The following is a 65,489-nucleotide window of genomic DNA, read 5'->3' as shown; positions in this document are numbered from 1 at the left end:
GAAGGCTTTCTTCTAAGAGCAGGTGTAAAACACCTATACACTAGCTTTACGATAACAGAAGATTGTGTTGTTATAAATCTACCTTTTTACCGAAAAATGTTCCGTAACATCGCCAGCACTGATCTTCCGCTGTTACGTACTTAATCTGGTTGCCGAGCCTGTCTTCCTCTGTGTCACGAGGAATTTGACATTTTCAGGCTTTTTTGCGCTGACACTAAGAAGCTTGTTCCAGGACTTGCTGAACTAAAAATATTTTGTTTTCAATTCTGGGTTAAAATCTAGACGAGGCAAGTGCCTCGTCTTGCCTCTTGCTAGTTACGGCCCTGTCAACGGAACATCTGATTTTCTAGCTTTTCTGGTGTCATTTTGGGTCCAACAGGACAAACGTCCTTATGCAAACGACGAATTTGACTGGAAATCTCTTAATGTTTGCCAAAAAAAAATTGCTTTCATGTGGGCATTAAGATTCACTGTACGTTCATGAAATAAAATTTCACAACAAAACGGAAACGGCATGAAACAACTGTTGTAAGTTTAACAATGGTTTATGTGCCTGTGAAATGACTTTTCGATATATAAAAGGTGTCACTATGTGCGATACCAAAAAAATGTTTCGTGTTGAAAAGAAGTTTTAAGTCGAGTTGTTTTGTTCGTCGCGCTAAAACGTGACTCTTTTTGGCACGCTATCTTTATTTCACTATTAGTTAAGGTAGATACTGGACGACCAATTAAAAACCACTTGGTAGATCGGTACACAACAAGAATCGATACTTCCTTATTTTCATTTCATTTAATATTTGTCTCTGACGAAAAACGCCTGCACTGCAGGCAGAGACCTTCCAGGAACATAATTATCAGCTAGGCAATCTTGCCATCAATCTTTTTCGGTTGTCGCAATTCTTCAGAATATAGAGAAGAGGGTCCAGGAATATATTGGAAGAAAACTAACAATGGCGTAAATACTTTTGGACGGTTTTGAATATACATTGGAGGGGAAGGGGTGGGGGAGGTGAAGGGGTGGGACAGCTCACCAACAAAAATAAAACCTGCGTTAAAATTCAATTCGGCTTCACTCCCAAACGGCATTGATGCTTTGTTTTGTTGCTTTATTTCCGTTAATTTTTGTTTAGTAAAAAAGAAAAGTTAAAGGCAAAGTAAAAGTAACTGCTATTGGAGGGGAAGGGGTGGGGGAGGTGAAGGGGTGGGATAGCTCACCAACAAAAATAAAACCTGCGTTAAAATTCAATTCGGCTTCATTCCCAAACGGCATTAATGCTTTGTTTTGTTGCTTTATTTCCGTTAATTTTTGTTTAGTAAAAAAGAAAAGTTAAAGGCAAAGTAAAAGTAACTGCTATTGGAGGGGAAGGGGTGGGGGAGGTGAAGGGGTGGGACAGCTCACCAACAAAAATAAAACCTGCGTTAAAATTCAATTCCGCTTCATTCCCAAACGGCATTGATGCTTTGTTTTGTTGCTCTATTTCCGTTAATTTTTGTTTAGTAAAAAAGAAAAGTTAAAGGCAAAGTAAAAGTAACTGTTATTAAAATCGTAACACAAAACATAAATACATAGATACAGCCTTTATTTATATACGATAAAGTCAAAGCTTTCAGCTTGTGGGTCTTGTACAAATTTACATAAAACAAAACGATTAAAGCTATTCAAATTTTGAAAACTGCTGCAATAAAAAGCAGACGATCTTGACATTAAACTAGAAGTATATACAAAGTTAACAAACATTAAAAGTTGTCTTCCTTACCTTAAAGTTAATAATCGTACTCGAATTGCGAAGCGCAGCATAAGTGCATGCGATATAGTGCGTGTAATTCACAAGCAGGTTATGAATTTTCCTGTAATTGTCCTCTTTAATGCATAATTGTCCTCTTTAACCTTTTGATGGGTCTTTATATACTATCGTCTACACTAAAGAAACAGCGAATCCCCTTTTCAAATTTTGTTGACCTTAATGCAACAGTAGACGTTTCTTTTTTACCGCATTATGGGAACGCTCTTAGTTTTATAGCTACCATAATAGTATGATGAAATTGGCTTCATGAACATATCAAGTTTCATATTGAATGTTAAAAAGAAATGCGAACGTCAGAGAAGCGTGAATAACTGTTTACATTGTGGTGAAACAGTTTGGCCAGCATTCTTGTTTCGGGTATCTGCAATGCATTTGTTCTGGAGACAGTTGAATCTTGTTCCATAGAAGTAGAAATAGCCATAGAAACATTGCTAGGGCTATTTTCAATCCAAATTGCCCATGCAACTCAAGTCTTAATTGAATGATCGGGGGGCGTTTATTTGTTGGTTTGTTTGTTTAAAACTACACCAAAAACTAAACGAAGCCTTAAAAGAAAAAAAAAACTATCAGTGATTAGAAGATTAAAACATCTCAGTTTTACAAGAACAAAAACTGTTCCAAGAACAATAAAATGCTGCTCTTTCATTAAACAAGTTAAATGTCCATAAAAGACGAAGAGACATATACGCATTACGTACCTGCTATTTATAAGACCTAATGCTTTTGAACTGGCAGCTGCTTTAAAATCAACTATGAAAACACAATATCATTGTAATGTTCCGCCTTTGCTTTGACGTTTCTACGTTTATGTCATAATATACATAAAATTTTAGAAGCTGCCGAACCTATTTCCTTATTTTCGTACATGAAATAATGCACACCCCTTTAGAATATTTGACTAATACATGTTAAGGGAAATGATATCTTTGACATCGTGAAGCTATAAGTCCATGCGATATTGCCTTTGAACGACAAGGCTGTGTGTTCAAAAGTCGTCACCATTTGGAAGCGTTTTGGAAATACATCGGTTCTCAAGAAAAGATTAGCGTAGGCAAAAACACATTGAGGGACACGAAAATGTATTCGTATCAGCGGGGCCTAAGCTATGTAATGACTCCCGTTAAACTAATTAATCCGACAGACACAACACCTGCCTTATTGTCATCTTTACTGCTTGCCTCACTTCTCGGATCTTCCAGCAATAAAGAAGCGGGTTTAAAGACGAATTTAAGAAAACAAGAGCTCCTGATATTCCCCAAAGGGCTGGAAGAAGTGGAAAGGGCCCATTCTAGTGAATATGGCAGTAACTATAATATGTGGTAGATAACAAACCACTAATTTCATCAGGATCCACATTCCAGTGCATACGGTTTTCCTGTATCGCCTTATGTTCAATGGTACACGTTCATTTGGTTGCCTTTGGTGAACATGGACTTTTTATTCAGTTTTATGGCGGTGGAGTGTCAGGAAGATTTTCGAGTAACAAGAAGCGGAGACCAAAAGGCAAAGTGATTGTAAAGTGTACCCATAAATGTTCGCGATAACGTTGTCCCACAAAACCATTAAAGCAATTCTTACACCTAATCGTACCTTTTTGGTACGCTTCGGCAGCATATCAGGCGAGTTTGGTCGAGCCATGGTTCGTATTTTGGCGAGACGCAGTCGAGCCAAAATACCCATGTCGAGACCAAACGATATGTAGCCGAAGCGTACCAAAAAGGGTACGATTAGGTATTTACCGTACCCAAATTCAGCCAAAAATTCGGTTATATTTAACGCTCTGTTGAAGCCATGCTTGCCAGGTACGTAGTGCAAATTGTGTTGAAACCTTGTTTTCTTCAAGACTTTTATCAAGTTCCTCTTCTGCCTTTTGTTCCACTCGTTTGGAGTTTCATTCTCTAAATGTTCAAAATCAAAATTAAGCAAAAAATGTGAAAATTCCAACTCCATTGTTTCAGTCTGAATGTTTTAGTACTCGTCGGCAAACATCGCGCAATTGGCGAGTGGGCTCAAGTTTAGTTTTGGCGGAAAAGTTTTTCTCCTTTTACTATCGATTAACACCGGCTAAATTTAAATTACGAGGTTTCGTTTCATTTGGTAAAACCTCTTTTCAATTCATCGCTCGGTAATACTACTTTACTTCAAAGTGACCGTGATATGGTGGCATATCAGGTCAGTGACTTGATATCGTAGGATATCAGGACAGTAGATCGCGCTTCTGATTGGCTACTTGAGAATTTGGGTACGGTAATGCTTGATAGCATGGTTTTGGGTTTGCGACCGAACAGTAATACCTACGATGATGGCATCTTATTGTCCATTTTGGTGGTGTGGTACACCCACAAAGCTGTAAAGGGACATTCTTCACTTTCGATCCCTTTTGTTAGCATCGATTAGCAGTCTTGCAAGTTTCAATCGTTCTTTCGGACGCTTGGTTGTGATATGGAAGTTCTTGAAATGTACGCTCGTGTGGTGCGTGCCAAAGACGGAAAAAATCATTGTTGGTGGTCCGCATTCAGCTAGGACGCCTGTAAAGTGATTGCATATGGCTTGGCTGTAATGTTGCTTAGGAATCTGATCACTAGTCAACAAGGGAGAAATTATTTTTTAGTGGTGCAGTGGTATGACTTCATCGATGGTTCTTGTGTAGTAGCATTTCCGACTTATGTTCTTTAGGGTTGAGGCAAGGTCTAACCTTCTTCCTTTTTAAACTATGTAAAAAATTTTCAGAAGAAGCAACGTCTTTTGAAGTAAGCGTCCGATCTCCAGAAAGGCGTTGTTTGGCTTTGAGTCGCTCGAACATCTTCTTCGTAGAGAAGCGTGGAGAAATATTTGCATAGTGGTGAAAATTTTGGCCAGCATCCTTGTTTCGGGCATCTGCGTCGTACTAGTTCTGAAGTCAGTCGAATCTTGTTCCATAAAAACAGAAATAGCAATAGAAACATTGCTAGGGATATGTTCAATCCAAATGGCCCATGTGGTTATAGCCCAAGGCTTGATTTTATTTGCTTTTTTGTTTAAATTACACCATAAGTTAAACACGGCACTTCTATTTTGTTTTTTGGCCTTGCAAAAAGAAGAACTGATTAACTTTACTAATAGTGTTAAAAAAAGTAAAAAAACCCTTTTCCTTGCAAGAACAAAACTGATTTAAGAACAATAAAACTTCGCTCTGTCAGTAAATAAGTTTTATGTCGCTAAAAGAAGAGACATACACATTACGTACCTGTTATTTACTAGACATAATACTTTTAAACAGGCAGCTGCTTTGAAATCAACTAAAAGAACAAAATATATTATGTAAAGTTCCGCCTTTGCTTTGACGTTTCTACGTTTATGTCACAGTATATATATAATGTTACACCCCCGCCTTTAGAATATCTCTGACTAATGCATGTTTCAGGAAATAAAATTGTTAACGTCGCGAGGCAATAAATCAGTGCGATATTGCCTTTAAAGGACAAAGCTGCGTATTTAAAAAATTTTATCTTTTGAAAGCGTTTTCGAGATACTTCGTTTCCCGTGAAAAAATAGCGTAGGCAAAGACGCATCAATGAGCATGAAATTGTATTCGTATGGACGGGGCCTAAGCTATAAAATGATTCTTGTTAAATTAATTAATCCGACAGATACAACGCCTGTCTTATTGTCATCTTTACTGCTTGCCTCACTTCGTGGATCCTCCAGCAATAAAGAAGCGGGTTTAAAGACGAATTTAGGAAAACAAGAGTTCCTGTTATTCCCCAAAGTGCTGGAAGAAGTGGAAAGGCCCCAGTGCTAGTGAATATAGCAGTAACTATAATATGTGGTAGATAGCAAACGACTAATGTCATCAAGATCCATATTCCAGTACATACCGTTTTTCTGTATCGCCTAATGTTCATTGGTACACGCCCACTTGGCTGTCCTTGGTGAATATGAACTTGTACTTCGGTTTTGTGTCGGTGAAGTGTCAGGAAGATTTTCGAGTAGCAAAAAGCTGAGATCAAAAGGCAAAGTGATTGTAAAGTGTACCCATAAATGTTCGCGATAACGTTGTCCCACAAAACCATTAAAGCATAAGCAATGCCGGGTATCCAAACACAGACAACCAGTACCCGGACTCGCCTCAAAGTAACAACGTGTTTGTATCTCAACTTCAACGACAGAGCGAGAAGTCTGTCCACACTTATTGTAGTCAATGTTAGCAACGACAAAGAAGTCAACAATGTAAAACTGGTTGCACTGACGGCTGCAGAGTAAACACAAAGTTATATCGATTGGAATGGCTTTATTCTCCACTTTATAAAATGAAAAACAGCGGCTGGCCCCACGATAAGACCAACAAGAAGATCAGTGATTGCAAAGCAGCTGTACAGAAGTTTTGATGGCGGATGAAGCGAAGAATCCTTGCGCAACGCAACTAGGATCAATGCATTCCCCAGAACTGTGGGAATGAAGAGGAGAAAGAATATGGCAGAAAAGAGCGGCGTGTACTTTCCAAATGTTTTAAAATAGCCTGTGCAAACCAGATCTCTTATTGCGTCAGTGTCCATAGTAGTGGGGAGGGTTTTATTCGTCGATTAAGAACAACGTACCGCTGAGAATGGTAGGTCATCGGCTGTGTTTTGTAGAAAGTTTGTTAGCTTTATAAGTACCTCAGTAGATAAAGTGGGCGTTTAAATTAAATTTCGCATTTAAGAAAACAAGCAATGACGTTGTTTATGGCTTCACAGAGGCTTTAAGGGAAATTAAGTCCGCAAAGTGTCAATTTAGCCACTCAGCAAGGAAACTTTTCTGTGCTTCTTAGCCTAAAAATAGGTCTCTTAAAGTGAACGATAGAAACCATAAATTTAAAATTGAAGGCAAGCCAAGACTGTCAATTGTCAAGCCAGATGTCTTCCTGTTAACTTCATATAATAAAAAGTGAAAATGGACATGGGAATTGTTGTCATCTAAAAGAGGCGGAGATAAATACTTTACACTGTTCATCGTCCTGCGAAGTAAACGTTTGCCAAACATATCGTCGTTTAAAACGATATTTTGAACAAGAGAGAAAATTGACCATAGACTAATTCCATCTTTACAAAAGACGAAAGCAACATTTAAGGATGTAAATTCATACACGGAACGTCAATTAGCTAGTTGTAACAATGAGTTTCTTTCTAGATTGTTCTGTTTCCATTTAAAGTAAACACACGTGTGCTTTTAGTAGATTAAGGGACAGCAATCCTTAAGCATGCACACGAGGACTTTGACAGGAAATCTTTCAGAATGTTTGTCAAAAAGGAAGAAGTTTTTCCTTTTGGAGTGTGCATCAATATTCATTGCACGTGCATCAAATTGAATTAAATTGAAGCCATGCAATGAATCCCGTTATTATTTCTGTATTTTAATTCAAATTTTAAATTGTATATATTATGTAGTTGTAATTTGTAATCCGAGGGCCGCTTGTTTGTCAGTAGTTTTTACTGTTTGCCGTTACCCTCTTTTAATAAAGTTGATTGATTGATTGATTAAAACTTATTAATCCAACAGACACAACGCCTGCTATTTTGTCATCTTTACTGCTTGCCTCACTTCACGGATCGTCCAGCTATAAAATTAAATAAGGGAGTTTAGGACCAATTTAAGATAACAAGAATACCTATTCAATCCCCCAATAACGCGAATAGGCCATAAGGATCCATTTATAGTGAACATGACTGTAACTATAACATATGGGAGATAACAAACAACAGGTCCAATATTACTGTAGATACCGTCTTCCTGCATTCTTTATTTCATTCGTCTGTCCTTGGTGTAAATTGTCTCCTGCTTCCATTTTATGGCGGTGAAGCGAGCAGCTGTTTCGAGTAGTGAAAAGCTCAGACAAAGAGAAAAAGGAACAAAATGATTGGAAAGTGCACCGGGAATCTATAAGAAGAAAACCACTGCTCGAACTCGCCTAAGAGCGTTACACTTTGTCTGTATCCCAACAACAGAGCGAGAAGTCTGTCCAGACTTAACACGCTTAATGCGGTCAACGCTAGCAATGACACGGAAGTCAAAGCAGTTAAGCTGACTGTCGCAATGACTGCAGAGTGCACGCAAAGGTCTACTAACATGTCCGAATCTTTTCTCTACTTATTGCATCTGGTCACCAACAAGTAGATCAGTGACTGCGAGGCAGCCGTACGACAGTTTCAATTGGGAGAGGGGGGGGGGGGAAGGGGGGGACACGAAGAGAACACGACTTGCGCAACGCAATTAATATCAGTGCATTCCTCATAGTATGCTATTCCGCACTGCAACAATCATCGCATCGCATTTAAGATTGGGGATAAAATTCGGCGACCCGACAAGAGTCGCAGTGCAAACTAAGTTCATCATTGGTGGGTGGGTGGGTAGGTAAAATTGTACCATACAAAAGACTCCCAAAAATATTCACCAAACCTACCAGCTGGCTACTAATCGCACTTGGCATGTTCCTTCCGCCGCTGCACTTGAACAATGTCAATTTATTCATGATTTGCAGTACTTATATGCGATGCTGATAATTTATGCAGTGCGAATAGTATCCTATTCTGCACTGCAACAATCATCGCATCGCATTTAAGATTGGGGGTAAAATTCGGCTCCACCTAGAATCACCTATGCTTCATTGATCAGGAGACCATCAATAGGCTCTTTATACCCCAATACTCATAATGATATCCAAACAAAGAGACCATTGATGGTCTCCTATGGAGGCCAAGTCACACCAACACAAATACAAAATACCAAGACAACACTTGCATCCTTCCCCAGTGGTAATAAAACATGTCAACGCCAATCATATCAGCATTACACTCCGTTAATCCCTAAACACCACTCTCAAACCTAACTCCCAAACCTTACTCCTAAACCTTACTTCCAAATCTTACTCCAAAACCTCATTCCTAGTCTCATTTTCACACCTAACGTTATAATACACTTATTTTACCAAACCTTGTGACCTTATAACCATTCTGTATCTGGTCAACCTCTTCGAGGAAAACCGCGACTGTCACCCCATTACCGACCCCAATGGAGTTCCCCAGCTGGTCAATCCAATCGATTGACTCTGGAGGATATAATGCAAAGACTAACAGTTTTCCCTCAAACTTGGAGTCGCACTCCAATCCTAGGTCAAATAACATCGAGATTTCTCAGGAAAAGAAGGGATGAAAACCAGAAGTCTCGTAGATACACGAAAGGAGGAAACCAAACGTTGATGGGGGAACCCATGGAGCCAGCAAGGGGTGACAGTCATGACCCAGCATAGCCGGGGGAGTTTGTTTAGATACTCTTTTTCACAACTGTCACTCCAAGCAACCCCTGAACCAAGGATCAAAAACGAAATCCACACCTCACTGGCCATAACATTCTCGCTGTCATAATTATCAATCAAACAACTGGAATAATTTATGGCAACAACGAACAGATTACATGCCTCACTGGCTACAACATTGTCACAGACTGTCGTAATCATCATTTAAGCAACTATATTATTCCATGGCAAAATAAGTGACTTATATGCCTCACTAGCCAAAACATTCTCACAGACATAATCATCAATCAGACATCACTTCATAGCAGCAACAGGCAAATGACATGCTTCCCTGAGCATAACAATACTTCATGGCAATAACAGGCAAATCACATGCCTCATTGGCCATAACTTTCTCACAATCATAATCATTGATCAGACAACTCGCTGAACGAATCATTTTATGACAAAACAGGCAAATTGTCTGCCTCACTGGCCATAACATTCTCACAATCATAATCAGCGATCAGACATCTCGCTGAACGAATCATTTTATGACAAAACAGGCAAATTATATGCCTCACTGGCCATAAAATCACAATCATCGATCAACATCTTGCTGAACTAGTCACTTTATGACAAAACATGCAAATTGTCTGCCTCACTAGCCACAAAATTCTCACAATCATAATCATCGATCAGACATCTCGCTGAACGAATCACTTTATGACAAAACAGGCAAATTGTCTGCCTCACTGGCCACAAAATTCTCACAATCATAATCATCGATCAGACATCTCGCTGAACGAATCATTTTATGACAAAACAGGCAAATTATATGCCTCACTGGCCATAACATTCTTACAGTCATAATCATCGATCAAACATCTCGCTGAACGAATCACTTTATGACAAAACAGGCAAATTGTCTGCCTCACTGGCCATAACATTCTCACAATCATAATCATCAATCAAGCATCTCGCTGAACGAATCATTTTATGACAAAACAGGCAAATTATATGCCTCACTGGCCATAAAATCACAATCATCGATCAACATCTTGCTGAACTAGTCACTTTATGACAAAACATGCAAATTGTCTGCCTCACTAGCCACAAAATTCTCACAATCATAATCATCGATCAGACATCTCGCTGAACGAATCACTTTATGACAAAACAGGCAAATTGTATGCCTCACTGGCCATAAAATTCTCACAATCATAATCATCGATCAGACATCTCGCTGAACGAATCATTTTATGACAAAACAGGCAAATTATATGCCTCACTGGCCATAACATTCTTACAGTCATAATCATCGATCAAACATCTCGCTGAACGAATCACTTTATGACAAAACAGGCAAATTGTCTGCCTCACTGGCCATAACATTCTCACAATCATAATCATCAATCAAGCATCTCGCTGAACGAATCACTTTATGACAAAAACAGGCAAATTGTATGCCTCACTGGCCATAACATTCTCACAATCATAATCATCGATCAGACATCTCGCTGAACGAATCACTTTACGACAAAACAGGCAAAATATAAGCCTCACTGGCCATAACATTCACAGGCGTAATCATCTATCAAATAACACTTTAAGACAATAACAGGCAAATTACATGCCTTGCTAGCCATAACATTATCACAGTCGACACAATCGCGATGCCAAAACCACGTGAAAAAACAACAAAAGAGCCACTCCCTTGGGGCGTAACATCTATCCGCCATGAAAAACAAGAACACTAAACGCCCCATAAATTAGTAGTGCTTCGTAAATTACATAGCCCAACCATGTGGAAAAATTGCTATAAGAATCGCCTCCATTTAGCCAAGCAACGAAGACAGAAAAAGTAACATATAAAGAAAAAAAGCCACCCAGCCGACCCAACACTGTCATTCCGTCGTACGCACAATAACATTTGCCAGAGTTATACCAACGTGAAACAACAATACCCTGGACAAAATATTACCTCACGAATACACCGCCATGCGGTTTATCACGTCCAAGTGCTTTTGCTCCTTGTGTCGCCTGCGATTAAAGAAGGCCCGGCGGGTCTTGAGGCATCTGAACTGCTTCTTGTTGCGGTATTGCTGAAAATTCGCGTTGATAGAGCTGATAAAACCCGCATTCGAGGTCCCCGCGCGAACTATTACTGCGAGCGATTCAGTACATAAGTTCAACATTGACTGGCGAATATAAACTCGCACAAGTATGTATACAATCAGTAAATACGCACTGAAATACACATTTGCGGTAACACTCAACCTGATAGGCCTTATTCCGCAGTCAGGTCAAAAGGCTTGAATTGCAGTTCCCGATGAAGGCTCGAAGAAAAGGCACAGGCATGTTCCGGGAGCCGCTGCACTTGAACAATCTCAATTTATTCATGATTTGTAGTATTTATCTGCGATGTTGATAATTTATGAAGTGCGAATAGTTGTGGGTATAGAGAGGGAAAAGTATAGAGAAGGGTAGTGTATGCTTTTAAGATCTTATGCAAAGCAGAACTGGGATGGTTCTGTCCACAACCTTGGTAGGATTTTCCATCGCAAGTTGAGTATGATGCATTGGTAAAAACGGGGAGTCTTCATGCATGCAATGACTTGGGCGATTACTAAATTGATTAAATTTTTACACCTAAGTAAATGTAGTAAGCGTACGGCATTGAAAGACAGGTAAAAGCGAAAAAAGATGTCGGATGTAATGTAAGTTTATTGTTGCGCATTCACTTTGAAATAAAGGAATAAAACACAAAGCCAACTCTTGTCTATTCTATGTTGGCTGCCACATTCAGTTTAGAATGAAAATCTGACATCACCATATATACATGTGTTTTTTTAGAAAGCTTTCTGGAAACGAAGAAGTACCGAATTTTTCTTAAGTTAAAATTCAAAATGCTTCTTTTCTTTGTGAACCGTGGACGCTTATCTCCTTATAGACTGCTCCAAGTCGCTTCTTTGGCTCACAGGAGACAGCTGGACACAGAGGGGCGCGCGCGGGTTTGAAAACCAAAATGGCGGCTGATCACGGAACCCATTTTTCGCGGCAAAAAACGCCAGCTGGAATCGGTGTTGCCTTCAAGCGACAAAGCTTCCTAATCAAAAGTGTTCACCTTTAAGAGCGCTTTCAAACTACTCCACTTCCCAAACAACAAGCGTTTTTGATCCTCAAGAGTGGACGTTATGCAAAAATGCATCGAAAAGTACTTAAACTAAGGACGACGCCCAAGCTATGAAATTACATGAATCCCGTTAAACTAATCATTCCGACAGACACAACGCCTGCCTTATTGTCATCTTTACTGCTTGCCTCACTTCTTGGATCCTCCAGCAATAAAGAAGCGGGTTTAAAAACGAATTTAATGAGAAAACAAGAGTTCCCGTTAATCCCCAGAGGGTTGGAAGAAGTTGAAAGGGCCCATTACTAGTAAATATGGCTGTAACTATAATGTATGGAAGATAACAAACCACTTATGTCATCAGGATCATTATTCCAGTCCATACTGTTTTCCTGTATCGCCTTATGTTCAGTGGAACACCTTCATTTGGTTGTTCTTGGTGAACATGTACTTCAGTTGTATGGCGGTGGAGTGTCAGGAAGATTTTTGAGTAACAAAAAGCTGAGATCCAAATGCAAAGTGCCTGTAAAGTGTACCCATAAATTAACGCGATACTATACTCCCAAAACAACAGTATTGCATAAACAATGCCGAGTATCCAAGCACCGACAACAAATGCCTGGACTCGCCTCAAAGTTACAACTTGCCTGTATCAAAACTTCAATGAAAGAGCAAGAAGTCTGTCCACTCTTATTGTAGTCAAAGTTAGCAATGACACAGAAGTCAAAATTACAAAACTGACTGCACCAATGGCTGCAGAGTAAACACAAAGGTCTTTACCTCGCCTCAAATCTGTTGTCCAATTCATGTGATTAAGAGCACCGGCTGGTCCCACGATAAGACCAGCAAGAAGATCAGTTATTGCAAGTACTATTTCAAAAACGAGTGCGAGGGTTTCATCAGGTTTCCAAACGCGACAAAACTTTTGAAACCACGAGGCCGCAGGCCGAGTGGTTTTATTGTTTTCGAGCGTTTGGAAACCTGGTGAAACCCGAAGCACGAGTTTTTGAAATTACTTCTCCAACAAAGAAAATTAGATAACTTTTCTATGTAACGGTTATTAGCAGTGCCTATTCGGACAGGTTTGTTTTCGTTTGTTATATTTTTACAATGGAACTCGATCATGTCACATACTTGCTAGGCCATCCTGCAATTGTTGGCTTTGTCAAGGCTATCTGACACCCACTTGTTAGATTTTCACAACTTTCTGTAATAATTATTGATTGTATATCTCCCGCTTCGTTGGTTGTTTGATCGAAACAAACGCTCTGCTTAGTACTTTGCTTCACCGTGGCGAATAGATTTAGACAAGGAGAGTTTTGCACAGAAACGGCCCGGTTCCAAAGTGTAGCCTCTGCAAAAACAAATGGACGGCTTCATTTTTTGGAACGGCATAGAGTGGTGGACGTTGAAAGTGCTAACGTTGGAAACACGTGGCTTCTTCAAAGAAAGTAAACCTACAGAAGAGACAGCATCGAACGAGAAAGCAGTCAATTCTCAGTAAGCCCTTTTTATTTTGTGGACTTGAATAACTGTTCGATTCACTTAAAGAAATGTGTGTAAGTTTCGTAATGAAATGTTTAATGGTGAAATTTATTGTCTGCATCGGAAAAGCGATTTATTAAACGTTGTTGTGTTGCTTTATGAATATGCAGATTATGAAACATTTTACACACGGGTTTAAAATCGTTTCCAAACACGTGTGGTTTTCAACTCGTTTTTTCATTGGGTTTCTAAACTCATCCACCTGACCAGAATGGGGCGTTCTGGTTGGCTAATAACAATATGAATAATTAATGAGTTTGAGAAGGCAGCTGTACAACACTTTCGATGCTGGATGAAGAGAAGAATCCTTGCGCAACGCAACTGGGATCAATGCATTCCGCAGAATTGTGGCAATGGAGAGGAAAAAATATATCGCAGAAAAAAGCAGCATATACTTTCCAGTTGTTTTAAAATAGCCTGTGCAAACGAGAAATTGAATCTCGTCATCTTCCATAGTCTTGGTAGAGTTTTTCGTTAATCGAGAACGGCGTATCGCTGAGAATGGTTAGTCACCGACTGTAAGTTTGGTGTTAACCTTGGTAGAGCTAAGTGGGCTTTTAAATTTATGACACATTGAAGAAAACATTCAGTTAGTGTTTAATGGTGTCACCGAGGCTTTTAGGGAAAATGGAAATCCCCTTACCCAAAAGTCACGCAAAATAATCTAACCACTTAAGTAAAGATCAGTTTACTATTCTGTGCTTTCTTTTCAAACAGTAAAAAAATAGTTTGATTTTGAAGAGGCGGAGGTTATTACTTCACACTGTTGATCGCCCTGCGAAGCAAAGACGTGCTAATGCTAAACATATAAAAAAACGATAGTTTAAACAGGCGAGAAAATGGGTCATAATTGCATTTTGATATTTAAACAGAAGCAACATTTAAATGCATACACAGAATAATAATAAGCTAATTCACATAAAAATTTACTTCCTCTACAATATCGCATATGTTTAAATTCTTCCTTTCCCTTTTAAGTCTTCATAATAATAAAAACCTGAAGCGTTTTCGCAATACTACGTTTTCTATGAAAACGGTTTCCGTGTATCAACAGAATGTTAAAAGGGGACAATGGGCTAAAACTGGCATTATATTTAAAAAAAGCCATGCGTTTGTTTTTAACAAATGAGCATTAGTGAGGATGGGGCCTATACTTCTAACAGGCTGAAGTCATGCGATGAATCCCGTTACAACATCTGCCTTATTGTCATCTTTACTGCTTGCCTCACTTCTTGGATCCTCCAGCAATAAAGAAGCGGGACCGGGTTTAAGGACGAATTAAAGATAGCAAAAATATCTGTTAATAAATCTTCAAATAGCTCGAAGGGGCAGTAAAAAGGATCTTTTAATGGTTAAAAATCCATGTATTATGAATTTAGCTGTAACTATAACATATGGAAGATAACCACCCACTTGCTTTTTCAGGACCAATATTGCTGTAGATAATGTAGCTTAGTGTTTTCCTGTATCGTCCTCTGTTTTTGGCGTATTTTTTTCTTGCACGTTCGTTTGATGGTGGTAAAGCGAGCAACAGTTTGGAGTAGTAAAAAGCTCAGACAAAGAGAAAAAGGATAAAAAGTGATTTCAAACTGTACACATATACTACTTTGATAGTATAATGCCTAAACATCATTATTAATGCATAAGCAATGACAGAAATTCTGAAAAAGATTACTTTTATATATAATTTTAAACAAAACACGACACTTTTGAGTTTTTCAGACATGTTTTGGAAGAAAACCAATCTGCCATCCTCAGTGCGATTTGAAAAAGGTTACAATAAAATATAAATGGTAAGTAAAATAACAAAAACATGTCTGCAAAACTTAAAAGTGTATTGTTTTGTTTAAAATGTATTTTATCGTTGCTTCTACTTAAAACTCTTATAATGCTCTCATAAAGCAAACCAGTAAAAGCGGCTTTAGTAATGAATGCAGAGTGCACATAAAGGTCTATCCATTTGTCCAAATCTATTCTCCAAATAATCCTTGTCAAACGCGAGGACCTATCGCAGGACGAGAAGCGTACGCTTTCTAGATCTAGTGCAAAGCAGAAACGGGGTGGTTTAGTGCTAATGGTCTTGGTAGAGTTTTCTATTGCAAATTGAGTATGACACATTGGCGAGAATGGGGAGTCTCCATGCAATGACTCTGGCTGACACCTAACTTTAGTGTTAGTGATTGGTTAGATTTTTATATTTTTATTCTTAAAAAGAGGCAGTTAGCATATGGCATTAAAAGTCGAATGAAAACAAACCAAAAAAGTCGGATGTAAACGGCGTAGATAATAATTTTTTTTTCCGGTGAGGCAACTTGAACGGATGGAATTATAAAAAGCCCTTTTGAAGTATTGGTAAGAATATGGAGTCAACAATGACTTGGGTGACACTAAATTGGCTACAGTTGTACAACTACTTAGAGGAAGTAAGAGTGGTCATTACTACCGAAAAAAAAATGATGGATGTTAACGGCGTAGATAATGGCTTTGTTAAGTCTATTATAAATTTAATAATTATTTATAATAATAATAATAATAATAATAATAATAATAATAATAATAATAATTTAATACTTATTCAGCGCAAATGAAAATTTGTGACCCTAAGGACACAGAGCCGATACAAATATCAAATGCCACGTTGCAGTTAGCTGTATGTCATATACTAACACATGTAAATCTTCTTGGTGTACTCATTTTCAAAGGATCAGTTACCTCAAAATAAGAGTTCTCTATCATAGAAAAACACCAAAGGAGAAATAAAATCCTGAACAAAAAAATGATTGGTTTTACATTTGTACACCTACGTAAAGGAAATAACTGTTGGCATTACTGTAAAAGGAGGAGGATGTAAACGAACAAAAAAATGTCGGATGTCAACGTCGTAGGTAATGGCTTTATTGAGTCTACTTTATATTTAACCATTAAATGAAAGTGTGTAACCCTTTATAGGTCACAGAGCTGAAAAAATATCTAATGGAACGTCGTAGCTAGCTGAATATCATCATATTTTAACACATGTAAAGCTTCTTAGAGCCTGGTCATTTTCAAATGAGCAGTTACCATCATACGGATCGCAAGTGGCAATGGAAAACTCGACGGCCAAGGAAGAGCACAAAAACAGCAAGCGCTGCTTTGTTGCTGGGGGAGGGGGGTAAGGGGTGGTGGCGGGGCAAAAAAGGTATGAGAGTGAAAGGGGGAAGCTCACGAACGAATATAAAGCCTATGTTAAATAGTGTTCAATTCGGTTATATTCCCAAATGGCATTATTAATGGAAGTTTAAGGTTAAGTAAAATTAACTATAACTAACATCTTAAGGTAAAACATACATCCATAGGCACGGAAATTTATTTTACCATTTATCATTGATCCATAGACACATAGCCTTTATTTATCTACGATGAAGTCACAGCTTTCAGCTTGTGAGGTTCTTGCACAAACTTACATAAAACAAAACGATTAAAACTATTCACATTTTTAAAAACTGCAATAAAATGGGAAAGATCTTTACATTAAACTAAAAATATATACGAAACTAACAAATATGTACAAAGAGCCTTAATACACAAATTGTCGTTAAAAGTCTTTCTTACGTTCAAGGCAATAATCTCTCTCGAATCGTGAGGCGCCGGATAAATGCGTGTAATATAGTGCATGCAATTCACGAGTAGATGATGAATTTTTCTTTGATGGTCCACTTTAATGCGTTTTGTTTTATTTAATAGGTTTAGCCAAGCCTAAAAGCAAAGCTCCCCGATTATTTACTTCGCCCTTTTCGTAAATCCGAATTTACTGACCGATAACAGGAAAAAATATAGCACTTGAGCCCGAGATCCATCGTAAACCATTAATTGGTCAGCGGTAAACTTCAAAAAAAAAACATTCGACCTCGATGAGTTCTATATGTGAGCCCGCGATATGGTCATGTGATATTGTTCAGCGGATACCTTGTTTTGACAGCTGTCAATTCACCATGACATGGATGTCCAATATCAAAGATGTAAGCTTGCGTTAACCATAACCTTAAACCTATTTCTGAAGTATGGCCGCCATGTTGGGGCGACGTCGTGGGCACGCGCCCGCGAACCATGCCGCTATCCATGATGACCATGAAAAACCAAAGGGATGGGTCTGTTAATTTTCCATGGGTTTGGGGCTCTGCTCTGCGGCCCTTCGGTCCGCTGGGAGCTCCGCTAGAAACACATACTTTTTGATAAGTGTTTACTATAGTCTACACTAAAACAGTGAAAAACAATCCGATTTGGATACTCCGACAGATACTCCAATTTGGATGCCATGCGACAGGAACTTGCTTTAGCGCTTTAAAAAGTCCTCGTTTCCATTCACAAGTCTTTACAATAAGAACAAAACTGCGTTTGCAGAAGCGTTTACCAAATACAACGTTTTCTATGAAAGCGGTCTCCATGTATCAACAGTATAAAGGGGAGAATAGGCTAAAACTGGCATTATATATATAAAAACATGCGTTTTCAAACAGACGCACATTAGCAAGGATGGGGCTTAAGCTACTAACAGGCTGAAGCCATGCAATGAATCCCAAAAAAATTAATTTATCTGACAGACACAACACCTGCCCTATTGTTATGTTTACTGCCTGTCTCACTTCTTGTATCCTCCAGCAAAAGAGAAGCGGTGCGAGACGTACGTATTGAAGATAGCAAAAACACCTGTTAATCAACCTCCAAATAAATTGAAGAGGTAAAAAGGATCCATAAATGGTGAAAAAAATCTATTAATTGTGAATATAGTTGTAACTATAGCATATGGAAGATAACCACCCACTAAACAACGTCTTCAGGACCAATATTGCTGTCTTCCTGCATCCTTTATGTTTAGTAATATTCTATCATTCGTCTTTTCTTGGTGTGAAATGTTTTGTACTTCCGTTTTATGGCGGTGAAACGTCAGGAAGATTTTCGAGTAGAAAAAAAAAATGATTCAAAGGAAAGAATTGTTTGTAGACTTTACGCCTATGCTTTTGCATAGAAATCCAAAACATTATTAAAGAAAAGGAATCTGGGAATCCAGAAAATATATATAACTAATGCTCAAGTTTCTCTCGGCCCTAACAATAGAGCAAGAAGTCTGTTCACACTTAACACAGAAATCAAAACAACAAAGCTGACCTTAGTAGTGACTACAGGGTGCAAACAAAAAAAGTCTCTCCATTTGTCCAAATCTATCCTTCAAATAAAAAATTGAACAGCAGCGGCTGGTCCTTCGCTAAGAGTCCTTGCCAAACGCAAGGACAAACGCAGGACGAGAAAGGTTTGCTTTCTAGCTAGATCTAGTGCAAAGCAGAACTCGGATGGTTTTGCTAATGGTGTTGTTAGAGTTTTCCATTGCAAGTTGAGTATTGTACATTGGTGAGAATGGGTGGTCGCCATGTTTCGACTTGGGCTATCACTAAATTGGTGAATTTTTTACACCTTAGAAGAGGTAGTTAACGTATGACACTAAAAGAGCTAAGTCACCGTATTTTAAGTAATTTTTTGGATCAGTTATAAATTGAATGAAACCTTAAAATAAGAGTTCTCTAACATGGAAAAACACCAAAGGAAAAATGAAAACGCCGAAAATAAACAATGATTGGTTTTACTGACGAAGATTAAGAAGAATTACGAACGACAAGCTTGAAAACATTTACCAATTTTTTTTTTAAGTTGTGTTGTCCGTGACGTAGCTCCTTTAAGAGGCTGATAAAAACCAAACAAAAATTGACGGATGTAAACGGCGGAGGTAATGGATTTTTCCGTTTAGGCTATTTTAACGGATGAACATGGAGTCTCTTATGACATTCGATGGCACTAAATTGCTACATTTGTACACCTACGTAGAAGAAGGAAGAGTGGGCACTACTGCAAAAGGCGGATGTAAACGAAAATGTCGGATGTTAACGTTGAAGATAATGGCTCTATTGAGTCTCCTATAAATTTAACCTCATAAAGGTGAAAAAATATCAAATGCAACGTTACAGTTAGCTGCATTCGTAAATCGTCTTAGAGCCTTGTCATTTTTAAGGGAGCAGTTACTGTCACACGGATCGCAAGTAGCAATGGAAAGCTCGACGGCTAAGGAAGAGTACAAAAACAGCATTCAAGATTTGTTTTGCACGGCCGTTTCGTCAGGAAAACACTGGATGTTCTTTTCGGCAATAAACTTTTTCTTCTCCATTACTGCGATCCTTGGGAATACTCTAATTCTTATTGCATTGCACAAGGAGTCTTCTCTTCATCCGCCATCAAAACTTTTGTATCGCTGCCTTGCAATCACTGATCTTTTAGTTGGCCTTATTTCAGAACCAAGCGCTGCTTTGTATTACGCGTTCTTAGTAACAAAACACGGCCTGGATAATCGTTGTTTTATCCCCACAGCAATCTCTACAGTCAGTTTTACAACATTATCTGCCGTGTCCTTGCTTACAATGACCGTAATAAGTGTGGACAGACTTCTCGCTCTGTTGTCGGGGTTGAGATACAGACACATTGTAACTCTGAGGCGAGTACGAGCGCTAGTTATCTTCTTTTGGATTCCAAGCGTCATCTTTGCCTCAATGTCGTCTTGGAAGTTCAAGATCACGAAAATTTTTAACTACACAGTGATAGTACTTTGCATTTTTATATCAACCTTTTGTTACTCTAAAATCTTCCACACACTCCGACAGCATCAAACGCAAGTTCGCCAACACCAAGAGCAATCGAATGCAGGAAGAATTTCTTTGAATTTAGCACGATACAGAAAAACAGTGTCTACTGCCATGTGGGTAGAAGTTACATTACTGGCTTGTTATCTGCCATACAGCGTAGTCATAGCCATAGTTACTATTCACGGACCATCTCCGTTTCTTCATATTATTTGGAAAATAACTTGGACTGTTTTATATTTGAACTCCTCTTTAAACCCATTTCTATATTGCTTGAAGATCCGAGAGGTTCGGCAGGAAGTAAAAAAGACTATCAGGCAGTTTTTATGTTTGTGAAATCAGGTCTGTTTTAGCTGTTTAGTTAAGAGTGTGACTTTAAATGATAAGTGAAAACAGGCTTTATTATACCCTAAGTTCCACTTTCTTTTTTCAAACAAATAAAGACGCTTAACCTCACCTCTTTGATAGATTTACTTCAGTGGGCACCAGATTTGTTTAACAATTCTTCTCAACGGAGATTTTTTTTCAATTTAAGTTAAACGTCAGCCGTGTTCTATTGGAAATCCGCGAATCTGATTGGTTCTCCTACTGTTTTATATTTGCTGATAGAAATCAATCACGTGCGCGTTGCTCTTTGAAATGACAATTGTTTTTTATTTTTGGCTTAAAAGTGCAGAAAATTGTAATTTTTTGAATTGACTGTAATCCTTTTGAGCTTCTACTAAAACAATTAGGTTAGACGCCCAAGTTTTCTATGGGCGATAGCCACCTCAGCCGCGTTTCGTTGGCTATTTCCTCATAGAAAACTTGGGCTCATGGTCTAATTTTTAAATAGCAGGAATGGTAAATTCATATTTCAAAAGGGGATAAGTTTCATTCACAAAATGTTATACTCCGTGAAATACAGACAAAGGAAAAAAAAATCAAATACTGTATTTTACTTATCGCTATCAAGACACGAATAAATATACAAAGGAACACATCTTTGTGCAGATGATTTAAATTTCTTCATTCCGTTTTTGAATTTTTTTGTTTAGTAACTGTTTTGATCATCTAACAGCTTTCAATCAATGGACAACAGTTCTTTTAAGAGTACTGGTAATTTTCATAGTTAATTAACAGAAGAAAGCAACGGCAAGGTTTTATACAAGGGGATACAGGCGTCCTCCCCTGCTTTTATATTCAAGCCATTTCCAAACGATCGCAAAACACTCACTTTTTATAATGTTGTCGGTGAACTTAATGAGGTAACAGGTAGATGTATGTTTTTTCAATGAAGCTTAAAAATAAAAACGATAAAAAAATAAATGTTTTAGACTATGATTTAAAAGCTAACATAACGTTTAAAGGTTATGAAACACTGTTTTATTTTCTTTTAGTATAATTTCAGAGGTGATTATAAGAATTGAAGCATTCTGATTGGTCCAGAAGCTCGGCTTATGAGGCTATATTCACCACGCGCGAGGTGATTATAGCTTTGAAGGCTTGGTTACTTAGCCACGCCACCTTTGACATCCAGGCAAGTAAACATGGCCGCTTTTGCTGAATGAAAATTTCTTTGATTTGAAAGAAACCAGTCCAAGTCCTGGATATTTTAAACAATGGGAATTTAGACCGAAAATATTTTCAAGAGATGGTTCTCAAGGCATTAGAAATGATCGTAAACACGGCGGTTTTGGCGATCGATGAGAAACTCAGTCAGATCGATTGAGCAAACATTAAGCTTATTTTATAGTTCTCTTCTCACCGGAGCTACTCATTTTCGAGAGGATTCCCACATTCGCTTAGAAGTCTTCAACAATCATACAAAGATGCCGGACATCAATCTTTCTCATAGCGTTTGTTTTGTTCCGTTTTATTTCTTTAACTAAATAAATTCTGATTGTAATCGATGAATTGCATACTGGTTTACACCGTATGCAAGCGAACACTTGTGTTTGCTGTTTTCTTGTTTGCTATCGTTATTTTTTTAAGTTCTTGATGATCAGCTCTAAAAATTATACTAAAACAATTATTCGCCTTAGGCTCAGTGATTATTGTTGAATAATCCCCTCGACTTCGTCTCGGGGATTATTCAACAATAATCACTTCGTCTTCGGCGAATAATTGTTAAATATTTAAAAGTTACTTTCTATAATTTTTAGCTACAACAGTACGATTTTTAACTTTACAAACATCTTTCGGCAGAAACTTTTGCAAAATTATGCGAGGACAGGTCGGTAACCGTCGTTAGCAACGATGTGCATAAGTTATTTCGCATACAGTTCTTGTGGTTTTCCGACGTCATTGAAAATTCAATAAATTCGATATAACCGATCCACGATTCACATCTACAGTACATTAACTAGTTGAAAAACTTCATACGGACACCACACCGACTGTTAAGAGAAAAATAGCGTACAAAGGTAAAACAAATTTAGAAAATAAAAGACAAACTTATTAATAAAATACCGGCAGCATAGTTTAGATTTAAAAAATGTCGGTAGAGTCTGAATTAACTTTTTTCGCTGGAAGAAAATTTCATTGCAGGTGTCTAAAATCATTAAATATGTAAAGTATTTCCCGTATTTAAATGTCACATTTTACTTCATAGTTTGATAAGAACCTTTTTTATGGATAAGAACATAAATACCGATAAAATGCAGCAATCACCAGATAGCGTTTGCAACTTTTTAGAAATTATATTCTCAGAATGTCGCATTTTGAGCCGAAATAGCAGCGTCATTAAAACAGAATATTCGTTTATGCAAACTGAATAAACCTAAAAGTTCAGCATGGATTCTATTTAATTGCGAGCAGTTTAACTCTTCTGTTCTATTTTGTTGCCGACAAAAAGTCAGCTGTTTGAACCTGTTTCAAGCAAGAACCACGTGACTTAGACGAAGCCCACATGACTAAGCACTTCACTATGACATACAATGAGCTGCTTGTATGTAAAAGTCACATACAACTCTCGTCCCTCATAACAGCACAACAAACAAGCAATGGACAACTCTACGACCAAGGAAGAATACAACAAGAGCATTCAATATATGCTTTGTACAGCCCATTCATCGGGAAAGCATTACTTTTTCTATTCTGCTATAGACTTTTTCTTGTCCGTTACTGCAATCCTTGGGAATACGCTGATCCTAGTTGCGTTGCACAAGGAGTCTTCTCTTCATCCGCCATCAAAACTGTTGTATCGCTGCCTCGCAATCACTGATCTTTTAGTTGGCCTTATTTCTGACCCAAGCATTGCTTTATATAACACTTCGTTGGCGACAGAATACCGCTTTACTGATCTTTGTCTCTACTCCGCAGTCATAGGTTCACTCAGTTTTACAATATTGTCTGCAGTGTCTTTGCTAACCATGAGCGCAATCAGTGTGGACAGACTTCTCGCTCTGTTGTTGGGGTTGAGATACAGACACGTTGTAACTCTACGGCGAGTGCGAGCATTTGTTATCTTCTTTTGGATTCCAAGCATCACTTTTGCCTCAATGTCGTTTTGGAAGTTTGCTATTCCAAAAACTTATAACTACACATTAGAATCACTTTGCATTTTAGTGTCAACCTTTTGTTACTCGAAAATATTCTTTTCACTCCGCCATCATCAAACTCAAGTTCACCAACACCTAGGACAGCCGAACGGAGGAGGAATGTTCCAGAACATTGCACGATACAGAAAGACAGTTTCTGCCGCGTTGTCGGTACTTGTGGCATTAGTGCTTTGTTATCTGCCATATAGTGTAGTTACAGCTATAATTATTATTCACGGATCATCTCCATTTCTTGATTTCATTTGGGAATTAACAGTAACTCTTGTTTGTTTGAACTCGTCTTTAAACCCGATTCTTTATTACTGGAAGATCAAAGAAGTAAGACAAGAAGTAAAGAGCGCAATCAGACAGTTTTTATGTTTGTCAAATTAGGTGGAGTTTTAGAAACGATTTGGGAACGTGGCTTTAAATAAAATGTGTAAAAGATCTTCATTTTACACTCTTGTTATGAATAAATTAACTACACGCAACTATACCTGTTTGCCCTTTTTTACTTTAGTAGGACCGTATTTATTGTAATCGTTTCAAAGTGCGTTTATTCTTTAGTAGGAATGAGAATTTCTTAGTTCAAAGAGGGATTACTTTTGCAAAATGTTTTATTTCGTGAACTACAGAAAAACATATGGGCAAACGAGTTATCGTTATTAAACCACAAATAAATATGTATAAATACATTTATTTAAACACATCTTTATGTTTGTGATTGACATTTTGTCAGGCCGCTTTTGAATTGAATAACATTTTACCTAAAACAGCTTGTGCCTAGATTGCTCTTTGATCATGTAGCGGCTTTCAATCGATAGGCTGCAAATTTTTTTAATAGTAGTGTTTTCCCTTATTAATCAATCAGCCATTTCCAAACGATGAAAAGCTTGTGGTAATGTTGTCGGTCATTATAGGAATAAACTGATGACGGCCTAGAATTTAGCTTTGTAGGAAATGAGGTAACAGGTGTTCCTTTTTTTTATGAAGCATGAAAATAATGAAAAAATAGAAATCGTTTTGACTACGAATACAAAGCTAGCATTATATTTGGAGTTATAAAGTATTTCCTTAAATTTACTACCTTTAGTTTTAGATACAACACGAAGATTTTGAACTTTACAAACACTTTTCGGCAGAAGCTTCTGCAAGTTTGGAGAACAAGTCGGTAACAATCTCTTCTGCTGTGAAAGGCAAAGTGGCATTGCGTACAAGCTTGCAAAGCTCCTTTTTGTGCGTGATGATGATCTGTTTGCCAGCAGGAATTTCCTTCGTAAGCCTTAGAAAAGAAATCGATGACCACAATTTGCGCGGCTTGGCTTTGCTCTTTGTTTATAACAGCTTGTTGTTTTTGGCCAGTCGAACACTATTCTGCAATTTTGGCACCGATTTCTCAAACTTCCGTTTCCCCCCTTGGAGGTGCAGAAAATCAGCATTCAACTGTATTTGGGTTAAGTTTCAGTAGCAACCATATATAGAGACAACAATTTGTTTTTGCAAGAGATCTTTTCTTTTTTTCAATAGTCTTGCAATATATTAAATTTTGCACTCCAGTTTATCTCCTCGTACCACTTGCATCTCCTGAGCATAATGTTCCCATGTAAAGTTAAAAGAGAACATAAGTTTATTTAATAATAAAGTTTCCTGCATTTGAGTCAAATGGATTATGCAAATTTTTGTTATATATGTTTTTAGAGTAAAGAACGTTTGCGCTTTTGATCACCTTTTAAGTAGAAATGGTAAGGGGGAGGGGGGACCCACGTGATGATTTTTCTTGATTGTGAAAAAGAAAATTACCCTCTGATGCTGAAACTTCTAGTAGTTGACGTTCATGGAAATTTTTAATTGTCAACTATGTGTGCGCAGGTCGGGCGAAGTAATCCCGTTGTGTATTAACAGAAGGGAGTATGAATTTGCACTTAAGTCCGATGGTTAAAATGCGACATTTAAATGTATTTTAAAATAAGCTGTCTTAAATACTTGGAAACGGCTACCCGTTGTTCAATCCCTTGGTATTTCTCATAATCAGGATAAAGGTCGGAACTAAAAAATTATACCTGCCCTCTAAAAAACTATTACGACCCATTTTGAATAAGATTCCTTCCCACCACACTTCTTCAAAACCCTGTCCCCAATCAGCATGCAAATAGAATATTCAGCATCTGACATATTAATAAATAAATAAATTTCACCTTTTTACTGTATTTAAGCACAATTTTATTGATTTTGAGTACTTCGCAGTAATTTTGGCCCGTTTTCTGAAGTTTTGGAAAAATTTTGAAATCCAAGATGGCGGATCCAAGATGGCGGCTGTTTTGACATCATGATGTAATTGTCACGTGATGGGACGTCATAAGCCCACGTGATGTATACCAAAAGATAGATTTTCGGATATACTATATATCTTGTAAGTGTCAATGTGATTGCTTTAATATTCTGGATGTTACGGAGGCGGAATCCCCCCCCCGGTCTGCAAAGATCCAAAAAAAGCGGTCTGAATAGGGTTAATGTGTGAAAATTATAAGTAACGAGGGTGAGTTCTTTATCCCGGCTTCCAAACACCAAGAAACAGATTAAAGCTGTCGGCTGTCGGCCAATGGCCTCGTGCTTTCATTATTTTGTCTTGTTTCGAACCAGTTATATATGAAGCAAGAAACCCGTGTTTTTGACATGTCTTCTTAAATGAAATAGTAAGAAACTATGCACTGTTAAATTTATGCCTCTTTACGCGGGAAAGCGCTTGCATGCATGATTCATTAGCGTCCGATCACGTGTGAAAAGGAGCGGCAAGTTACAGACACCTGACTACGAAGAAGAGAATTTAACAAAGAAAACTTTAACAGTTTTTAACGAATAACAGATTATTCCGGTGGTTAAAGTTTCCGTTCTGCATCCCAGAGATCTGGGCTAAAAAACAATATTATGTTTTCTGCCTCGTTTTTCAAAGAGTTCCGATTTGGTGAATCTCGATGAATCTCATTTGCGGGGTATTCTGCAGTTGCTCCGAGATCTGTTACGATTTACACAAGGTTGCATAGCTATCGACATTTGTTGAAGAAATGGTTATGAATTGTCGACTGAGGAAATTTGTCATGGAAGTGAAGGGAAAGGTCAGGATATATATTCACCGAAGACGGTTTATGGAAAAGTTCAGTGTGTATTATCCAATGCCATCCTTTTTTTATGAATTGTTGTTTTTTTATATTATCTGGATTTTAAATTTATTCATTGTGGCGACTAATTGCTACGTTTGTGCTTAGCAGCCTCCTGCTGAAATCCATTTGAAAGAGTAGTGACTAAAATGGATACTCCAAAATCAGAAATCCGCTTGGAGACTGGAACTCATTTTGCATATTATGCTTCCGTTACTAAGAAATAAATAGGCCCAGCCAGGGGGGGGGGGGGGGTAGTGGGATACCAATATACCCAATTTTTTCCCCCTGGGATACCAATATACCTGAAAACTGCAAAAAACGTTGATAGCAAATACCTAAAATTAATAAATCTGATAACAAAGGCTGGTGTAACTAGGGGACGGACAATGATTTGTTTGGACGGGAGGGATCCAATTTTTTTTTAAGACAAACAATTTTTTTTGTGTTGTTATCTGTGTAAACAGTTCTTTTGGGCTGTGACTTCCGGCAGACAATTTTTTTTTTGTCCAGATAGTGGCCTTGTTTGTTTATTTATGTTTAGAATGTAAAACAAAACAGTTCCTTTTCCTCTTTTTTTGTCTGCTACGTGTTTCATGTGACCAGCACTCACCTCTTTTGATCAGGGTGTCTTAGAGTTACACAAACAAGTAATTCCGGTTTTTCAATGACATTTTTATAAGCAGCTTGCAATTGAGAATAAGTTAATGTGACTAAAGAAGAGGCCGTAAGGCCCCTTTTCAGCCTAGGGGGGTCTGAGGGCATTCTCCCCCAGAGAATTTTGAAATCTAGAAGATCGGAAATGCAATTTCCAGCGTTCTGGGCATCAAAAAGAGTGCTGTTGATCATATATCATGATGTATAAATGGCTGACTATCTATTGTCATCAAACTATTAATTTCTCCTTTCTCCTTCTCATGTCTGCAACAATTTATTTGAGCCTTTTTGCTCTTGCAAACAACTTTTTCAGGATTTTTGTTCCCTTCCCCATCTCCAAAAAAATAATTGTCCTTCCCTAATTAACAGCTTTGACAAAGTCAAAACCACCATTCATGACCACCCGCAGCATGCACTCGCATGCGTATTTAGTGATGCAATAACTGAAGATCTTTCATGATTTTTAGGCGATGACGTCGCCTATAAGCTGGGGAACGATGGAGGATTCGGGTGAGGGTTACTTAATTAATTATTAAGCGATGACGTCATGGCTGAATGCCGGGGAGCGAAATTCGTTTGGCCGTTTTTATGCCCCACTAACCGAAGAGCATAGGAAACTAGAGACACGGATGGGAACTAACTACAGAAATAAATGAGTCGTAACTAGAGATAAGTTTAGCACAACAAAAAATCGCCGCGAAGAACACAAAGCAAAATATTCCTGGGAATTTAGAAAGGACTAATACAGAAATATAAACAAAAGAGACAAATTATATTTGACGAGTTCTTTAATATTCAGTGAACAGACATTTCTGCAATTGGCCTGTGTAAACAATTTTAATTTTAATTTTTGACCTTGGTCGCTCGAGGAGAAGTATCGTATATCAGGCTTATACCAGATGTCACGCTTCAAGCTAAGATAACGCAACGTTTGTTGAAAAATCATTCGATACAGAAGTTGTCATCTACTTTTATTTATTATACATTATTTTTTTGACAAATTTCCTGTTTATTATTTAAGACCCGCATGGGAAACGTCATCGCCTCTGCATGCGTTGCGTGCCGTTTATTTTAAAAGTGACACAAGCACTGAGGATAAGACACTTAAAAAAATAATTAAAAAAAACATTACGCTAAGGAAAACAAAATACTAAATACCCGTATTTCAGCAAAAAGATACCGAATACCTTGGTTAAAAACACCCACGATACCGTATACCCAAAACCCCTGGCCGGGCCTGAATAAAAGCTGACCGTATGCAAAGCAGTGTGGAACTAACCGCAAGCACACTGAAGTGCTTTGGTTCCAGTTTCCAAGTGGATTTCTGATTTTGGAAAATGTATTTCAGTCACGACATAATTATCTGAAAGTTTTATTATTATTTTTATAGCCGTCGACAATTGCAAACATAACTTTTAGAGCAACGGTGACAACAAAGGCAGGTTTAGAACCGCCAAGAGCTTGAAACTGAAATTGTAATATTAAATAATGATGCCTATGTGACCACGACGGCATTGTAACTAAAATAAGCAAGTTTGTAGTGTCTGCATCTTTTACCTTCCTGTACTTGTTTTACTCATTTAATATTTTCCAAACTTCAAGACGGTAGGTTTTATAATTAAAAGGAATAATTTTAAGATTCTTTTATTTTCAAGCTGTTTCGAAGAAACATCTGTCCATGAATTATCTAATAAAATTAATTCTAAGGCGACAGTAATTCTGCATGTATTAAAAATTATTCAAAAAATAAAAACCATTAAAATGAGACCATTGAAAGCATTTACAAGAAACCGCTTTAACTATAGAACTTATTATTGTTGCGTTCAACAATTAATTGATTATGAAACCGCATTTTCTTAAATAAAAAGTTAAATGCTCCCAAGTTTTTAAAGCAATTACTTTTTAATATATTGAAGATCAAAAGCGGTCGAAAAAGTCAATTATCTGCGCAAGATGTGTTCATATGTATTTATATATATTTTAAAAACTGTCAAATGGAACATGCAAATATTTCCTCTTTTACATTAATTTTCATTTCACACAACTAAAATCCTATTTGAATGAATTACTTGTGCTTTGGAGGAGACTGTTGATTTTAATATTTTTGAACTAAAGAAAGTAAAGCACTTTTATTTAAAACCGCACCCAACTAAACCGCGAAATCGAACTCTGAATGCTAATTTGACCAACATAAAACCTGTTTCACTGTTTTCTTGACTTCTTGTCTTACTTCTGGAATCTTCCAGCAATAAAGAATTGGATTAAAAGACGAGTTTAAATAAACAAGTGTCCCAGTCAATTCCCAAATGACATCAAGAAATGGAGATGATCCGTGAATAGTTACTACAGCTACAACTATACTGTATGGCAGATAACAAGCGACTAATGTAACTTCTACCCACAGTGCAGTGGACACTGACTTTTTGTATCGTGCTATATTCAGTAAATTTCCTCCTCCATTCGTTGGTTCTTCGTGTTGATGAACTTGAATTTGCTGCTGTTGAAGTGTGCAAAAGATTTTCGAGTAGCAAAAGGTCGACACAAAAACACAAAGTAATATTAATATATAGTTATAAGTTTTCGGGATAGTGAACTTCCAAAACGACATTGAGGCAAAAGTGATGCTTGGAATCCAAAAGAAGATAACTAACGCTCGAACTCGCCTCAATGTTACGATGTGTCTGTATCTCAACCCCAACAACAGGGCAAGAAGTCTGTCCACACTAATGGCGGTCATTGTTAGCAAAGACACTGCGGACAATATTGTAAAACTCACTGTAGCAATGGCTGCGGAATAAAAACAAAGATCAGACAAGCGGTGTTCTGTCACCAAGAACAAGTCATATAAAGCAGTGCTTGGTTCTGAAATAAGGCCAACTAATAGATCAGTGATTGCGAAAAAAAAAATGAAATGAAACAAAATATGTACACTTGTTCTTGATTACTCCTTTCGCTCTCTTTCACGGTTTAGAGAGATCATCTTATGTAGTAAATATGCGTTTCTGTATGATTATTTTCAGAATTTTAAGCTACATGGGAGCTTTCGTTCTTTAATAAACGGCTGAGTGACTGTCGCAAGTATCTTTGACTAGTGTTTAGGACCAAAATTAATAAGAAACTTCAATGAGAAGAACGCAAAGGGAGAGCAAACTGTTCAACAACATCAGGTAGCATCGTAATTTTGTCAAAAACAACAGTGGAAGATGTTGACGGGGCACGCGATTATGACGCAAACTGTGAGCTAGGCCGAGTAATTTGTTTGTGTTTGCACCAGGTAACATCAAAATAAATCACCCTCTTTATGCAAATACTTGTCTCGCTTTTGAAATAAGTTACGCATGCACGAGCATTTAGTGATTTTATTGGATTTTGCGAATGCTTGAACGTGCACGTCAAGGCAAACTCGAACTCTCGATAATATAGTCGCAGTGCTTTGAGGGTTTGCCGATCTACTCGTCTTGTTTAGTGGTGTAAATTACTCAGTGATAGCGGTATCCCTTAGGGTATTCACGGCAGAACGCAGATAGTTTTAGCCGTCAAATTTAAGTTAAGGTCAAGTAAAGAAATAAATATGCCGGTTTATACCAGTCACGCATGAAAAATTGTATCTTATGGGTTTGAAAGAAATCAAGAGTCACGCCTGGTTTACTTGGAGGTTTATTTAAATTCGACGACATTTCTGTTCCTTCCTTTCGACCCCGACGTTAAATCGACCTAGTGCGACCGGCCCCTTTAAACGGCAGGGTTGGGAACCCGTGTAAATGCATACAATTGCGTCGATATATTCTTTCTCACATGAACAGCAGTCACGAAAAGAACAAGACCACGGAAATCGTATGCATAATTAAGTACAGGGCTATACGGAAATCTTGCCCAAGATTTTTATGAAGACTGCTTCAAAAGAGATTCGGCTGAAAAATCATTGATTCGTATCCTTCTTTTCTCATTAGTAATACAACTAACATGTGAAACGAGTATATAGGTCTCGCATCGTGAGCTGTTTTTTTTTTTAAAAGGTTGACTAATTAATACACTAGTTCTTTACCCGCCAAAGCTTTGTTCGATAAGCAATTAAGTGAACGTAAAACAGTCAAATCTGGCAAAACTCTCTAGCAAATACAGTTCGAGCTTTCATAAGATGGCAACGTTACGTAATTTTTTTTAAAGATAGATGCTCTTAAAGCATTGAATGCATGCGTTGTTTTTTTATTGATTAATGCAAACTTCGGTCAAAAGAATTCTATCGAAAATTAAAGAAGCACTCAAAAGACTGACGACCCGAGGAGCCCTATTCGCAGTAAAAACTCTTTAAATTAAATGTAATTTTCCATTTAACATTACGCATTTTTTAACTTCCATTGCTGGTTTTGCTAGGTTGCAAACGCCAATTCCTGAAAACCACATTCACGAGTAATAATATGTTGTCATATTATGGAGAAAGATCATCTTGACCCGCTTTTATAAAAACGTTCTGAACCGAAACTTCGATTACTTAGCAAATCACTGAAGCATTCTGACTATTATTGTTTGCTTCTCATTCCATTATCGTTTCGCGACAAGAAAATCCATTGAAAAACTAATCTATTCATAATATCTATGAACTATGCATTAACAGTGTGCGGCAAAACTTCATTCACAACATTCCTAACAATCGAAAGGTAAGATATGTTTGATTAATAACCGTGAGTCATGGTTTCTAAAGGCTGGTTCTCATATGATCGCCCCGATCGTCTCTGTCGCTTTTGTCGTTTGCAAAGTCTGAGGTGATTGGAGCAAGCAAACTTTTTAAAGCGACAGAAGCGACAGAGACGATCGGGACGATCATATAAGAACCAGGCTTAAAGCACTTTTGGAGACCAGTACTAGTAATTAGTTAATGTGCTGTTTGTGATTTGAAATTTAGCCAATATATAAATCATCGAGCAAGTGATTATCAAACTACATGGCGGTGATATGCATGGCAGCAAAACAGTGTTGTCATATATAAGCTGCCTAACTTATATACAAACAGAACCAGCAGAACAAGGGTCATTAGGCTCTTGATTTTTAAAAATCAATGCCAAATGGCCGTTCCATGCAATTTATTTTCTATCTAAGCTGATCCCTCCTTCCAACTTAATGTAAAAGCCATAATTTACTCGCTGGAGAAAACCGCGCTAAAAACAAATTTAGTGTTTGTGTGGTGTTGTCGTGATCATAGAGATAACGATCTTCACAGTACAGTGGAAACCCACTCTACGGTCATACGGACGCCCTGATATAACGGACAGTTTCGTTTGTCCCGACGATATAATTATCTCTTAGAGTAACTCGCTTATTACGGACGCCAGTAGTGTAAGGCAAATGATTATAGCCTAGCTTTTGAGGTGGAATATAAAATAAAAACAAAATGCGCGGGAATCTTTGACGAGGAGGAATGAATTAAAATAAAAATACACGATAATCGTTTTAATTTATGCAGCATAATTTTTGCGATGTAACGACGCAAGATGACAGATTAGCTATAGCAGCCAACATGATCAGGACACGACAAGTTTACTTGATTGACAAAGCAAATTGTTCTACTGTTGAAGAATAGGAGAATTTAGAAAACTTCTTTTAAATTCCATAAGATTTGTTTCCATTAGCTAACGAGAAGTTTGTGAAGCTCAAATAGAGTGAAAAGGCATTCGCGATCGGGCAAAAATAAATTGAGGCTTAAGTTTTCATTTATCGAATACAGTGCCGGGGAACGCGCTTGAGTGACCTCAGCCTTGTATTAAAACATTACGATTTTAGCGCTTATGTACAGAAAGAGTCGCATGAAGGTTATTAAAGGTAATTAGTCACACACACACAGATCGTGGATGGCACGAAACTTTTATTCCAGTCGTTAAATACCTTATTACATGAAATTTTCGCGACACGTTAATTTCGCGAATTTCGCGATTCCAAACAAATCGCCAAATTAAAGCGACGGGAACAATAAGTTTCGCAAACATAACATGGCGCGAAAATCAAGTGACTCAAATTATGCCAATAATCAAGAAAGAATGAGTTTAGTACCACTAAAGAAAGAAATTTTAAAATGTGAATGGATGTTCTGGTCAATTGACTCAAGAACAATAATTCACGTACAAGCGTAAACTGCTTGTGGCCATTGTGAGAACTGCTCTGTTATTACTGATGACATTTCAGTACGAGAAATTAGCCATGTTCAAAACGAGCAGGGGACTGGGTACGAATATTCAATATCGATTGCACTGAAAAACTGAGCCCGTCATCTGAAAGAGCATCCAAAAATTAGTAACTCAACCAAATTTGAGAGTTATTGGTTTAAACGCAAAGGCATGGAACTCTATTAAAAATCGTTAAAATAAGAGAGCTTAGTATGGCTGGATGGACAGCTGTCCCTCCAATCCATACTAAGCTCTCTTATTTTAGCAGTTTCTAAAAGTGAACCATACCTATGCGTTTAAACCAATAACTCTCAAATTTGGTTGAGTTACTAATTTTTGGATGCTCTTTCAGATGACGGGCTCAGTTTTTCAGTGCAATCGATATTGAATATTCGTACCCAGTCCCCTGCTCGTTTTGAACATGGCTAATTGATTGCAAAATCCCAGCTTCGTGAAAGTTATCCATATCATATTATTTTGCGTACGCGCTTTGTGCACAAACATATTTATAAGGCACCATGCTTTGTTTTTGTTTTGTGCGAAGTGTGAATACTTGGCTTCACACTAGAAGCTAAGTTAGTTTCAAGTAAGCACTTGATTCAAGCGCACTTGATAATCTCAACTCGCATTTTACAAAACTTGGCTTCACACTTGATAACAAAATATATTACTTGAGGTGAAAGCTGTCAATCATCTTAAAAATCGTAACAACGCTGCACGCCGCTTTCGTTTGGCTTCCATTTCCTATTGGTCAAGTGCGTTCTCAAGTGTGGTGTAGACCATACTTGGCGGCGTACTTCGGCTTCTTTGAACTACGAAAGTTTCCATGGTCACCAAGAAAATTTCAAGTAAGTACGTTTTACCCCTTCACACTCAAAGTAGGTTCCAAGTGCACTTAGACTATACTTTAAGCTCTAGTGTGAAGCCAAGTAATGAGTTATATATGTAATTAAACATTGCAACTAAAACACGCGAAAAAGTCAGTAAAACGGGTAAAGTTTGACAGAAAATTAAACAGAACTTTACTAGTGTGTAGTAGAGTCTAAAGCAACTATTACAAAAAGAACGGTTACAAAAAGTAGTTCCTCAATTTTTTCTTATTGTTTCCAACGACACCCGGCCGTGTGTGCATAAACAAATTTCGAAGGTAACGCAGCTGGAAAGTAGAAACAAATTATGTCAAAGCAGCTGTGATGCTCAAAGAGTATGAATAAACCCATTTTTACCGAGGAATAGTTTTTTAAGTTCCAAATAAGGTTTTCATTTTAAATAATTAAATAACAGTGCTCAATTTCCTACGCCGTAACACTGTAAGAAACTCACACATTTATCATTGAAGAATTGATTCCTAGGAAAAGCAACATCTACCTGCACAATGATGGGGTAGGATAATTTAATATTTGATGGGTTAATTCTAATTTATGAATCTATAAAACAATTCAACCAAAGCCAAATGTAAACAACCAAGAATAAACACTCTTTCACTGAAAATTACGACAAAATGGATAAATGTCGATAAATGCAATCGACTTACGAGTAAACCCAAGTAAGTCCTAAATAAATATTAATAAATATGTTTGGCTATCAAAGAACTAATGCGTTTGTTTAAAATATCCGTTTCTGAATACATGATTCTTTAAGCGAGAATCTACGCATATAGTAAGCCCAAGAACATAATTCACAATAGAAGTCAACAAATACCAAATTGTAAAATGAATGACCATTGAATTTGACCATTAGTTCCTTGACAGCTTATCTCGACTAACTGCAATGATGGTTTACCGTTATTTGTTTTAGAAAAATAATAATCTCTTACTAACCGAGCGCAAGGGCCGTACTGGGGAATATTGGCCCGAGGTCGTGGCAGTAAGGACCGAGCATAGCGGGGTCCGTACAAAAACGACCGAGGGCCAATATTCCCCAGTACGGCTCGAGCAAGCTAGGTTAGTAAGTTGTTTATTATATGGCACTCGAGCCATGCTTGTTTATTTTTCTATTAAACAGGACCTTCCGGTCACTTGCATTCAAATGGCTTCCTCCGTAACGTGCTTATATTAAATGACGCGACCCTTGCATCAGGAACCCGGTCAGACCGGGGAAAGCCGGGGTCAAAGCCCGGCCCAAAAGCCGGGGTGAGCGCGGCCACAAGCCGGGCGTTGGCGGGGCTAGCCAAGGGATAAAAAATCCGGGGAAGCCGCGGCCACAGGGCAAGCCCGGCCTGGCCAGACCAGGGAAACCGGGGTCAGGATTTGGCCTGAACGCCAGGCTGGCCAAGCAATATAAGCATGCTTTAAACTCAGAAAATTAACTTTTTGCAAACACTCTCTGACTCAATTGTAACATATTTTTTTTTATTTTTTATATCGGTATTATTTTTTTTATTATTATTATTTTCGGATGTTTACACTTTCATTAAATTCCTTTGCGCATTCATAACAATGTCTTTAAACACAGATATCTTGAATTGGCATATAAATTCAACACTTGTGACTAATGGTTTCTGACTCAGACATTAGGAAGAAACAGACTTAGCTGCTAGCTGTCTTCTGATGCATGAGATGAATGATAAAGTTCTCTCTGGATTGTCCAGTTTAGAATTGAAGGTTTCCTCGTTGTTCTTTTAAGCCTGTAAAAAAATTAAATGCATTTCCGATTAACTTCTCGGTATTTTAGTAACTGTACGCACAATGAACTTCATGAACAGTGTACTGAGCTTGCAATTAGATGAGTTCCAACAAGAAATGTTGTAGAAAATTTCCCACAATCTACAACAGTCTTATAATTTGAAACCTAAACGGTTTGGAGATTATTTCAATTCCTGAGCGAAATTATCACTAAGCCGCGGTATTGCAGAATATACAGATTAGACAAATGTCAATTTACAATGTACCGGTATATTACGTTGGTGTCTATTCTCGAAATTACCATTACATACACTCTGTATACAATTTTGACTTTAGACGTAAATAGACGTCTAAAGTGTATAATTATACACTTTATACACAATAGACAGAATAGACACGAGGATATAGAGTCAAGTCTGAGAATATACACTTTATACACTTTTGCCTTTAGACGTATAATAGACGTCTAAAGTGTATAATTATACACTTTATACACAATAGACAGAATAGACACAAGGATATTGAGGCAAGTCCGAGAATATACACTTTTGACTTTAGAAACATAGTAGATGTCTAAAGTGTATATTATTTTCGGACTTGACTCAATATCCTCGTGTCTATTCTGTCAATTGTGTATAAAGTGTATAATTATACACTTTAGACGTCTATTATACGTCTAATGTCAAAAGTGTATAAAGTGTATACTGATATACTTCGTTCTTTGAAAAATAACACTATACACTTTTGACATTAGACATCTAATAGACGTCCAAAGTGTATAATTATACACTTTATACAGAATAGACATGGCGTTATTGGGTTAAGATTGGGAATATACACTTTATACAGGTTTGACATTAGACATCTAATAGACGTCTAAAGTGTATAATTATACACTTTATACACTTTATACACTTTATACAGAATAGACATGGAGATATTGGGTTAAGATTGAGAATATACACTTTATACAGGTTTGACATTAGACATCTAATAGACGTCTTAAGTGTATAATTATACACTTTATACAGAATAGACATGGAGATATTGGATTAAGATTGAGAATATACACTTTATACAGGTTTGACATTAGACGTCTAATCAGATGTCTAAAGTGTAAAAAAAAACTTGTGCAGAATATACAGAATAGATAGCTCGTGTCAAGAGTGTATAAATATACAGCAATAGACATATATTGTTGTATAATTATACACTTTATACCTCAGAGATATAAACTGTCTATTCTGCAATACCGGGCCTCACTCGAAATTATAAGCAAGAATTCGTGTAACGGACGTCACACACACGGCGGAAAGAATTTCAATAAACCTACATCCAACGGCTAAAATGCAGTTCCGATCATCGCTCAAATAAAGTGTTATGCTTCTGTAAATGTCAAGCCTTCGGTTCCATGAAAGTCCAGAGAAATACAAGCTAAGTTGAACTCTTACTTACCAAAGCACTTTGTAAACGACTGCTCGACTGCCATGACGTTCCACCATAAACAGGCTTTCGATCAGGTCCAAAAATCACAAGTTTTAGCACACTATTCGCCATTTACAAAGCAAAACCTGTTCTCTATAAATACTGTAAGCGAAATGGCTGACCTGTAACAATTTAGAATACAAAACATTTTCTCACGAGCGATCATTACAGCAAGAGATAAATTCAAAACAGAACGGGCGCCAAAAAAAAGTAACGATTCAACGAGACAATAGTCACGTGGGAAGTCACATGGAATGATTTGCGTAACGTGATTGGTTTCTCAACAAAGAAATAAATGGTGAGAATGGAACACACATCGAGTGGTCAGTTCATCCGCCAAGGTTTTCGAGAATTCGAAGGGTGGAAAGCCTTACTTCATTTGCGATGCAGGCGATGCTGGTGAGAATGCAAAATGGACTCCGCGGTCTAAAATTTGTTATCTCAATCTCGGTAAGCAATGTTTTGCTGTGAAATAATGCTCATTTTTTGTTTGAGGTTGGGATTTCCAAAAATTCAATGGCAGAAATCCAAGGATTAAAATTGGTATTCATTTGAATACACGAGTTGAGTATTTAATTTGAGAATAAGCTCCTACAGAAATCCCAAGAATTTCTTTGAACTCCAGAAAGCTAAAAATTTATTTCCCATTTTAAATCAGCATTTCATGCAGCATAACAGCCCATTCAGTCACAGAGAATAAATAGAGATAACCTTTTCTAGTTGATATTTAACTGGAAAATATATCCTGAATATATCCTTTACTAAAACTACAGTTTTGATGCGACACTTTAAGTCATTGATTTTTAAAATTTTAATTGACCCTTATTTTGTCTTTTCTGAGCTCCTCATGGCCAAGAGTAATTAAGGGCTTCTGACCACTGGTTTTCCATTAGGAAAGTCATTATAAAAAATGGTCATGGAACTTTTAAAACTAGGAAAGCCAGGCTTTTGTGGCCAAGAGGGGCATGAAAGCCCAGCTTTGGCCGAGCTTACCACACTTTTCAAGGACCGCGCTTTCCTGGCAAGTCCGGCATAAAACTTTCATAGCCAGGAAAGCCAGGCTTTAATGGCCAGGGAGGCCATGAAAGCCTGGCCTTGGCCATGGTTGCCACGCTTTCCCAGGCCACGCTTTCCTGGCAAGCTTGGCATAAAGGCCGGAAAGCCCGGCCAGGCCGGGCTTTGCCAGGCTTACCGTGCTTTTGACCGCGCTCCTGATGCAAGGGGAGCAACTCAGAAAGAACAAGCTGCCACGAGTTTCAAAACAAATGTATTCATCGTGACGAAGAAGACGAATATTCACCATGAAGCGGATTTTATTATCATAAAGATCGGGAAACTTCTAGCCTGCGAACAGGCTTTCTGGAAAACGCTCGGCCGGCGGGGCAAAAATGGAGGAACATAATTCACAATAGACGTGATTATTAGTGCGAGGTTTCGAATGTATGTGATACTGTGGTATGAAATGCTAAAAGTGCTGCTGGGAATATAACAGTAAAATGTGTCCAATATGTGATCATAAGATTCCTCTCAAATTGAAGCACGCAAAAGACAGCTTGCGGCAATGTAATGATTGTAAAGCGACGTCGTACACAAATACGAGGCGACATGGAAGTTACATATTATCCACCAAGCAATGACTAGGAGAAGGAGGTTATTAAACTCCATCAGTGTAATGCGTCGAGTCTTGGGACGATTAAAATATAATGTTTGTTTGATTCACAATGTTTTAAGATGGTCTACACGCGACTCGTTCGGCTGAAAATTAGCGATTCGCTTTTGCTGAAATAGTAATGTTCACATCCAAGGTCACTCAAGCGCGTTCGTCGGCTTTGTTTTAGAACAATAAACAGTTAAGCATTAGTTTTATTTTTTTTTGCTGGATCGTGAATATTTATTTACTCTATTTGAGCTTAACAAACTTCTCATTAGCTAATTGAAGCAAGTCTTAAGAGATTTTAAACGGAGTTTCCTTTTACTGGTTAAAGTTGAAACAGTAAACAGTCAGAAGGTTGGTGTCATTTACTGGAATACTAAAAAAGGTATTAATTGTTCAATTCCAGGCAGGAAGACTCACCCTCCCCTTGTTAAATAGTGATAATGTATATGCTAATTTATATTATTGCTCTTTTTAATTTAATAACATTCATGTGTTCCTCGAATTACAGATAGAATTAACAGAATACGACCCACAAACGAAAAGCTCAGAGGAACAGCAGCAAAAGCAACACTACGAGTAAAAGAAACGGAAATAACAGCGGCAGCAATAAGAGTACTTAAGGAGATAGACTCCATTGTCAACACACGATAAGCGAATACAAGCATGGGTTGTCATGCTTCAAACTTTCGTTACGAAAAGTTGGATAAAAAATCTAATGAAAGCAAAACATTCTTTAGTAGAATAACACTTGGTTTTGTCTCCGATATAATCCAAACGGGCAACGAAAGGCCACTGGAAGAGGCTGATCTTTTTTATCTAGATATTGAAGGCACGCAATATTTGACGGAGAAACTAGAAGAGGAATGGCGAAATGAAGTGAAAGTAAAAAGAGAACGCGGCTCTCAGCCGCGTTTGTGGAACGCTCTTCGCAAAGCCGTCAACAAGGAACTCATAGTGAAGATTTCTCTCTTGGTTATGTTGAGCTCATTCTGCAGACTTTTTCAACCGGTTGTGCTCAGCTTTATTTTGGACGAAATGGCTACTGGCTCATCCTTCAATGTCAGCTTTTTGTGTCTTTATTCAGTGCTTATATGCATCAGTTCTTTTATTCAGTCATTTGTTCATCATAACGGTGTTTATGCCTTGTATACACTGTCGGTTCAAGTCAAGGCCTCCTTGATTGGGCTGGTTTACAAAAAGGTAGGTAAAAGCTTGTTCGTAGGTGAAAATGATCTCCCGGTGGATGGGTTATCCTCGTCCCCGAATCATTTTTTTTTCTACTTTATATATAAAAAAGGCTTTTTCTCTGATCGAACCAGAAACTGGCCATTCCGGTTCGACATGTGTTGTCTATGTCCAACGTGTTTTCATGGACAAAGCGAGCGATCCTCCATCCAGGGTCACCATGCCCCCGAGCCGAGTTTATTTTTTTGTCATATCAATAAATGTTTATACAGAAATGTATAAAAAGCACTTTTACCCAGAATGGCTGGGTTTGGAGAGTTAGCCTAGAGTTACATACGGTTGACGTATCGTGACAACACCACATGACATTGAAAGCGACCCAAGACAAACCACTCTTATTCTCATGCATGCTTTTCGCGTGCGCTGATTGAATAACTCGGAGGTAATTAGCAAAGTACTATTCACCTCCAAGTAGCTTTGTTTACCGAACGTTATGTTTTGGTCCGTTAGTTATTCCATTTTCGTGGTATATACTAAAAAAAAAATATTTCTTACGGTGCCGGTGAATGTGGTGTATATTTACTTCGCCGCTTCGCGACTCGGTAAATACTGATCCACCACTGTTCACCCCCACTTCGGTGAATAATTGTAATTAGAACCGATTCATCTCTTATCCATTGCAGATCCTGACAACAAAACAACAATTCCTGGCTGAGAAATCGTCTGGCTATATAATAAACTTGATCACAAAAGACTTGATCCATGTCCAACAAGCGGTTATCACATTGAATGCACTCATCGCTCCCATGGACATACTGATCGTATCTCTTCTGCTGTGGAAACTTGTCGGCTGGCAGACGATTGGAGGGGTAGTCTTTTCGATTGCTCTGATGGCTTGCCAGACGGCTTTGGGAAACGTTTCTAAACTACTCGAAGATAAAGTGGCAAAGTTAAGCGACAGAAGAATGCAAATAATCTATGACGTCGTTTCTGGCATTCGTGTGCTGAAGATGAATGCATGGGAATGGTGCTTCCGTGACCTGGTTTCCAATGTTAGGCGGTATGTTGTTCTTCTCAACTAGTAACTCTTTTTTCCCTATTATTTAAGTCACCAACGCATAACTAACTTGGCATTGATCCATTAGTCAATTCTAGTAATGGTTGTGTTGTATATGTCCACTGACAGTGAAAAACCCCCCCGAAAAGGGAGCCTCATGTACAGCTATATGGGAAGCTGTGGCTGTGAAGGGTATGGTGAGGATAAAATAAAATTTTTTGAATAAGGGCACGCGGGAAACGATACAGGTATAAAGAAATAAGTCCAGGATAGGAATAGAAACTCGGAAGAGAAAGAGGCTTTCCTTAACGTGAATAAAATCATCTCTGTAACGCTGTCGATAGCTGGTTTGCCATTAATAACACTAATAGGATTACAGTTCTAAAAAAGCAAAACTGGGATAGCTTAGGGATTTTCACTCCTTCTATGTTTGGAAAATCAGCTGACGTTGTCTGGTTCAGGGTAAGGGTTTCAGAATCTCAGCGGCATATCCCATCCAAAAATATATAGATCATTCCCCCCCGGTTCGTACGTCAGTACTCACCTATAGAGTATCTTCATGTGTTTCAGGTCTGAACTTAACCTTGTTTACAAGAAAGGAGTTATCTTGGCTGGCTACGCTTCTGCTTATTCCTGCTATCCTATAGTTTCCAGTTTTGTTTCTTTATTTCCGTTCATAATGGATGGAAATCGCCTGACACCTCAGAACGTCTTCACCACTCTGGCTCTCCTCGGTGCGCTTCAAAAACCAGTAACGACCTTATTTGCTTATGAGTTACGTGCTCTGTTTCAGGCAACTACGACTCTTAAAAGAACCGAGTCCTTTCTTCTCGATGATACCTCCGACGAATCGAATTCTTTTAAGAAAGCGATCGATTTAATGCATTCAAAATTGCAATCTGACAATCCCCATTTGTAATAAGAAACATGGAAACCAATGGAAGTTTCACAATGAGCAATTGCCATTGACAAGCCATGTTTGCAATCAAGGAAAACCATTCCTTTGTATAAACAGCGTGCAGTTCCCTCCATGGGATGAGACCGGCGATTTAAACCTGTGTATCTCTAATAGTCCATTAATTGGAATCACAGGTCCAGTAGGCTGTGGTAAGAGCTCCTTCTTTCACCAAATCATCGGCGAAATACCGTTAACCTCAGGACAAATTGCTCACCAAGGACGAATTGCATATGTTTGCCAGACACCCTGGGTGTTTTCAGGAACAATCCGTGAGAACATTCTTTTTGGGAAACAATACAAATATGAAGCTTTCCAAAGAGCCATTGAAGTTTGTTCGTTGAAGGAAGATCTCGCTTCGTTTCCAAGCGGTGATATGACCAGTGTCGGTGAACGCGGTGTAAGTTTGAGTGGCGGTCAGCGGGCACGGGTGAACTTGGCACGCGCAGTGTATTCTGATGCTGATATTTATCTACTGGATGATCCTCTTAGCGCTGTTGACGTAAAAGTGTCAAATGAATTATTTAATAGATGCATTTGTGGCGCTTTGTCGAATCGGATTCGTCTTCTTATAACACATCAGCCCTTTTGTCTCCAGGAGACAGATTTGATACTTTCTATGGGCAAGGACAGCAAAGTGACTAGAGGAAATATTTTGGAGTTATTTAAATCGAGCCATTTCCCTAAAGTCACCGCGTCTTCATCAATGGAAAAAGAAAGCGAAGTAAGCTTTACAAGCTCCCTGGAAACATACGAGAAGGCTTGTACTACTGATATTCACAACTCTTCGGGTCTGCAAATCGGGGAGGAAGATCGGTCGACAGGCTCTGTTTCTTACTTGACGTACTGGAATTACTTAGCATACGGGGTCATAAAGTTGTCCATGGTTTTTATGGTAATTTTACTTGTTCTTCCCGAGGGTAAGTGCAGTGTGTCGGGTTTTTTTTTAATTTTTACTTACCTTTCAAAAGTTTTTAGTTAAGAAATCGAAAACAATTTTGGCGTTTCTACCAAGCGAACGAACGGACGAACTAGTTTGCCATAAAGTTTGGAGCACCAAGAAATGCCGAGGTATTATATGAGCCGCACCCAGTGGTTTCCACACCTCTTCTCCCATGAAACGTTTTGTAATTGCTAAAAAAAAAAAAAACAAAAAATAACTCGACAAAAACAGATAAAATATGGTTTTTATTTTTAAATAGAAGAAACCTTCGAAGAAAAGAAAAAAAAAACTATTCGTTTAGTTTGATTGTCTTTGCTCTCGCTATCAATACGTCAACAGCTCGTACTTAGTTCTTTGTTTCTATAGAGTTATAAAAGTGCGACTTTTGACGCGTGCTTTCCTACAAAGTGTTTTCTAAATCTAATTATAAGAATGGTACTTTTCTTTTCAATAGGAGCAGTGCTGGCTTCCAGTTTTTGGCTTGCACACTGGACCAGACTCTCATGGATAGATCAACAAGATCCTAACAATGCTTATGTCTACATTGGACTCGCGGGCGGCTCTTTGATCTCGGCTCTAGGTCGCTCCTGCCTCTTTTTCCAAGCACTCATCAACTGTTCGTCCAAGTTGCATAAGGCGATGCTGACCTCTGTGTTGAAATCCCCGGTTCAATTCTTTGATGTGAATCCCGCCGGTCGCATATTGAATCGATTTGCTATGGACATTGGGTACATGGATGAAGTCTTGCCGTATACGCTATTACAAACAGTCCAATACATCATGTTTACCGTAAGTATCTTGGTTTTGGCATCAGTGGCAAACGTTTGGGTACTTGGAGCAAGTGTGCCTTTCACAATCCTGTCGCTGTATCTTAGTAGCCGATATATAAGGGCTGCCCGTGAGATGAAGAGAATGGAAGCGATCACGTGCAGTCTGGTATGCACTCACGTGACTGATACGATTCATGGTATTACTACAATCCGTGTTTACAGGAGGCAAGAAGAGTTCATAGAGCGTTTTTACAGGTTTGATATATCTAAAGTTCTTTTGACCAATAATTGTTGCTGTCATTCATTAACAAGCTATAAAACATGCCAGATTGGTCATCGGCCAGCGTTTTTCTCGCTTTCTGCAGCGTGAAGTAACTTTCCATGAATGAATTGCTTGATCAACACGGTAAAACATTAGCATTTTGTTTAAGCTTATACCTTAAAAATTCACCTATTCTAATTTATGCACTTGACAAGCATTGTATTTTGCATTAATGTCTCTGTTTCGCTAAACAGTCCCTTTTTAATTATAAGAACGTCTAATTTTGGAGCTGAGGTTTGGCGTTGTTATTATTTTTTTACAATTTGAGGCTGGATACCTTGTTACATGTTATAGTATTTTTAGGAGTTATTCAAATAGAAATGAAAGAAGATCCAATATCCCTTCTGTAGGTATGAACAAGGGTAAGTATTTGGACCTAGGGTAAGGCGGAACTCCTTCAGGTACAAAATAAACAAAAAAATTGCAAAATTGCAAATTCAAAAAAAAAAAAGAATTTTAATTTTTGGAATGGCCAAATAAATACGTGTATTCTACGAATGTGTGTAGACGATGGATAACAATCAACTTTTTTTCATCAATCGAAAATATAATTCAAATCTTTACATGACCGTGAAATATCGTCTATACAGAATGTGACATCACTGGGATAACAACCAGGATTGGAAACATTAATTGCAATGTCTCAAGCCACACAAGCTAACTTCTACCATGTCTTTTGACTGTTTCAGTTATCAAGATCGGAACAACAAAGCCTGCTCCTGCTATTACGCTTCCGTCTCGTGGGTCGGTCTTCGTCTTGACATACTGAGCTCATTTCTTGTTACTGTTGTTACTTTGGCGGCCATATTCCTCTCGGGTGATGCAGGTAAATTACTTGTTTGAACGCTTTTATACATTGAGGGACGTACCTTATGCAATGAAAAATGCCAAGAAAAACTTCATGCATAGGGGAAGGCAAGAAAAAATCGTGCAGAAGGAATGTTCTTATTAAGCAATAAAAAACCTGCCATTTTACACCTTATGAGATCAATTTTTTGACAAAATATGTCATGGAAAATGTGAATATTTCCGAGCCTAGAGATTTCAAAGTTCTCTGGAGGAGCAAGTCCCAGCGCCCCCCCCCCCCCCCCCCCAAGGTAAGCATCACTCAAAAGAGGGTAAAAAACAACAACATTGTATACCGCAGAACATAAGGCTACATTTATAGACAAAACATTATTAACCAGTATTGATTAAAACTTTTGACACAGCAAAGTGTTCTTTAATGTGGTCTTTTCTTATTGTAGCCCTATCTGGTTTATCCATAAGCTACTGTCTTCAGCTAACTACAACTGTGCAGTGGATGCTGCAAGCCGCTGGAGACGCGGAGAATTACATGACATCAGTTGAGCGAGTTTTGACGTACGCACAACTTCCGCCCGAGCCCGGATATGGTACATCTAACCAGCACATTCCTAAAGGATGGCCCGAGAAGGGCCTTTTAACTTTCGAAGATGTTTCTCTGCGCTATTACGCGGATGGGCCTTCCGTTTTGAAAGGAATTAGCTTTGGAGCTAATCCTGGGGAAAAAATTGGCATCGTTGGACGCACTGGTGCGGGAAAGTCTTCACTTCTCGCGTGCTTGTTGAGAATGCCTGCAAACACTGAAGGCGAAATTATCATTGATGGAATCTCCGTGGCCAGCCTAAATGTCCAAGACGTTCGCTCTGCAATCGCAGTTATTCCTCAGAGCCCCTTTCTTTTCAACGGTGTGCTTCGACGAAGTCTTGATCCAGCAAACAGATTTGCCGACGGAGAGTTATGGATCGTGCTAGAAAAAGTTCAGTTGAAGTCGATCGTTGAAAAAAGGGAGGAACAACTTTACTGTCACGTATTGGAAAATGGGGCCAATTTCAGTGTTGGAGAACGTCAGTTGATCTGCTTCGCTCGCGCTCTGTTGTTCGGTAAAAAGATCATTGTGATGGACGAAGCAACGTCCAGCCTGGATACTCAAACAGATGAACTGATTCAGAAGATTATTCGCAGGGACATGATTCACTGTACTGTGATAACAATTGCCCATCGTTTGAGTACAGTTATGGATTACGACAGAATTATGGTTCTCGACGACGGGAAAGTTGTTGAAATGGATTCACCGAACGTTTTACTAAACAATGAGCTTAGTTGTTTTTATAAGTTCTATCATGGTATATCGCATTAATAATGATTTAAAAGTTATAGCATGAGTCCAAGTGATAGTAAAGATAAATATTACGCTTAGCTTGCTTTTCTGAAAAACACAAGAAACAGTTTACATTTATTTCATAAGCGCGTTGGATACAAGGTGATAAGTAACCAACGAGGTGAATAGCGCCGAGTTGGGTATAATCTAGACTGTTCACAGTCCCCTATTAATTTTTCCCGTGAAGTCATAGAGATCATTAATCGTGGAGTTCGACGGGCCGCCATATTGGTTCCTTATTGGAGGAAAACTGGGAGGAAGGCAAAATGTGCAAAATGCAAAGTGCAAAATGTCCGTGGGTTATTTGTACTCTCCCCAGGTTTTACTCTCGTTCAGGAAACAAGATGGCGGCCCGTCGAACTCAACGATCGATCTCTTAGACTTGAAGGAAAAATAGGGGACTGTGAACAGTCTAGGTATAATCATTGCGTACATGTATCTAACAAGGGCGTAAATTGTTTGCTACCTTTTATCCGTTTTATGTTCAATTAGTCACTTTTGCTGTACATTTACAGGTATTTTCCATTGAATGTTTTATGCCAAACTCAATGCGCCATTTATTTGAGTCAACTGTGACATAATTCTAATATTTGATCTATTACTTAATGTCATTTATTATTTGAGTCAACTGTGACATAATTCTAATATTTGATCTATTACTTAATGCCGGAAATTTCTAAATCTAAATAACATGTATTTTTACCTTTGCACGATATTTTTCTTTAATATTAACAGTTGGTTTGATGCCCCGTGGAGTTTATATACTAATTCAATTCATGTGGATGTAAATTGTGGATTTCTCAGTGATTTTTCAATGGCGTCAGAAACACAAGCTAAGAATTGTATAGAATTCGTTACCAAAAAAAAAAAAAAAAAAAAAAAAATAGAAAAACCCCCCCCCCCCCTCAAAAAAAAAGAAACAACTTTTAAAACAAAATTTATTGTGACTGAAAAAATACAGTATCCCTATGTTAACCAAAACACACACCGTTAAAGATAATTTGAAATAGAAATAGTATTTTTTTACGCTGTAGAACCAAACAATTCAGATTTGTTCCACAACTTTTCAAAACTTGGCTGAAATTTGCGAGGCCTGGCTGATATAACGGGCAGGGCCCAAACCTATTTATTTTAATTTCACTTACCGCTTGTTAAATTAACGACTCCCTTTATTTTCTCGTTCTATTCAATTTTTATCACTTTAGTATATAATATGTAGTTAGGTTTATATAGAACATTTTAAAATTAGCAACATTTTTTTTTAGTTCTCATTGTATTAAATTAAGTTTAAATTTTTTCACTGTCTTAAGTTTATTGTAGTTAGGTTTATATTTTGTAGTTAGTTGTATATTAAGGGGGCCATTTGTACTCTGGGCCACCAGTACTATTACCCTCATTAAATAAGTCTTATTATTATTAATCATGAACGGGAGTATAGTGGTAACCTTCAGCCATATATATAACCGTAAATATGGAATTTTAAAATTATTCTTTACTTTCGCCAAGAAAAAAAATAATATGCACAGCAGTACTATTTTTGAAGGTGATTCAATTTTTCTTTACGCTATTTCCGCGTCAACTCAATAGCAATTTAGTACACTATGTCATCGCCTCCAAAAGATGGAGCCGAAAAGATTTCGAAAGGCGAGATATGCTCTACCTTATAAGGCTCTGTTCCTGAAACGGAAGATAATATTAAAAACGAAATGTTTCATTCAGTTCTAAAGCCCGTCAAACTTCAAAGAACGGAACAATGAAGATGTCAAGGTTTACATTTAAAGATCCACAACCTTTCACTATCTTTTGTTTTGCCCCCACACACTATGGATGTATTAAGTTAAAATATTGTAATAAAACGTTTAAACCTACTTTTAAAAACACAAAAATCGTCTGATCGTGTTTGTTACTTCTTGTCTTACTCCTTTGATCTTCCAGCAATAAAGAATGGGGTTTAGAGAAGAGTTTAGGTAAACAAGAGTTGCTGTAATTACCCAAATGACTTGCAGCATTGGAAAGGATCCATTTATCGTAACAATAACTACAACAATACTGTATGGCAGATAGCACGCTACCAACGTGACAAGAATCCACGTTGCAGTAGAAACTGTCTTTTTGTATCGTTCTATGTCCAGCGATATTCCTGCGCTGGTTTCGTCTTGGTGAACATCATCATGTACATGAGCTTGATGAAAGCGGCGGAGTGTAATGGAGATTTTTGAGTAACAAAAGGCTGAGACCAAAAGGCAAAGTAATATTAATGTACAGCCATAAGTTTTCGCGATAGTGTACCTTCAAAACGACATCGTGGCAAAAGCAATGCTAGGGAACCAAAAACAGGCAACTAACGCTCGAACTCGACACAAAGTTACAACATGTCTATATCCCAAGCCCAACGACAGAGCGAGAAGCCTGTCTACACTAATTGCGGTCAGTGTTATCAAAGACACCGAAGTCCCAATTGTAAAACTAACTGTAGTAATAGCTGCAGAATACACGCAGAGGTTCCTCCAGTGGTCTGTTTCTATTTCCAATATCATAAGATAGACAGCAGAGGCTGGTTCCGAAATTAGTCCAACAAGAAGATCAGTGGTTGCGAGGCAGCTGTAAAGCAGTTTTGATGGCGGATGAAGGGAGGAATCTTTGTGCAACGCAATTGGGATGACTGAATTCCCTAGAAACGCAGTGATGGAGAGAATAAAGTGTACTGTGGAAAAGAAGAGCATGTGGTTTCAAGAAGAATGGACGGTGCAAAACAGAACCTCAATGGTCTTCGTAGAGTTTTCCATTGCTTATTGATGACTGTGCACTAGGAGAGTCATCTACCAGTCAGTTTTAGCATCATGTGTAATTATTTAAATTACAGACCACACCTTCTATGAGTGAAACAGCGCAATATACCCAAGCGGGTTGTTGGGAAAACACTGAAAAGCATCAAAATCACGAGCCGTTAAGCCAGTGTTTTAAACTGATTTTCAAGCTTTTCAAGAAGGCTTTTATCGCGATTATTTTTTTTTACAAATTAAATTAATTTTGAATGTAAAGATATCCATGTTATTAATATCATGCCAGCCCAGTTAATTAAGCGGAAACTGTTCATTGTGTCATTTCAGTATTTCTGTTTATGCGTTGTTGTTCCGCTTTTGTCTTCAAGTTCCTTCGATTCAATACAATACAATACTTTAATTTGACAATCCCCTTACGGGGCTTTTCAGTGACAATAAATTACAATAGAAATAACAATTTTAAAATTATAAAAATTACAATGATAAACATTACAATGATAAAAAATTACAATGATAAAAATTTGGATAAAATGAATTACTCCTAATTAATCTATGTTAAAAACTCCTCCATCAATTTTGATTTTAAATGAAATTTAAAAGATGAAATAGTTTTAAGAGTTTTTAAGTTCGATGTGAGACTATTCCAAATGTTCACTGTTCTATAATGAAATGTTCTTTGACCAGAGGCAGATTTAAAAAGGGGAATATTTAAAAGCTGGCAGTTCCGGGTCGCTCGTTTGGTGATTTTGTTGCGGGTGGAGAACTGATCGCTAAGATAGCGAGGCGCGCATCCAGTCATACATTTAAAGGCTAACACAGCGTCACGAAGGTAGAGGTGTTGTTTAATAGGAAGCCAGCGTAGATCTTTCAATGCTGGCGTGATGTGGTCGAATTTCCTCGTACCTGTGATGATGCGGGCGGCAACGTTCTGGACCAATTGCAACTTGCAGATATTTTTTCCCGAGCTGTTGGACCACACGGATGAGCAATAGAATAGTTTACTAAATACTAACGCATTAATTATTGTTACAAGCGTATCACGCTTAAACACATGTTTTACACGACTAATTTGAGCTAAACTAGACATACACGATGAAACTGTTTTCGAAATATGGTCGTCGAAAGTTATATTCGGGTCAAGTATAACGCCAAGGTCCTTGGCAGAAGATACAGGGACAAGTTCTTTCCCCAGTAGAGTTATTCTGAAGTCAGGGAGTTTGGAAGTGAGCTGTCTGCTTCCAAAAACCATCAGTTTTGTTTTGTCTGGATTTAGAAGAAGAAGGTTATCGAAACACCAGTTGCGTATCAGTAAAAGGTCATCATTTAAGTCAATAACGGCATTGGAGCAATCCTGAAGTTTAAAAGAGATCTGTAATTTAGTATCATCGACGTAACATTCTGTTGTGCATTTTCTTAGGACGGATGGTAAGTCGTTGACGTAGACACTAAAAAGAAGCGGCCCCAGTATACTGCCTTGAGGGACACCACTAGTTAGTGGCAATGCATTTGACAAAGTTGAATGGACGCGTACCACCTGGTATCTGTGATTCAACATGCGGTGGGCGGGAAAATTTCATTTTTACGATTGACCCTCAGTAAGTTTGCATTACAATCGTTCGTGACAATCAAAACTTCTGTTGCAATCATCTGTAAACCAATAAATCATTAAAAGAAGCAACTTTCAGCCTGGATACTCAGGAGCCTGATTCACTCACGGTACTGTAATTACAATTGCTCATCGTTTGAGTACAGTCATGAATTACGACAGAATCATATTTATTGATTCTCAACGACGGAAAACTTATTGAAACGGCTTTAGAGCTCAGTTGTTTTTATAAGTTCTATCATGGTGTGTCGGATTATAAATGGTTTAAAAGTTATAGCATGGGCCGTATGCTATTAACGATTAATATCATCAGCCTTGGCTTGTTTTTGGTGAAAACACAAGAAGCAATTAAGAGGGCCAAACTCCCTTTTTTTTTTTTTTTATATTATTATTTTTTTTTTTTTTTTTATCTCGTCTTTTTTTTTAAAAATATATAAAAAGTATAGCTTTCTGAAATCATTAAAAATTTGGTGTAAATTGAATTGCGCAAGTTGTGCTTTATCAGACAGCTAAAATGTAGCTAAAATTTGTTTACTTTGAGATAATATTTCTATATTTAGCTCGATAAAATGACCAGTGGACAAATTGTGAACCGTCTGAATGAATGAAACCGAGGCAAGTTTTCTTTTTTTCTGTACTTGCGTGTTGATAGCACTCTATCTTGTGTAAGTTCCATCCGCCCCTGTTAGCTAAAAGTGGTACTTCGAACTTTTCGACTCAAGAGACTAAAGAAGATGCTTAGCCTGTGGCATGGCCTTCAAAAATTTAGAAGCGTTCTCAAAGTTACGCAAAGCCGACTTTAGAACACACCGAGTCATCAAACGAGGAAGTAGTTACTTCTTATGAAAACTAAACTGCGAATTTTTGCTGTGATCGAGTTGTAAATGGGCGCAGTCCATATCCGTTACAAGCCAACTTGAAAATTTATTTATTGTGAACTGGATAAGGTTCCTTAGCGGTGGTGGGCAAGTTAGCTTATTAAAAACACGCTTTTCAAAGCATTTAACCAATTTTCCATACAAAAAAGATGGTCAAGAGGAGACACGAGATCCGATAAATTTATTTGTAAAATTCATTAATAATTCATGAGGGTGCAAACCAATCCCAGCACAGTATTCAGATCACATGTACACAGCTGTAAACCTCCATACAAATCAATCAATAGAATTAACTTTTGATACAAACTCCTGCTCAGCTAATTAGTATTCATTAACTTTTGATACAGATCTCTACTGATTCGCATAATAATACTTTGCATTCAATTTATTGTTTTCATTTCACAAGTAGAATAAAATATTCGCGTCCGATCTGTATGGGCGTTTACAATGGCTCGCCTATCGGCTCGCCATTGTAAACGCCCATACAGATCTCCCGCTCATATTTTATCTACTACTTATCATTATTATTTTTATTTCCAGGAAAACGATAGATTTTGCGGAATTTACGAAAATGATACTAATTGACAGCTCACTTCTCTTCTCTTCCTGAAATAATTGCGGCCAGTTGATTGACACATGATGACATTCTAAGAAATCCCACATTGGACTCAGTTTATAATTTATCTATTTCCAGGAGAGTGATCGTTTTTGCGGAAGAACATACCTTTTTTACGAAATGATACTAATTCAGTAATAGTTCAGTTTTAAGACCCATTTCCTAAAATAATTGCGATTAATTGACACGTGTCATTCTAAGTCGAAACCACGTGTCTCAGTTCTAAACTATGATATACGTAATGAACTGACTATAAAAGTCGCAGTTGGCTTGCATCCTTCGTTACAAGCGGAACTCACTAGAATGGCAATGGACAATTTTACTGCCGAGGAAGAAAACAACAAGAACATTCAAGCTCTATTTTGTACAGCACGTCATTCGGGAAAGCATTGGATTTTCTTCGCCGCTGTAAACTTTTTCTTCTCCATTACTGCCACCCTGGGAAATACGCTGATTCTAATAGCTTTGCACAAGGTGTCTACTCTTCATCCACCATCAAAACTTCTGTATCGCTGCCTTGCTGTCACTGACCTCTTAATCGGTCTTATTACAGAACCCGTTTATGCGTTCTATTTCATATTCGACGAAACAGAACACTGGTTTAATTTTTGTTTTTACTCCGCAGCCATCGCTACAATCAGTTTCACAATACTATCCGCAGTGTCTTTGTTAACAATGACCGCAATAAGTGTGGACAGACTTCTCGCTTTGTTGTTGGGGTTGAGATACAAACACATTGTAACTCTGAGGCGTGTCCGAGCGTTAGTTGTCTCCTTTTGGATACCCAGTATCACTTTCTCCTCAATGTCGTTTTGGAAGTACATGATCCCGAAAAGCTATAACTACACATTAATATTGCTCTGCCTTTTGACCTCAGCTTCTTGTTACTCGAAAATTTTCTTCACGCTTCGCCATCGTCAAACTGAAGTTCAAGGCCATGTTCAGCAAGGACAATCGAACAAAGAAGGAAGTACCATGAACTTGGCTCGATACAAAAAGACAGTTTCAGCAGCGGTGTCGGTACAAGCAACATTAGTTGCCTGTTATCTGCCATACGGTATAGTTATGGCCATAATCATGATTCGAAAATCGTCGCCAGTTCTTGATGTCTGTTGGGAATTAACTGGAACCCTTGTTTGTTTAAACTCGTCTTTAAACCCGATTCTTTATTGCTGGAAGATCAAAGAAGTTAGACAAGAGGTAAAGAAAACAATCAGACAGGTTTTATGTTTTTAAAACTCGATTTTAAAGATTCTCTTCTCTGTGTTACTTGTAGAATAGAACCTCTTAAGGCCGGACAAAGTACGTGGCTTATTATTAAATTTGTAAAAAAAAAAGAAGAAAAAAATGACAGGAAGTTGGCATCAATGTGTTTTCAATATTTCACATTGTAAAAACCTTTGACGGAAGTAAGTAACCATGTAGATTTTTCGTTATTTTATAAGAATTCTAAAGAGGAAACCAGTTATATCGCCACAATTAGCTTCGTCTTTGGGTGAAAAGTAAATGTGTCCTTCATTACAGTATAGTTTATTCGTTCAACACTATCTCGTCGAGCAAAATATTTTATTTCGAAGATGTTTTTGTTATACCTTTTCACTATAGCACTTTCCTACCATTTTAGGTTTATAGTTAAGTTCTAAAAAAGGTCGAATTTGGCTAAAAAAATAGGGCGTTTAAACAAATCGCTACGGCTGGCGCTACGTGGAAATTGAAAAGCGAAAAAGCAGCCAAAAAAAACAAATTCGAAACTTTTTGCCAGATTTATTTGGCTCTTCTGTCATTTGTCAACGAATGTCTCAGCATTTTACGCGTTCCACTGTTTTTTTTATTTGCTTCTTACTCAAAATACTATACGATATTCGTTGCGCATTGGTCTGTTGTGATATATTTCTGCTCTTCACTCGAAATTCTTTGAGATATTCATGCCATTAACATTTTAGGATATTATTGTGCCTTTGCTGCCTGTATAGAATTCCACTGCTTTCGTTAAGAAATAACCCATGTATCATAGGAACAAATGAATGTCATTTTTATGTCCCAAACTTTGCCTATTGTTATGATTATGATTTGTTAAGAAAGTGAAGCTAAATACTAAATGCTTGACACTTTCAGCTTCTTAGGTTACAATGCTTCGTATTTTGCTTTTGCTTGCATAAAATTTGGCAGACCACTGGGACATCACTCAGTACCAGCGCCGTAGCAGCGACAGCTGTAGAAATCTGCTAAAACTTCCCCTTGACTTCCCACGCTTCTATATTCTTCAATGACGCATTTCATCTACGTAAGCCGGGTAGATTGCCTACTTTTCTGCCATAGAAACAACTTGACTCTTAAAAAATGTCATTCTGGAGGAGGGTAACTATTTTTTGGTCTAATTTATTATTTCAAAAGATGTGTCACAGGTTATTAGTTTACATGGTGATCGAAAGTGAAAAATATTGCACTAAAAGTGACATCAGTGGCTTGTTAGTTCCTATCGTTGTATGTTTTCAGCATTCTTGCTGCCATTCACTAAATACCCTGCTCAGGATGTGAAGCCTAATTATAATTTTCTGTTGGGAAATCAGTAAATTGAGACGTTAAGTAAAGTAAGATAGTTTTTTTTTCTCGTTTGTCAAAGTTGCTTTTATATATTGACAATTAGAAACGCTTTAGTATGTTTTTTTTTCTTCATTGTAATCACTGAGTTAAGCTTATATCACGAATAATAAATATATGATAGTGGAGAATCGGTTGAGATATACTGTACGTATCGTAAGTTGTATGAATATAAGTTAATATGACGAGCATGAATGCCGGGAAAATAAGAAACGTTTAAAGTCACCCACTAAAATTAACAGATCTGTCACACAATATGCTACCTTGTAAACATTTAACAGTATTCAGACAGTTTTTCAACATTAGCATAAAGTTTTGAACGTCACTGATCTATTCGGTCATTGACCAGTTTTTGCACCCACGCTTTTCTTGTACATCTATCTATAATACAATAATATTTGGTTTCCAGTTATTTTAACCTAACTGTTGTAAGTAACATACTGACGATAAAACGCACGCAAGCTTGACTAAAGTTGGTGAATCTTAAAAAGAAAGCTTTCAACATTATATTTCTCTATGAGTAAACGAAGTGTAAACAATCAAGAAAGTTTTATGCTAAAGTTCACGTACATTTCTTCAGCTAAAGGCTTACGAAAGAAATATACAATTCAAACAAAGGCGCTGCTTTCTCAAACTAAAATTCAATGTCATGATCGTGATAGATTTGTAAATTATTTTAAAGCAGCGATAAGTCCACTTTACAATTTTACGCCCAAAAAAAAATTCTATCAAATATATTTAGCTGCCAAAAAGAAGATAGACAGACAGGAAAACAATTCGACAGTTTCAATATTTGTGAACTAGATATAGGCTCTGTAGAAAGGGCTCCACCGAGTTAACTTATTACCCATATATTTCATACAAAGTAGATGATCAAGAGGATAAAAAGGATCTGACAAATTTATTATCGGATGGCTCCCTGTCGGATTACAAAGGATGTTGCTGAAGGGCACATTTTTTCTTTCTTTTTTTTTAACACGAATACTATTGGAAGACAGCTTCTTTACCGGGTTAACTGACATGTGTCATCAAGCCAAGAGTACCTGTTTCATTAAACAGTGAATACTGTTTCATTAAACAGTGAACACTGGCAGATAAAATTTCATCTTTCTTTACATGCGGATCTCAACTGAAAATGAAAAACTTTACGATGAAAGAAGAGTACAGCAACAGCATTCAATATCTGTTTTGTACGGCACGTCATACGGGAAAGCATTCGATTTTCTTCGCCGCTGTAAACTTTTTCTTCTCCATTACCGCAATCCTAGGGAATGTGCTTATTCTCATTGCGTTGCATAAAGAGTCTTCTCTTCATCCGCCATCAAAACTTTTGTATCGCTGCCTCGCTATCACGGACCTCTTAATTGGCCTTATAACAGAACCAGTTAATGCTTTCTATTTTACATTCGACGAAAAAGAACACTGGTCGAATGTTTGTTTTTACACTGCAGCCATTGTTACCGTCAGCTTTACAATTTTGACTTCTGTGTCTTTGAAAACAATGACCACAATAAGTGTGGACAGACTTCTCGCTCTGTTGTTGGGGTTGAGATACAGACACATTGTAACTTTGGGGCGAGTTCGTGCTTTGGTTATAATCTTTTGGATTCCAAGCATTACCTTCGCCTCAATGTCGCTTTGGAAGTACGCGATCCCAAAAAAATATAACTACACAATAATATCACTTTGTCTTTTGGTGTCAGCCATTTGTTACTCGAAAATATTTCTTCTCCTTCGACATCATCAAATTGAAGTTCAAAGCCATATTCAGCAAGAACAACCAAGAACAGGGGGATTTGCAATGAATTTGACACGATACAAAAAGACAGTTTCTGCTGCAGTGTGTGTATTAGTGGCGTTAGTGCTTTGTTATCTGCCATACAGTGTAGTTATAGCTATAATTACAATTCATGGTTCGTCTCCATTTCTTGATGTCTGTTGGGAATTAACATCGACGCTTGTTTGTTTAAATTCGTCTTTAAACCCGATTCTTTTTTGCTGGAAGATCAAAGAGGTAAGGCAAGAGGTGAAGAACACGATCAGGTATCTTTTATGTTTAAATTAAGTCGGGTTTTTTGACGATTCATTTGATATTCTAGTTGTAAGTATGGATTAAGATAAGATGTTAGCTTTATTCTGTTTCCCGAAAACTAAATATGGGTAACTTCACCTGCTAAATGATTAATTTACTTTACTATCGGCACAGAATTCTTTGTAATCGTTTCACTGCTAGAAGGGTTTACATATAAAGCTCCTCTTAAAATTGCGTTTTGTTTTTAGCACGAGTGACATATTCTTAACTCAAAAGGCGATTCGTTTTGAAAAATGTATTTCTTCACGAATTACAGAAAAGGAAAATGTACATAGTTTCTAATATATATTGACACATGTTGTGTTTAGGCTGCTAATTTGTGCGTATTAATTTGTTTTGTCTCATTTTTTTTTGCTATTTGGTTTTGGAGCGGCTATCATTGGTGAGCTAGGGAATTGATGTAACAGTATCAAAAATCTATCAAAAGTACTAAGCAACAACACATCTTATATTTCAGAACTTTTTTTTTAAACGATCGAAAAAAAAAATATTGTTGGCAGAGAGCCAATTTGTAGGGTTGACAATACAGAAATAAATGTCGGTTTACAAATTAACTTGAGAGATGACGAGTTGACTGTTGTTACTGTTTTATTCCATAGTTGGTAAGAAATAATGTGTCATTTGACTATGAATAAAAGTCTAACATTTTTGAGCAGATTCAACATTGTTTTATTTTCTTAAACTCAAAAGTTACTATCTATATAATTATTTTAGATCGGTCCACCTGTGATTGATAATTGGCGCCTCAACTGTATCAAGATTGTGATGTTAATTGCTTACAACAACGAAAAATGGCTCAATTACAACTAACTGCAAATATCCACCAAAACATTGCAACCGTTATTATGACAAATATACCTTAGAGTATAAAGGTTTCTTGCTTCCTGTCTGAGCCTATTTAATAAGTTAAAGCGAGCCTGATAAACAACTGGTATTTAAGAAGTGAGAGGTGGTCGGAGCGAAAGATTTCTGAATGCACGTGTAAAGCCCGGGCCAAACGAGCATGAGAGTTGATGAGAGTTCAAACTCTCACTCCCGTTAGGCATGGAACTCTCATGCACTCTCATCGACTCTCGTGCGCTCTCATCAACTTTGAACGTGTTCAAATTTTTCATGAGAGTCGATGAGAGTTTTCTCTCGTTTGGCCCGAGTTGATGATTGTCGATGAGAGTTGACGTAAACTCTCATGAGAGTCAACTCTCATCAACTGTCATCCTCGTTTGGCCCGGGGCTTAAACCTTGCATTTGAACTAGTGCATGTTTTGTTTGTATTATTTTTAATAAGGTTAAAATTTTAATTTGTGGACGTTTGCTTTTGAAATATCGTTGTTTCCAGTTGGATCCACCCAATTCACATAAGACGGCATACGTTAATTGTTCTGTTCTCCTTTGAATTAACCTGACGAAAGCTAGTGTTTCCCGATTTTGCGTACAATTTTTGCAACAAATTTTGCAAAAATAACAGCATTTGTACAATTTTTGTCCAAATGGCCTGGCCCAAAAAAGGGGAAAACTCTAAAGGCTTGTTTTCACTAGGGAAGAAGCGACCCTTGCGACGGAGACTTTGTAATATTTTCTTTTAAACTCTACACTTTCAAACTAAGCAAAAACAAATTTCGATTCGTATGCAATTTACACTTATCGTGTTTAAGGAAGGATTTGATTTTTCTTCTTTGAGTTTTCTTTTTTGTTTTCTGCCTCTCGTATTTAGTTGTGATCACGAAAAAATGTGTTTTATCTCCTTTTATCTCAGGGATGTTTTAGAAACTTAAAACGTGCATTACATGCATTGCCTTGTCTAGCTATAAACCTTTGTGATGCTACTTGGGGCGGAGTGTAAGAGGGTGGATTGGAGGCGAGGGTTATTTTACAAGTTTAACTTTTATGAACATAAAAGAAATATTTTAAAACGTGGATTGACCAATAAGAATGTGAGTCTGAGGCAGGGGGAAGGGAGAAACTTCCTTTGTTACACGACTCAAAATGCGGCATTGCGGTGCCGGGCAACCGCGTGTGCGCAGTACCTAACGAATGGTTAATAACGGCATAGTGTATAGTGGCGGTTTTTGCGTTTGATGTTTCACGCCGCTGAGATGTTTTTGCCTTTCAGCCAGATTTCTCACCTGATGTTTCACGTCACTGGGAATGTTTTGGCGGCGTGGAATAACAACAAAAACTTATCGCGGTTGACATTTAACACCATAAAAATGGTACATCATTTCGGAATCATTGGAGTTATTTCTATTAGTACAATTTGCAAGACTTACTTTTACCAGACTGGTCAACGTTATCACTGTTTGTTGTTTTGATGTCCGGAAAACTTCAAAGGAGCAAACAAAACGCAAATAGCTACTGTGTTTTGTGCACGGTCAAGTCTAAACCATGTTAACTGAACAATGGAAAGTCAAAGAACTTTGTCAAGCTATTCGTATTTCACACGTATGCAGTCATTGATATTTAAATATTAAATTTTCTGTGAAAAGAAACGTCTTTCCTAGCAACGGCTTGATTGACACAGTCTTGTACCGTTTCCCGGCTGCCGGGCACCGCTATATCGTCAAGAAAAGAGGCTGAGATACAGTCGCATTGTAACTCCAAGACGAGTTCGAGCGTCAGTTGTCAACTTTAGGATTCTTGGTATTCGTTTCCCTTAATGCCATGTTAGAAGCACACGTTCCCAAAACGCTATATCTACACAATAATATATCACTTTGCTTTTTTTAACTTGGCCACATCTTCCTCACACTCCGCAATCAACAAACTGAAGTCAACGCCATATTTAGCCAACAGAAGATAGGAGGAAATGCTAAGAATTTGGCACGATACAAAAAGACAGTTTTAAGCAGCAATGTGGTTACAAGCGGTATCATTGGCTTTCTAAAACTGGTAGGTAAGTGGACGATTAACTGCGACTACTATTGGAGTTTTAAATGTGAAGAATATCCTCGCAGTTATTAACGCAACTTATGCAGTTGTTAACAGTTATTGACGCAACTTATGCAGCTGCGAAAAGAAAGCCTGAAAAAAAAAAAAAAACAGGTTTGCCGAGATTCAAACCCTGACCTCTGCGATACCGGTGCAGCACTCCAACCAATTAAGCTAACAAGCCAACTAGGAGCTGGTCATTAATTAAATTGGTTCGTAATTAATTTTCTCGGGAAAGATAAAGGTAAAATTATGAATATACGAAATTCATATATTTGACCTACGGAATGAAGAAATAAATGAAAAGAAGATCCTCGCAACTGTTAACGCAACTTATGCAGTTGCGAAAAGAAAGGCCGAAAACAGTCTTGCCGAGATTCGAACCCTGAACTCTGTGATACGGGAGCAGCCCTCTAACTATTAAATTGACATTAGCCCTTGTTTATTTAAACTCGTCTTTAAACCCGACTTTTTATTGCTGGAAGATCTAAGAATTATGGCAAGAGGTGAACAAATCAGACAGTTTTTGTGCCTGTCAACTTAAGTCTGAAAGATTTATTCAAAACGCAAAGTACATTTTCCCGCTATTAGTTTAACGTTGATTTTCTTTTAATCACGATCCGATTATTTAAACGATTCAACTTGTTGGTCACTGGAGTCTTTGCAATCTTCCTATTGCGATCAGGGTTCAAAAGAAAAAAAAAATCTTAAAAAAAAAAATTAAGGTGAAAGGATAAGACGGTCCCAATGGGGTTAACCGTTAGCCGTACAACGGCCAAAAATTTAACCGTTAAACGTAAAAATTGGAAAACTCCGGAAGCCGTAAAATATGTTAACGGCAATAATTACAAGTAAGCCAGACTAGATCAGTTCATCGCCCCAGAATGGTCCTAAGACCTAAAATATGTTTTCCAATAATGGAAATTAATTTTCAACTTTCAACAACAAGGGAAATTAATTTTCAACTTCTGTTAGCTGTAATGGAAACAGATTAACCGTGAGCCGTATAAAACTAAAATTTTAACCGTTAACTGTAAAGGCCACTGCCTAATTGAGGCCCTCGGATGCGCTTTAGATTCAATAGACTTTGACTTGACTTATGGCCATAACCCTAGGTGGGTATAGGGCCGGAGATTCAATAGTCTATAAGAAAAATTGCTTGTTTTTAACGTTATTAAAATACATGTAAATGTATAGAAACACAATCTGTGTGAATGTGTCTGTTTGTCGTGCGGATGTCTCTATAATCAGTTAATAAAATGTGAAGAGTTACCAGGGGGAAAACTTCATTATGATAATACGTCATAGCAATGAATTATGCCACCTTTAATTGAACTGTTTTGAATGGTTTACCGTAAGTCAACTTGATTAAACTTATCTTTCTTATTTTCGCTAACTTGATGAGAAGTCCAACGACACCTAGTCGCTTCTTATTTAACTTGTTTTACGGAGGAAAAAGTAATAACAAGTCCTCTACGAGGAGGAGTTCAATGGATGAATGACAACTATAGTATAAACAAACACTATCAGCGAATTTTCAAGAAGGTGCAGCCGAGTTGATTTTTGCTCTAAGAAACGAGGAATAGCTGTTTTATCAGATACTCCAAAATATTTAAGTCCAATACCTTCATTTGTATGTGTTATTCTCCCTTTCAACAGAAAACCGCACACGTGTACGAGGTCGTGTTCTATCAGTAAACCGACAACCGCGAAGGGAGAACCAACCAGGTTCACCCATTTCCAACGGAACATGCACAGTGTTTACTGTAGCTATAATTACAAGTTAATCAATAGCGCAAATGTTATTTACTCCTGAAACAAAATAAGACAACCTTAAAATTATGTTCAGGATATGCAGGTGGGGCAAGGAGATATACTAGAGCACAAAAATTATTTAAGTATAGAAATTAAAAAAAAAATAGGACGAAGGGTTGTATCTATGCACGGTTGCTATTTAAGGAAACGTTGTCTGCTAGTTCTATCATTAAAATAAAATGGAATCCTGATTTATCGAATCTTCCAAATTAGCATGAAAAATCGGGGCTAAACTTGCAGCGCTCGACTAAAAGAAGCTAATCCAACGGAAACGACTTTTTGTTCGAGTTATGCAAAGGTCCGAGAGAGCTCTAACGCTCGAGAAATAGGCTGGTACTCCACACCTACAACAAGAATAGAGTAAGATGAAATTTAAGGAACGCCAAGAAACAGTCCATAAGACGAAAACATATAATTTATGTTATTTTATTTAAAGGGGTCTACATTGCGTCTACTTCCTTGACACAATACTTTAATCTTTTCTTATTCCAAATCGTAAAGTTGACTTTTCGCGCGTTGGAAAGGGGTCTACATTAAAGGGATCTACATTGCGCCTACTTCCTTGACACAATACTTTAATCTTTTCTTATTCCAAATCGTGAAGTTGACTTTTCGCGCGTTGGAAAACAAGTTGGATAAAAATTATTGCCCCGTTTTCTATTAGTATTAATCAACTCGGCCTCGATCGCCATGTTGACTTTTCGCTTATGAAAAACGATAGCGAGTATTAAAATTGTTAATTTTACATTTTACTCTTTGCGGTGGACTTATAATTATTTTTTCTTCAATAGAACTATTGTGAATAGGCCAGAAGACAATTAATTAAATGAAGCGACCGGGTGAAATTGGAAGAAACAGCACATCTTAATAAAATGGAGTTGCCTTTCTGTCAACCATTTAAAACACCTCAAATAAATGTAGCGTATTTTACGTCAAACATTAACAAAGTTTTTTTCTCATCTTATTGTCTGGAAATGACATTAAAATTACTTGTAAAAGAAATTCTGCACACTTCGTCACATTTGTCAAGGAAACACATCGTAACTTCTGTTCCTACTATTGGGGAATTTTGTTGGCTATTGGTTAAAAACTAATTTATGCATAATTAGCTGAAACAGCATTCAAGACAAACAAGTTTACACTGAAACAATCAATCATCTACACAGTTTGTGTTCAAGTACATTTATATGTATTAAATAAAGATAAGTTGAACGGATTTGCATTTTTTTTTAATATCACATTGAATCGAGAGATTGACTTAAAACGTTTTAGAAAAATAATAACATTTTCGTGAAACCTTAAAGAAAAATAATAACATTTTCGTGAGACTTATTTCAGTTTCTTGGTTAGGATTTTTTTCGAAGCAGAAAAACGACTTCGAAGAATATAGCGACAAACGAATCAAACTGAACTAGCAGATCACGTTCGACAACGGAAAGCTAAACACGCACGCAAAAAATAAAAGAAAAAGAAAGCCACTCCCTTGTCTTACTGTTTTTTTCTTCGTCTTTTCTTTCTAGGAGAAATTAGCTATTCAGCTACCCTTATAAATCCGAAGTGAAATAAAGGTAATGTGATGTGATGTGACTGACTCTCAAACCTAATTCGACAAACATAAAAGTCGCCTGATCGTGTTTTTCACTTCTTGTCTTAATTCTCTGATCTTCCAGCAATAAAGAATCGGGTTTAAAGACGAGTTTAAATAAACAAGAGTTACTGATAAATCCCAAATGACACCAAGAAATGGCGATGATCCATAACTTGTAATTACAGCTATCACTAGACTGTATGGCAAATAACAAGCCACTAACGTAACTACTATCCATATTGCAGCAGACACGGTCTTTCTGTATAGTACTGTATTCAGGGGAATTCCACCTCCGTTTGTTTGTCCTTGGTGATGATCATGAACTTGAATATTATGATTATGGAATGCGAGGAATATTTTCGCGTAGCAAAAGGCTGACACAAAAATACAAAGTAATATTAAAGTGTAGTTATAACTTTTTGGAATCGTGTACTTCCAAAACGACATTGAGGCAAAACTGATGCTGAGAATCCAAAAGAAGATAACTAATGCTTGGACTCGCCCTTTGGTTACCATCAGTATGTATCTCAACCCCAACAACAGAGCGAGGAGTCTGTCTAAACTTATTGCAGTCATTGTTAGCAATGACACTGCAGAAAATATTGTAAAACTGACTGTTGCAATGGTTGCGGTGTAAAAACAGTGATCACTCAAGCGGCCTTCTGTTATCAAAAAGGTATGATTAAAAGCCATGCTTGGTTCTGTAATAAGGCCAACTAAAAGATCCGTGACTGCGAGGCAGCGATACAGAAGTTTTGATGGCGGATGAAGAGATGACTCCCGGTGCAACGCAACTAGAATCAGCGTATTTCCAAGGATTGCAGTTATCGAGAAGAAAAAGTGGACGGCTGAAAAGAATGACCACTGTTTTCCCGATGAACGGCTGGCGCAAAGCAAAATTTGAATGGTTGTCATGTATTCTTCCTTGGCCGTAAAGTTCTCCATTCCCAGTTGAGGTTTTTCTTTGATGAAAATTGGGTTTTGTGCGACTATTACAATATAATTTTTATCTTATTAGAAAGTCACCTGGGTTTGATCTTAGTCACGTGGTTTCTGTTTGAGACTTTCCAAACAACGTTTTATCAGTAGCGAATGGTGAATCAAGGAAATTAATTTACACACAAGTGAGAAAAAATTACGCAGATTCTACGGATTATTAAGTTAGATACGAATGTCCCGCGACTAACTCGTGTTGAAATATGACATTGTAATGAATTAAAGGAAACGTTTCTAAAAGGCTTGCAAATGGCGCATTTCTGTAGGATTCACTTGCACGCTCACCCAAACACAACACTCCCTTGTATTTGCACCTGACTCACCACGTGACCATGTGACTCAAATCATAACCACGTGACTTGACAGATGCCTATATAATAAAGTGAGATTATCTTAAGGTCGCAGACTAGTTTCATTTTCGATAAGACGCGGTCCTGAATTGCCAATGGAGAATTTAACGGCCAAGGAAGAATACAGCAAGACCATTGCAGTTCTGCTTTGCTTAGAACGTTCATCAGGAAAAC

General features: G+C 37.6%; 3 protein-coding genes and 4 pseudogenes across 4 annotated transcripts; 3 read left to right on the top strand and 4 right to left on the bottom strand.

Annotated features, from left to right (window-relative positions):
- Nucleotides 1–4,816: 4,816 nt before the first annotated feature.
- LOC144667245 (melanocyte-stimulating hormone receptor-like) lies at nucleotides 4,817–6,340 on the bottom strand (annotated as a pseudogene).
- Nucleotides 6,341–12,325: 5,985 nt separating this feature from the next.
- Nucleotides 12,326–14,179, bottom strand: LOC144667244 (uncharacterized; annotated as a pseudogene).
- A 5,580-nt stretch (nucleotides 14,180–19,759) lies between these two features.
- Nucleotides 19,760–20,730, top strand: LOC144667243 (melanocyte-stimulating hormone receptor-like). Its single transcript, XM_078528645.1, has one exon. The coding sequence runs from the start codon at nucleotides 19,807–19,809 to the stop codon at nucleotides 20,728–20,730; it is 924 nt and encodes a 307-aa protein (XP_078384771.1). The 5' UTR covers nucleotides 19,760–19,806.
- A 2,620-nt stretch (nucleotides 20,731–23,350) lies between these two features.
- On the top strand, nucleotides 23,351–24,383 carry LOC144628654 (melanocyte-stimulating hormone receptor-like). The gene has a single exon (XM_078486794.1). The coding sequence runs from the start codon at nucleotides 23,379–23,381 to the stop codon at nucleotides 24,306–24,308; it is 930 nt and encodes a 309-aa protein (XP_078342920.1). The 5' UTR covers nucleotides 23,351–23,378; the 3' UTR covers nucleotides 24,309–24,383.
- Nucleotides 24,384–29,662: 5,279 nt separating this feature from the next.
- Nucleotides 29,663–30,620, bottom strand: LOC144667242 (adenosine receptor A3-like; the record flags this gene model as incomplete). The annotated part of the gene is made up of 1 exon (XM_078528644.1): nucleotides 29,663–30,620. A coding segment is annotated over one exon (717 nt), but the record flags the coding sequence as incomplete, so codon positions are not given.
- Nucleotides 30,621–40,385: 9,765 nt separating this feature from the next.
- LOC144627979 (ATP-binding cassette sub-family C member 4-like) lies at nucleotides 40,386–47,911 on the top strand (annotated as a pseudogene). Its single transcript, XR_013566188.1, has 6 exons — nucleotides 40,386–40,851; nucleotides 41,520–41,896; nucleotides 42,464–43,768; nucleotides 44,246–44,816; nucleotides 45,573–45,709; nucleotides 46,131–47,911. The product of XR_013566188.1 is annotated as an ATP-binding cassette sub-family C member 4-like (transcript).
- Nucleotides 47,912–48,470: 559 nt separating this feature from the next.
- Nucleotides 48,471–49,851, bottom strand: LOC144628118 (melanocyte-stimulating hormone receptor-like; annotated as a pseudogene).
- Between the last annotated feature and the right edge of the window lie 15,638 nt (nucleotides 49,852–65,489).

This window comes from Oculina patagonica, chromosome 10 (genome assembly GCF_052425735.1).
Source record: "Oculina patagonica isolate OP01 chromosome 10, crgOcupat, whole genome shotgun sequence".
NCBI lineage: Eukaryota > Metazoa > Cnidaria > Anthozoa > Scleractinia > Oculinidae > Oculina > Oculina patagonica.
Note: the sequence above shows the minus strand (reverse complement) of the source record. Positions and strands in the feature narration are given on the sequence as shown.

What these genes read in the sequence shown, in the direction of transcription:
- LOC144667243 (XM_078528645.1), top strand. Translation starts at nt 19,807, where the DNA reads ATGGAAAGCTCGACGGCTAAGGAAGAGTACAAAAACAGCATTCAAGAT.
- LOC144628654 (XM_078486794.1), top strand. Translation starts at nt 23,379, where the DNA reads ATGGACAACTCTACGACCAAGGAAGAATACAACAAGAGCATTCAATAT.